Source organism: Arachis hypogaea, chromosome 12 (assembly GCF_003086295.3).
Source record: "Arachis hypogaea cultivar Tifrunner chromosome 12, arahy.Tifrunner.gnm2.J5K5, whole genome shotgun sequence".
NCBI lineage: Eukaryota > Viridiplantae > Streptophyta > Magnoliopsida > Fabales > Fabaceae > Arachis > Arachis hypogaea.
This window is the reverse complement of record NC_092047.1, coordinates 100943335-101015423: the sequence shown is the minus strand read 5'-3', so window position 1 is coordinate 101015423 and position 72089 is coordinate 100943335. Positions and strand designations below refer to the sequence as shown.

Sequence of the window (72089 nt, the reverse complement as noted above, 5' to 3'; positions counted from 1 at the left end):
GTGTGCGCGCGCACGCCCAGGAGAAGTTTTAAAAAGTGTGCGTACGCACAGGTGCAAAATTTCACAATTCTGTTCGCTCGCACAAGCTGTGCTAGCGCCCTCAACAAACTGCCCTTCCCAACGTGTGCGTGCGCACAGGTTGTAAATCCTCATTGGGTATGTACGCGTACAAGCTGTGCTAGCGCTCTAAACAGGAAGCCTTTCCCTGCGTGTGCATACGCACAGGTCTGTGCATGCACACATGTTTAAAATTTTGCAGGGATCTGCGTGCGCACATACCAGAAATCACAAAATTCTGCAACTTTGCAGTATTTCAGATTTTTAACAGCAAACTTTGAATGATCATAACTCCCTCTACAAAAATCCAAATTTTACAAACTTTATATCGATTTGAAGAGTTTTCAATGAATTTTAATTCTAAACAAATTTCAAAAAATTTCAAAAGCTGAGGCATAAGTTATGATCAGACAAAGTTCACCAAAATTCCCTTTTTACCAAAAGTTCACAAATTACCAATTTCCCAATTTTAACAAATCAAACCAACTAAAACCAAATAAAACCATTCCAAACTCCATTTTTGATCAAAATCTACCTTTTATAACATACTACACCATTCTTACTAATTTTTCCTTCACATTTCATTATTCTCAACCTCAACATCAAATATATAACATTATAATCAATCCTCATTCACATTTTCCAACCACATTACCATTTCATCAATCTCAACATCACATATATCATTACCATTCACTTTTCAATCCACACAATCATTCATCATCATCATATTATCACCCATCATCATAATTACTCAAATTCATCAACCCATCATAAATCATCACACATCATCATTCAACAACTCAACAACCATTTGGATTCAAACCTATCCTATGGGTCACTAGCCTAAGTGTCCATGAATATTATATACTATATAGAGGAAACCGAAACCATACCTTGGCCGTCCCAATATGAACCAAAATCCCAAATTGAGCTCAAGATAAGCTTTCAACCACAAGCAAGCCTCCACTTCCACTCCAACAAGCACCAACAAGTTCCAATAGCTTCTAAACTCACAATAATCAAACTATATACACACAAATCATCACTAATCAACCTAGGGCTTGATTTAATCATAATCTCACAAGGGTTCAAGAGCTCTTACCTTTTCCAACAGTTTTGGTAGCCAAAATCCAATGCTAACCAAAGGTTAGAGTGTCCTAAACACCCAAAATCACAAAATTCCACTTAATCAAAAATCCTAAGATTTGAAGTTTTGGAGAGAAGAACTAAGAAGATTTCGTGGTTAACTCACCAGTTTCTTGGATGGGTTTTGTAGAGCTCTTCACAAGGAACACGTAGCCGCAAACGGTGCGGCGATCGGAGCTCTGTAGCTCAAGATATAAGCTTGTGAAGATGGTAATGAATAGTAACCATGGGGTTTCTATTCTTCCCCCTTTTCAGCATGCAAGTGTGGTGTTTGAGTGTGTTGTTGCTGAATAGGTTCATTAAATGAATCCATTTATTTGTTGGGCTTGGCCCGGTCCAACCCGTTAGCGTTTTTAGCCCATTTGGCCCAACTTTGGGCCAAACCTTTAAAATTAATGCCCGATTTTCGACATCCACTATTTTTCTAAGGTTTTTGACTGTTTTCACTTTTTCTCGCGCAGTACCGGGCAGACTTGAACCGGTTCGACCGGTTCAACTATCGGTTCAACTTTGCAGAAAACACATTTTCTGACTCAAAAAAAGACCTACTGAGTACAAAAATCATATTTAAATCCTCAAATTCTCATTCTAAATCCTCGGACCCTATTTTGGGTAATATAATCACTTAATTATCCGGTTGATTAGTTGCGGTTCTTACATTCTCCCCACCGAATAAGAAATTTTGCCCTCAAAATTTAATGATTAACTGAGAATAGCTCGGGGTAATCTTTTCGCATCTCAGACTCCAATTCCCAGGTATGCTTTTCAACTCCTGCTCTTTTCCAAGCAACCTTAACTAATGAAACTTCCTTTCCTCGCAGCTTCTTTACACTGGTGTCGTCAATTCCCATTGGTGTTACTTGAAATGTCAAGTTTTCTCTCAACTCAACCGACTCGGGCTCTAACACATGAGCTGCATCTGACGTGTACTTACGGAGTTGTGACACATGGAATACGTCATGTAAGTTGGACAAGTGAGGTGGCAAGGCTACTTGATACGCCACCAGCCCGAATCGCCTTAGAATTTCAAACGGTCCTATATACCTTGGATTCAACTTCTTGGTTTTGATCGCTCTTCCAATCCCAGTCGTTGGTGTAACCCTTAGAAATACGTGTTCTCCCACTTCAAACTTTAATGGTTTCCTTCTCTGATCCGGGTAACTTTTCTGTCGACTCTTTGTAGTTAGAATTCTCTCCCGAATCTTCTTAATCTTCTCAGTAGTCTCTGCTACCAAATCAGGACCTAACACAATGGCTTCACCAGACTCATACCAACAAAGTAGAGATTGGCATTTCCTCCCATACAAGGCCTCATACGGAGCCATCCCAATGCTCGCATGAAAGCTATTGTTGTACGCAAACTTGACTAATGGAATGTAACGGTCCCAACTTCCGGGTTGATCCAATACACACGCCCTCAGCATATCCTCCAACGTCTGAATAGTCCTTTCCGATTGTCCATCCGTTTGTGGATGATATGCGGTGCTGAGACATAGCATTGTACTGAAAGACCTTTGGAAAGCTCCCCAAAACCTTGACGTGAATTGGGGATCACGGTCCGACACTATACTCGATGGCACACCATGCAACCTTACTATCTCCTTGATGTACAACCTTGCTAAGTCCTCCATAGAACAGTTCATTCGAATAGGCAGAAAATGAGCGGATTTGGTTAAGCGATCCACGATCACCCAAACCGTATCAAATCCCGACCTAGTCCTCGACAGACCAGTTACAAAATCCATCGCGATTCCTTCCCACTTTCACTGAGGAATCTCAAGTGGCTGTAGCATTCCCGATGGTTTCTGATGCTCTATCTTCACCTTCTGACACGTTAGGCACTTGGATACCACTGTAGCTACATCACCTTTCATCCCAGGCCACCAGAACATCTTCTTTAAGTCATAGTACATCTTTGTACTTCTGGGATGAATGGAAAACCCACTGTTATGAGCTTTCGACAACAAATCTTGCCTCAAACTCCCAACATCTGGTATACAAATCCTCCCCTTATATCTCCATAATCCTTCACCATCCTTAGTGAATTCTTCATGCTTATCACCAACTGGTTGAAACAATTGCTGAAGCTTCTGCTCATCTTGCTGAGCCCTCTGAATTTCTACTTTAAATGTACTCGAAATCTGCAACTGATTCAAGCAAGCTCTTCCAGAAACTTCACCAATATCTAGTTTAAGATCCACAAACTTATCCACTAGCTCCTCTTCCTTGATTTTCATCCAAGCAATTGTCAAGGACTTTCGACCCAATGCATCTGCCACCACATTCGCCTTTCTAGGATGATAACTCAATTCAAAATCATAATCCTTTAGCAACTCCATCCACCTCCTTTGATGCATATTGAGTTCTTTCTAATAAAAGATGTACTTGAGACTCTTATGATCAGAAAAGACGCTAAACCTTACTCCGTACAAGTGATGTCTCCAAATCTTCAATGCAAACACAATCACCGCTAATTCCAAGTCATGAGTTGGGTAATTTACCTTATGCGGTCTCAGTTGACGCGATGCGTAAGCCACCACATTCCAGTGTTGCATCAACACGCAACCCAAACCCTTCAAGGAAGCATCACAGTATACTTCAAACAGTTCATGCGGTTCCGGCAAAATCAAAATAGGTGCTGAAGTTAACTTTTGCTTCAAAGTTTGAAAATTTTTTCTCACACTCCGACGTCCACATAAAATGCACCTCCTTTCTTGTCAACTTAGCATCGGTAGTGCAATCCGGCAAAATCCTTCAATGAATCTCCGGTAATATCCGGCTAAGCCCAAGAAGCTCCTAATTTCCGTTACCGTCGTTGGTCTTTTCCATTCCATCACCGCTTCTACCTTAGAAGGATCTACAGCTATTCCTCCTTTACTCACCACGTGACCTAGGAACTTTACTTCCTCTTTCCAGAACTCGCACTTGGACAACTTAGCATATAATTTCTGCTCCTTTAAGATTTGCAACACAATCCTCAAGTGTTCCTCATACTCTTTCGCCGTCTTAGAATAAACTAAGATGTCGTCTATGAAAACCACCACGAATTTGTCCAAAAAGGGACGAAATACTCTGTTCATGTAATCCATGAACACAGCAGGTGCATTCGTTAACCCAAAAGACATCACCGCAAACTCGTAGTATCCATAGCGCGTCCTAAACGCAGTCTTCGGAATATCATCCTCTTTCACCCTTATCTGATAGTAACCGGATCTTAAGTCAATCTTGGAAAACACTCCTACTCCTTGCAATTGATCCATCAAGTCATCTATCCTTGGCAGCAGGTACTTGTTCGTCACAGTCACTTTGTCCAGCTGTCGGTAATCCACACACAGTCACATTCCTCCATTCTTCTTCTTCACCAATAAAACTGGCGCTCCCCACAGTGATACACTCGATCGAATGAACCTCTTGTTCAAAAGCTCCTCCAACTGACTCTTTAATTCGGCCAGCTCTATCGGAGCCATCCTATACGGCGCAATCGACACTGGTCCGGCTCCCGGCACCAATTCAATCGCAAATTCAATCTCCCTTTGAGGTGGAAACTCAGGGATATCTTCCGAGAATACCTCCGAAAAGTCCCTAACTACTGGAATCTGATCTAAGTTCTAGGCATCACCCAAGGTATTAGCAGCCAACAAGATATAACCCTGACACTCTTTCCCACTACAGTGCACCATTACAGAGTTTAGGTAATAACCATCAGCTATCACTGCTCCATTTTCTCCTTCCGGCATAAACTGAATTGACCGCTCGAAGCAATCCAACAAAACTCGGTTCTTCGACAACCAATCAAACCCCAAAATCATCTCCAACCCAACCATTGGCAAACAAATCAAATCATGCACAAAGTTTCTACCCTCAAGTTTGAATCCTAGTTGCCTACAACCTGACCTAGTCACCACCGTCTGATGCGGAGTGTGTACATGCAGTTCAAATGCTAACTCTGATACTTTCAGACCTAGTTCCTCAACTTTAGCAAAAGAAATAAATGAATGCGAAGCTCTAGTATCATACAATGCAACTAAGGTTTTATCATCAATTAGACATCTACCTCTCATCAACGGATCCGCCTTAGAAGCATCCTTGGCATTCACAGCAAAAACTCGACCTTGATGCTGAATCTGACCCGCATTCGGGTTCCTCCCACGAGTGCAATCCCTCGCAATATGATCAGGTAAGCCACAGTTGAAGCAACTACCTAAACCAATCTTGCAAGAGTCATATGGATGAAAACGCCCACAACGCACACAAGTCAAATCCGGAGAATTCTTACTCTGATTTCCTGTCCCTTTAGCATACTGAAACTGATTCTGAGTGTTCTTTCTGAAGCCTCCTTGCCCTTGAGGCGCATATCCTTCTCTCTTGAAACTCTAACCTCTCGGATGAAAATACTTGCCACGTCCTTTACTACTGGTCCCTTTGAGTGTCCTTGGACGCAGCTACTGTCTTTGCATACTCCTCAACCACCCTCGCCTTATTTACCAAATCGGAGAAGGTACGAATCTCTATAGGAGCCACAGTAGTCATTATGTTTTCCTTCAAGCCCCTTTGGTACTTGATACACTTCTAGCTTTCGTAGGTCTCTGGGACACCCTGACACACCCTAGAAAACCTACAAAGCTCCTCGAATTTGCTTGTATAATTTGCCACGGACAAGGAACCTTGTTTCAGCTGCACCCAGTTCCATCTCCTTCGCTTCCCTAGCAGACTCCAGAAAGTAGTTCTTGTAGAAGGCCGTTTGGAAAATATCCCAAGGAACATCGGCATTCTGGAGCTGTAGCAAGCGGCACTCGGCTTGCTACCAATGTTGGGCCTCTCCCGCAAGCTGATAAGCAGCAAATTCAACATATTGATTATTCGAAACATGCTAGGCTTGTAAAGCACGCTCCATGGCCTGGAACCAGTTGTCCGCTTCTGTAGGCCTGGTTGATCGTCTGAAAATTGGCGGATGAACCTTGAGAAAAGTCGCCAAGGTCATCGGAGCACCACCTGTGTTATCGTCGTTTCCCTCAGCATTGTCATTCGCATTTCCTTCACTATTCCCGTTTCCGTTTCCGGCCAGTTGACCTAACCTCTGCACAGCTTGCAGAGTCGCAGTAGCATTAGCTTCCATGGTATTCGCAAGGTTTGCCATGGCCGCCATGAATTCGGCATGATTGTCAGCCGGTTGCTCATTCCTACTCTCTCGTGAACGTGCTTGACCTCATCCGCGAGTGGCCATTAGGGTTTCTGTCTACACCAAACAATCGATATCAAGGTGATCATTCTCAATATCAAAAGTCTAGTGCTTCAATTATCCCAAACAGGCACTCACAAACAAGCATGCTATGCAATATCAAGTAGATAACATAATAGCATCACAGAAAAGACACACAAAGTATGCAATGAAGCACAATCGGTCCATCCCTAGGGCTCAGGAGGACGAACCTCTCTGATACCACTAAATGTAATACCCTAATTAGCCTAAGCTTTACCTTGCATCGTAAAGCAAAGGTTAATCAAAGATTACGATAATTCTAAGCTCATACATATAATATATAGAAATAATTAATATAATCTAGAAGTCCGATGAAGGATATAGCTAAAAAACAGGATTTAAAAGCGCAAAATGAACTAACGAAGCTTCTAACTTAAAGCACAAGATATAGATATAATATAACAAAAGCTAAGTATATAATAGTATGAAAATCTAGCCACGGCTCACGGAGTTTCAGCTGGCTAGCTATATACAGACTTACAGGAACCAGACAGTAAAATCAGCTTATACAAGTTTTTCTCTCTCAATACAAGCCTCTAGGTAAAAGCAAAATACAAAAGATGAGAGACATATACAAAATAAATAAAAGACTCCAAAAGTATCCATAATCCTCCGCTTTTGTCACCATCAGAATAACTCACCGAGGTGGGTTGCGACCTACATCTGAAAAATAACAACAGAATATGGTATGAGAACTGGAGGTTCTCAGTATGGTAACAGTACCCAGTGATGTAGGATATAAGATCCCGGGATGCCCAAAGGCAATCCTAGACTTCATATCCATTACAAGATTTATCTTAAAGCATACTAAAACAAAAAGCATTATTTAAACCATAATACTATAAAAGGGTAATCTATCTTAGTGGATTCTCTAACTAACAACTCTCCACTGTCCGACAGCCTTCACCAACCTATCTTCCATGCGATCCGATCGCCACCTCCTTCCGAACCTCCTCAATCCCAGTAGAAAGCACAATTAATTACAATGCAAGTAAAACACAAGTAGAAGCATATAAGGCAAGTAATTCAAGTAGCAATTAGACATGTTATACAAATAGGCAAACAATTACAAGTCAGCAAAGCATATAAACAGATAGAAGATGCACATGATGAATGCCTGTCCTATTGGCTGTGATATCACATTGTCGGTTCAACTGCCAACCCGACACATCTCCATGGAGATGTCACCCTTCGGAATCATCATTGGGAACCCCCGAGATATGGTGCTTGGATCATCGTCCAAGATTTTGTACCTGCACACTCTATTGATCTGAAGGAATGCGGGCGGGATACTCTTCCCAGAGACCTCATATCTCAACGTAAGCGGGATTAACCACCGTCCTTACATTGCCGCCCTACCTCGACAGGCGGGATTAACCACCGTCCCTGCCAAGCGCATAGCGTCTCATAGTCTCAGTGTAAAACAGTACTTCAGTGGTTTTCAGAAAACATTTTCAGTATAACATGGATCCATCATCTCATTCTGAGTCCTCGACTCATCTCAACCACTGTCAAACTAACATTTCCATTCTGAACTCATCAGTTCATAAATTTTCGATTCGTATACCAATCTTCCTTCACATACCATCAAATCCATCCTCAGTACACCCAAAACCTAAGCCTTTGTTTTCTAATTTTTTAAAATAACATCAACCAAATCTCTTAGGTTCTTTCCCATATTCTCATACCCAAAATTTTGTCCAAGAGTCTTAAAATGGTGTCATAGAAGCTTACAATCTTGTTGGGAAGGTGAAATAGTTGAAAACAAGGTTTAAATATGAGAAACAGGGCGTGTGCGTACGCACAGAGGTGTGCGCGCGCATGCCCAGGAGAAGTTTTAAAAAGTGTGCTTACGCACAAGTTCAAAATTTCACAATTCTGTTCGCTCGCGTAAGCTGTGCTAGCGCCCTCAATAAACTGCCCTTCCCAACGTGTGCGTGCGCACAGGTTGTAAATTCTCATTGGGTATGTGCGCGCACAAGCTGTGCTAGCGCTCTAAACAGGAAACCTTTCCCTGCGTGTGCGTACGCACATGTTTAAAATTTCACAGGGATGTGCGTGCGCACAAGGCTATGCGTGCGCACATACCAGAAATCACAAAATTCTACAACTTTGTAGGATTTCAGATTTTTAACACCAAACTTTGAATGATCGTAACTTCCTCTACAAAAATCCAAATTTTACAAACTTTATATCGATTTGAAGAGTTTTCAATGAATTTTAATTCTCAACAAATTTTGAAAGCTGAGGCATAAGTTATGATCAGAAAAAATTCACCAAAATTCTCTTTTTACCAAAAGTTCACAAATTACCAATTTCCTAATTTTCACAACTCAAACCAACTAAAACCAAATAAAACCATTCCAAACTCCATTTTTCATCAAAATCTACCCTTTATAACATACTGCACCCTTCTTACTAATTTTTCCTTCACATTTTATTATTCTCAACCTCAACATCAAATATATAACATTATAATCAATCCTCATTCACATTTTCCAACCACATTACCATTTCATCAATCTCAACATCACATATATCATTACCATTCACTTTTTAATCCACACAATCATTCATCATCATATTATCATCCATCATCATAATTACTCAAATTCATCAACCCATCTAAGTCATCACACATCATCATTCAACAACCCAACAACCATTTGGATTCAAACCTATCCTATGGGTCACTAGCCTAAGTGTCCATGAATATTATATACTACATAGAGAAAACTGAAACCATACCTTAGTTGATTCCCAATATGAACCAAAATCCCAAATTGAGCTCAAGATAAGCTTTCAACCACAAGCAAGCCTCCACTTCCACTCCAACAAAAACCAACAAGTTCCAATAGCTTCCAAACTCACAATAATCAAACTATATACACACAAATCATCACTAATCAACCTAGGGCTCGATTTAATCATAATCTCACAAGGGTTTGAGAGCTCTTACCTTTTCTGACAGTTTTGGTAGCCAAAATCTAATGCTAACTGTTCATACCCCGGGTCGAGCTGTCCGACCCGGGATGTTTAGCGACATGGCGACCGACCTCTTCAGGTCCGACTATCCGATCTCTTCTTAAAGAGATCGGCCAAATCAACAGGAAAGCCCACTAAAGGGCCCAAATAGAGGAACACGACCCAAATCCAAAGGCAATCCAAGCCTATAGAGATAAAGGCGGTTTCCTTGAAGATAAGCTGACTTCACCCAAAATAAGATAAGATAAGATAAGATAACTAACTTATCTTATCAGAAAGGTCAGCCCACACTACTATAAATACACTGGAGCACCCAGGTATAACTCATACTCTAATTCTACAAAAAACCTGTTAATACCCATGCTAAATTAAGCATCGGAGTCTCTTGCAGGTACCCCTCACCCTCCGGTGACCAAGGATCAACAGTGCAGCCAGCCAACAAGTCAGACACGACAGCTCCGACCACCTCTCACCAGCTGGAGACATCGACACCAACCAGTATAGAAGATCTCGACCGAGATCGTCCTTCAGTTTCAAATAACCCTCGAAACATTGGCGTCATTGCCGAGGAATCTGGAAGTCATCCCATCACCATGGCAGACAAACAGGATAACGACCACAACTCAGATCTAGAGGACAGAACGCCGCACAAAAACACGGGTGCCACACTAAAGGACACTCCGGAATCTAACGGAGACAAAAACTCATCACATTCGGGAGTAATAGAAGCACTTCATGATCGCCTAAAGCAACTCGAAAAAGAAAGCCAGTACCAGCAAGAAGTCAGCAAGGATCTACAAAGAGAGGTAAGGCGACGTCGAGAATTAGAAGATAAACTCCTACAACTCGAAGCCGATCTCAAAGCAAAGGCTACCCGGACCACCCCTGAGGACAACTCTCGCAAGGATCAAGATCCATTCACTAGGGAAATCATGAAGACTAAAATCCCTAAAGACTTCAAACTTCCGGGTATGACTTTGTATGATGGCACTACAGATCCCAACCATCACCTCAGCAACTTCAGAAGCAGAATGTACCTCACCGGCGCCTCAGACGTCGTTCGCTGAAAAGCTTTTCCAACGACTCTCACGAAGACAACAATTAGATGGTTCGACAATCTACCTCTAAAGTCCATCTCCAACTTTGATTCAACAAAACATGCCTAGACATACAAAGCTTACCAACAGAGGCTGCCGTCATGGGCCTCATCAACGGCCTACGAGAAGAACCTTTCAGCCAATCTATATCAAAGAAATATCCCACATCCCTAGATGAGGTACAAGAGCGGGCAGAGAAGTACATCAACATGGAAGAAAATTCCCGACTTGGAGAAGCCTCGAAATCCGGTTTCACCTACCGAGATAAAGATAAAGAATCCAAGAAAATGGAAGATCGAACGGGCGAAAAAATCAAAAAGTATCATAATTACACCCCCTCTTCGGGTGTCCCTTGTGGATATTTACAAAGAAGTCTGTAACACAGAAAAGATACCCCCCCAGCTCGACCACTCAAAGGCAAAAGAAGAGGAGAAAATCGGAACGAATACTGTGAATATCATCGGGTCCGAGGATATTCCACCAATGAGTGCTTTGACTTAAAAAACATCATAGAAAAATTAGTAAGGGAAGGAAAACTAAATCGGTATCTAGCCACCCGAGATGATGAACAAAGAAAAAGACGAAGAGATGAAGATGTCGGACGAGCTGAGCGATCACCTCGTACGCCAGAAAGACATGTCCATATGATACACGGAGGATTTGCAGGAGGTGGAATCTCCAAATCATCCTGCAAAAGATACCTCAAAGAAGTATATCATGTCGAAGGGAAGGAGGAAGCACCCGACATCCCTGCAATCACATTCACCAAAGAAGACGCATCCGGTATCATCTCAGGACACGACGATCCCATGGTCATCACCATCATACTGGAAAATGCCAATCTCCACCGCACATTGATAGACCAAGGGAGTTCTGCCGACATCCTATTCAAAATTTCCTTCGATAAACTCGGCTTAGAAGAAAAGGAGCTTAGAGCATACCCGAACAGCCTGTTTGGACTGGGAGATACCCCAGTACAACCAATGGGATACGTGTCACTACATACAACCTTCGGAAAAGGGAACCAATCCAGAACACTCAAGATAGACTACATTGTGGTCGACGTGAGTTCAGCCTACAATGCCCTAATAGGTCGGACAACACTAAATCAACTCAGCGCAATAGTCTCAACTCCACATCTATGCATGAAATTCCCAACTACAGAAGGGATAGCTACGATAAAAGCAGATCAAAAGATGGCACGCCGCTGTTATAAGAAAGTCTAAACCTCAGAGGTAGAGGAGAAGAGTTCCATACAATTGAGCTTGGTGGAGTTCAGAGACGAGAAGAACTCCGTCCACAGCCCGAAGAAGAAGTAGAGAAAGTTCAGATCGGAGACACCTCGGACAAAACAACTAATATTGGCACGATCCTGAAAGGAAACGCAAAAGAATTACTAGTACAGTTCTTACGAGATAATGTCGATCTTTTTGCATGGAAAGCTGCAGACATGCCAGGCATAGACCCTAAGCTAATGTGTCACAAGTTGGCAGTCTATCCAGGATCTCGGCCGGTACAGCAGAGACGAAGAAAACTTGGGCCAGAACGATCCCAAGCTGTGGAAGAACAGGTACAAGCACTACTAGAGGCAAGATTCATAAGAGAAGTCAAGTACCCACTATGGCTAGCTAACGTCGTCTTGGTGAAAAAATCAAATAGGAAGTGGCGAATGTGCACCGACTATATAGATCTCAACAAAGCCTGCCCAAAAGATCCTTATCCACTCCCAAGTATCGACGCCCTAGTGGACGCCTCATCCGGATATAAATACCTCTCATTTATGGACGCATATTCCAGATATAATCAAATTCCCATGTACCCATGATGAACGGATAATTTATATGCTTTTTGGCATTATTTTTAGTATGTTTTTAGTAGAATCTAGTTACTTTTAAGGATGTTTTTATTAGTTTTTATGTTAAATTTACATTTCTGGACTTTACTATGAGTTTGTGTGTTTTTCTGTGATTTCAGGTATTTTCTGGCTGAAATTGAGGGACTTGAGCAAAAATCAGATTCAGAGGTTGAAGAAGGACTGCTGATGCTGTTGGATTCTGACCTCCCTGCACTCAAAATATATTTTCTGGAGCTACAGAACTCAAAATGGCGCGCTTCTAATTGCGTTGGAAAGTAGACATCCAGGGCTTTCCAGCGAAATATAATAGTCCATACTTTGGCCAAGTTTAGACGATGTAAAAGGGCGTTGAACGCCAATTCTACGCTGCAGTCTGGAGTTAAACGCCAGAAACACGTTACGAACCAGAGTTGAACGCCAGAAACATGTTACAACCTGGCGTTCAACTCCAGAAAGAGCCTCTGCACGTGTAGCATTCAAGCTCAGCCCAAACACACACTAAGTTGGCCCTGGAAGTGGATTTATGCATCAATTACTTACTTCTGTAAACCCTAGTAACTAGTTTAGTATAAATAGGACTTTTTACTATTGTATTAGAGATCTTATGATTTTTAGTTCATCTTAGGATCATATTGATCACGTTTGGGGGCTGGCCATTCGGCCATACCTGGACCTTCATCACTTATGTATTTTCAACGGTAGAGTTTCTGCACTCCATAGATTAAGGTGTGGAGCTCTGCTGTTCCTCATGAATTAATGCAAAGTACTACTATTTTTCTATTCAATTCAACTTATTCTGCTTCTAAGATATTCATTCGCACTTCAACATGAATTTGATGAACGTGACAATCATCATCATTCCCCCACGAATGCGTGCCTGACAACCACTTCCGTTCTACCTTCGATTGAATGAGTATCTCTTGGATCTCTTAATCAGAATCTTCGTGGTATAAGCTAGATTGATGGCGGCATTCATAAGAGTCCGGAAAGTCTAAACCTTGTCTGTGGTATTCCGAGTAGGACTCTGGGAATGAATGACTGTGACGAACTTCAAACTCGCGAGTGCTGGGCGTAGTGACAGACGCAAAAGGAGGGTGAATCCTATTCCAGTATGATCGAGAACCTCAGATGATTAGCCGTGCTGTAACAGAGCATTTGGACCATTTTCACAAGAGGATGGGATGCAGCCATTGACAACGGTGATGCCTCCAGATGATTAGCCATGCAGTGACATCGCATCGGACCATTTTCATGGAGAGGATGAAAAGTAGCCATTGACAACGGTGATGTCCTTACATAAAGCCAGCCATAGAAAGGAGTAAGACTGATTGGATGAAGACAGCAGGAAAGCAGAGATTCAGAGGGACGAAAGCATCTCTATATGCTTATCTGAAATTCTCACCAGTGATATACATAAGTATTTCTATCCTTATTTTCTGTTTATTTATTATTATTTTCGAAAACTCCATAACCATTTGATATCCGCCTGACTGAGATCTACAAGATGACCATAGCTTGCTTTATACCAACAATCTCCGTGGGATCGACCCTTACTCACATAAGGTTTATTACTTGGACGACCCAGTGCACTTGCTGGTTAGTTGTATCGAAGTTGTGAATGAAAAATGATTTATTAAGACGTGCGTACAGAGTTTTTGGCGCCGTTGCCTGAGATCATAATTTCGTGCACCAAGTTTTTGGCGCCGTTGCCGGGGATTGTTCGAGTTTGGACAACTGACGGTTCATCTTGTTGTTCAGATTAGGTAATTTTCTTCTTGTTTCAACTTTTATTTGGTTTTCAGAAAAAACTTTTTCAAAAAGTTTTTCTTTGTTTTTATTTTTCTTCAAATAAATTTTCAAAAAAAAAAAAATTTAAATGTTTTAAAAAAAAATTAATATTTTTTCTTCAGAATTTTTAAGAATGAATTCTAGCGTTTCATGAAGCATGTTGAAGCCTGGCTGGCTGTAAAGCCATGTCTAATTCTTTTGGATAGGGGTTTCCAACCATCAGCATAGAGGCAAGTTAATTTGAATATCAGCTGTTGCATGCCTGATTTATATCCTAAAGCTGGCTGGCTATTAAGCCATGCCTAACCCTCAGATTGGAGCTTTAGACTAAGAGTACAAGATTCCTGGAATTCATATTAAAAATTTTGGAATCCTTATTTTTCTTTTTCACATTAATTTTCGAAAAATCCAAAAAAAAATCATAAAATCATAAAAATAAAAAAAATATTTTGTCTTTCTTGTTTGAGTCTTGAGTCAATTTTAAGTTTGGTGTCAATTGCATGTTTTAAAGTTTGCATAAAATTTTTGAAAAATTCATGCATTCATAGTGTTCTTCATGATCTTCAAGTTGTTCTTGGTAAGTCTTCTTGTTTGATCTTGATGTTTTCTTGTTTTGTGTCTTTTCTTGTTTTTCATGTGCATTTTTGCATTCATAGTGTCTGAACATGAAAGATTTCTAAGTTTGGTGTCTTGCATATTTTCTTTTCTTGAAAAATTTTCAAAAATAAGTCTTGATGTTCATCTTGATCTTCAAAGTGTTCTTGGTGTTCATCTTGACATTCATAGCATTCTTGCACGCATTCATTGTTTTGATCCAAAATTTTCATGCATTGCATCATTTTCATGTTTTTCTCTTTCATCATTAAAAATTCAAAAATCAAAAAAATATCTTTCCCTTTTTCACTCATAAATTTCAAAAATTTGAGTTGACTTTTTCAAAACTTTTTAAAACTTAGTTGTTTCTTATGAGTCAAATCAAATTTTCAATTTAAAAATCTTATCTTTTTCAAAATCTTTTTCAAAAATCATATCTTTTTCACTTTTCTTATTTATTTTCGAAAATTTTTAAAATATTTTTCAAAAATATTTTTCTTATCTTTATCTCCTAATTTTCGAAAATAACATCATCAATTAATGTTTTGATTCAAAAATTTCAAGTTTGTTACTTGCTTGCTAAGAAAGATTCAAACTTTAAGTTCTAGAATCATATCTTATGATTTCTTGTGAATCAAGTCATTAATTGTGATTCTAAAAATCAAATCTTTTTCAAAAACTAATTTCAATCATATCTTTTCAAAAATATCTTCTTATCCTATCTTTTTCAAAAATTTGATTCTAAAATATCTTTTCTAACTTATTATCTTCTTATCTTTTCAAAAATTGATTTTCAAAATTTGTTTCAACTAACTAACTAACTTTTTGTTTGTTTCTTATCTTTTTCAAAACTACCTAACTAACTCTCTCTCTCTAATTTTCGAAAATATCTCCCTCTTTTTCAAAAAAATTCTCTTTAATTAACTAATTGTTCCAAAATTCAATTTTAATTTGTTTCTTCCTTTAATTTTCGAAAATCACTAACCATTTTTCAAAAATAATTTTCGAAAATCCTTCTCTCTCATCTCCTCTTGTTTATTTATTCATCTACTAACATCTCTCCCTCACTCACCAAAAATCCAAACCCTCTCTCTCTCTGAGTTCAGATTTTCTCTTCTTCTTTTCCTCTACTCACATAAGGGAACCTCTATACCTAGGCAAAAAGGATCCCTATTATTATTATTATTTTTATGTTTCCTCTTTTTCATATGAGCAGGAGTAAGGACAAGAATATTCTTGTTGAAGCAGATCCAGAACCTGAAAGGACTCTGAAGAGGAAACTAAGAGAAGCTAAATTACAATAATCCAGCAAGCACCTTTCAGAAATTTTCGAACAAGAAGAGGAGATGGCAGCCGAAAATAATAATAATACAAGGAGAATGCTTGGTGACTTTACTGCACCTAATTCCAATTTACATGGAAGAAGCATCTCCATCCCTACCATTGGAGCAAACAATTTTGAGCTAAAACCTCAATTAGTTTCTCTGATGCAGCAGAACTACAAGTTCCATGGACTTCCATCTGAAGATCCTTTTCAGTTCTTAACTGAATTCTTGCAGATCTGTGATACTGTTAAGACTAATGGAGTAAATCCTGAAGTCTACAGGCTCATGCTTTTCCCCTTTGCTGTAAGAGACATAGCTAGAGTGTGGTTGGACTCTCAACCCAAAGATAGCCTGAACTCTTGGGATAAGCTGGTCACGGCTTTCTTAGCCAAGTTCTTTCCTCCTCAAAATCTGAGCAAGCTTAGAGTGGATGTTCAAACCTTCAGACAGAAAGAAGGTGAATCCCTTTATGAAGCTTGGGAGAGATACAAGCAACTGACCAAAAAGTGTCCTTCTGACATGCTTTCAAAATGGACCATCCTGGATATATTCTATGATGGTCTGTCTGAATTAGCTAAGATGTTATTGGATACATCTGCAGGTGGATCCATTCACCTAAAGAAAATGTCTGCAGAAGCTCAAGAACTCATTGACATGGTTGCTAATAACCAGTTCATGTACACTTCTGAGAGGAATCCTGTGAGTAATGGGACGCCTCAAAAGAAGGGAGTTATTGAAATTGATACTCTGAATGCCATATTGGCTCAGAACAAAATATTGACTCAGCAAGTCAATATGATTTCTCAGAGTTTGAATGGAATGCAAGCTGCATCCAACAGTACTCAAGAGGCATCTTCTGAAGAAGAAGCTTATGATCCTGAGAACCCTGCAATAGCAGAGGTAAATTATATGGGTGAACCTTATGGAAACACCTATAACCCCTCATGGAGAAATCATCCAAATCTCTCATGGAAGGATCAACAAAAGCCTCAAACAAGGCTTTAATAATGGTGGAAGAAATAGGTTTAACAATAGTAAATATTTTCCATCATCCACTCAGCAACAGACAGAGAACTCTGAACAAAATACCTCTAATTTAGCAAACTTAGTCTCTGATCTATCTAAGGCCACTATAAGTTTCATGAATGAAACAAGGTCCTCCATTAGAAATTTGGAGGCACAAGTGGGCCAGCTGAGTAAAAGGATCACTGAAATCCCTCCTAGTACTCTCCCAAGCAATACAGAAGAAAATCCAAAAGGAGAGTGCAAGGCCATTGATATAACCATCATGGCCGAATCCAAAGAGGAAGGGGAGGACATGAATCCCAAGGAGGAAGACCTCCTGGGACGTCCAGTGATCAATAAGGAGTTTCCCTTCGAGGAACCAAAGGAATCTGAGGCTCATCTAGAGACCATAGAGATTCCATTAAACCTCCTTATGCCATTCATGAGCTCTGAAGAGTATTCTTCTTCTGAAGAGAATGAGGATGTTACTGAAGAGCAAGTTACCAAGTACCTTGGTGCAATCATGAAGCTGAATGCCAAATTATTTGGTATTGAGACTTGGAAAGATGAACCTCCCTTGTTCACCAATGAACTAAGTGATCTGGATCAACTGACACTGCCTCAGAAGAAACAGGATCCTGGAAAGTTCCTAATACCTTGTACCATAGGCACCATGATCTTTGAAAAGGCTCTGTGTGACCTTGGTTCAGGGATAAACCTCATGCCCCTCTCTGTAATAGAGAAACTGGAAATCTTTGGGGTGCAAGCTGCTAAAATCTCATTAGAGATGGCAGACAATTCAAGAAAACAGGCTTATGGACAAGTAGAGGACATATTAGTAATGGTTGAAGGCCTTTACATCCCTACTGATTTCATAATCCTAGACACTGGGAAGGATGAGGATGAATCTATCATCCTTGGAAGACCCTTCCTAGCCACAGCAAGAGCTGTGATTGATGTTAACAGAGGAGAACTAGTCCTTCAATTGAATGAGGACTCCCTTGTGTTTACAACTCAAGGTTATCCTTCTGTAAACATGAAAAAGAGGTACAGTAAGCTTCTCCCACTGCAGAGTCAACCAGAGCCCCCACAGTCAAACTCTAAGTTTGGTGTTGAACTCCCATATCCAAACTCTAAGTTTGGTGTTGGGGAGTCTCAACAATGCTCTGAACATCTGTGAGGCTCCATGAGAGCCCACTGTCAAGCTATTGACATTAAAGAAGCGCTTGTTGGGAGGCAACCCAATTTTTATTTAATTATATTTTTTATTAGTTATATGTCTTCATAGGTTCATGATCATGTGGAGTCACAAAAATAACTGAAAAAATTGAAGAAAAATAAAAAACAGCATAAAAAAATAGCACACCCTGGAGGAGGAGTTCACTGGCGTTCAAACGCCAGTAAGGAGCATCTGGCTGGCGTTCAACGCTAGAACAGAGCATGGAGCTGGCGCTGAACGCCAGAAACATGTTGCATCTGGGCGCTGAACGCCCAGAACAAGCATCAGTTCGGCGTTTAAACGCCAGAATTGCATGCAAAGGCGTTTTACATGCCTAATTGGTGCAGGGATGTAAATCCTTGACACCTCAAGATCTGTGGACCTCACAGGATCATCTCAGGATCTGTGAACCCCACAGGATCCCCACCTTCCCTCCTCATAATCCTAGTTTTTTCCACATCTTCTTCTTCATCTATTCTTTCTTCTTTTGCTCGAGGGCGAGCAACATTCTAAGTTTGGTGTGGTAAAAGCATAGCTTTTTTTTAAAGGGAAAACAAAAGCTTCCATCAAGGATCTATAGCTCAGTGGTAGAACATTTGACTGCAAATCAAGAGATCCCTGAGATACCTCAGGGGATACATTTTCCTCCACACAATTATTGGGAGCAACTAAGGGTGGAACATCAAGAGCACTCCATCATCCTTCATGAAATTAGAAAAGAGCAATGAGGAAGGAGCAACAAAGACAAGGAAGAGACATAGAAGAGCTCAAGGACATCATTGGTTTCTCAAGAAGAAAATGCCACCATCACTAAGGTGGACTCGTTCCTTGTTCTTAAATTTTATGTTTTTCGTTTTTTTTATGTTAAATGCTTATCTATGTTTGTGTCTTATTACATGATCATTAGTATTTAGTAACTATGTCTTAAAGTCATGAATGTCCTATGAATCCATCACCTCTCTTAAATAAAAATGTTTTAATTCAAAAGAACAAGAAGTACATGAGTTTCGAATTTATCCTTGAACTTAGTTTAATTATTTTGATGTGGTGACAATGCTTCTTGTTTTCTGAATGAATGCTTGAACAGTGCATATGTCTTTTGAAGTTGTTGTTTAAGAATGTTAAATATGTTGGCTCTTGAAAGAATGATGACAAGGAGACATGTTATTTGATAATCTGAAAAATCATAAAAATGATTCTTGAAGCAAGAAAAAGCAGCAAAGAACAAAGCTTGCAGAAAAAAAAATAGCGAAAAAAATAGAAAAAAGAGAGAAAAAGCAAGCAGAAAAAGCCAAAAGCTCTTAAAACCAAGAGGCAAGAGCAAAAAGCCAATAACCCTTAAAACCAAAAGGCAAGGGTAAATAAAAAGGATCCCAAGGCTTTGAGCATCAGTGGATAGGAGGACCTAAAGGAATAAAATCCTGGCCTAAGCGGCTAAACCAAGCTGTCCCTAACCATGTGCTTGTGGCGTGAAGGTGTCAAGTGAAAACTTGAGACTGAGCGGTTAAAGTCAAGGTCCAAAGCAAAAGAAGAGTGTGCTTAAGAACCCTGGACACCTCTAATTGGGGACTTTAGCAAAGCTGAGTCACAATCTGAAAAGGTTCACCCAATTATGTGTTTGTGGCATTTATGTATCCGGTGGTAATACTGGAAAACAAAGTGCTTAGGGCCACGGCCAAGACTCATAAATTAGCTGTGTTCAAGAATCAACATACTGAACTAGGAGAATCAATAACACTATCTGAACTCTGAGTTCCTATAGATGCCAATCATTCTGAACCTCAATGGATAAAGTGAGATGCCAAAACTATTCAAGAGGCAAGAAGCTACAAGTCCCGCTCATCTGATTGGAGCTATGTTTCATTGATAGTTTGGAATTTATAGTATATTCTCTTCTTTTTATCCTATTTGATTTTCAGTTGCTTGGGGACAAGCAACAATTTAAGTTTGGTGTTGTGATGAGCGGATAATTTATACGCTTTTTGGCATTGTTTTTAGTATGTTTTTAGTAGAATCTAGTTACTTTTAGGGATGTTTTTATTAGTTTTTATGTTAAATTCATATTTCTGGACTTTACTATGAGTTTGTGTGTTTTTCTGTGATTTCAGGTATTTTCTGGCTGAAATTGAGGGACTTGAGCAAAAATCAGATTCAGAGGTTGAAGAAGGACTGCTGATGCTGTTGGATTCTGACATCCCTGCGCTCAAAATATATTTTCTGAAGCTACAGAACTCAAAATGGCGCGCTTCCAATTGCGTTGGAAAGTAGACATCCAGGGCTTTCCAGCAATATATAATAGTCCATACTTTGGCCGAGTTTAGATGACGTAAAAGGGAGTTGAACGCCAGTTCTATGCTGCAGTCTGGAGTTAAACGCCAGAAACACGTTACAACCTGGCGTTCAACTCCAGAAAGAGCCTCTGCACGTGTAGCATTCAAGCTCAGCCCAAGAACACACCAAGTGGGCCCCAGAAGTGGATTTATGCATCAATTACTTACTTCTGTAAACCCTAGTAACTAGTTTAGTGTAAATAGGACTTTTTACTATTGTATTAGAGATCTTATGATTTTTAGTTCATCTTAGGATCATATTGATCACGTTTGGGGGCTGGCCATTCGGCCATGCCTGGACCTTCATCACTTATGTATTTTCAACGGTAGAGTTTTTGCACTCCATAGATTAAGGTGTGGAGCTCTGCTGTTCCTCATGAATTAATGCAAAGTACTACTATTTTTCTATTCAATTCAACTTATTCCGCTTCTAAGATATTCATTCGCACTTCAACATGAATGTGATGAACGTGACAATCATCATCATTCCCCCACGAACGCGTGCCTGACAACCACTTCCGTTCTACCTTCGATTGAATGAGTATCTCTTGGATCTCTTAATCAGAATCTTCGTAGTATAAGCTAGATTGATGGCGGCATTCATGAGAGTCCAGAAAGTCTAAACCTTGTCTGTGGTATTCTGAGTAGGACTCTGGGAATGAATGACTGTGACGAACTTCAAACTCGCGAGTGCTGGGCGTAGTGACAGACGCAAAAGGAAGGTGAATCCTATTCCAGTATGATCGAGAACCTCAGATGATTAGCCGTGCTGTGACAGAGCATTTGGACCATTTTCACAAGAGGATGGGATGCAGCCATTGACAACGGTGATGCCTCCAGATGATTAGCCATGCAGTGACAGCGCATCGGACCATTTTCACGGAGAGGATGAAAAGTAGCCATTGACAACGGTGATGTTCTTACATAAAGCCAGCCATAGAAAGGAGTAAGACTGATTGGATGAAGACAGCAGGAAAGCAGAGATTCAGAGGGACGAAAGCATCTCTATACGCTTATCTGAAATTCTCACCAATGATATACATAAGTATTTCTATCCTTATTTTCTGTTTATTTATTATCATTTTCGAAAACTCCATAACCATTTGATATCCGCCTGACTGAGATCTACAAGATGACCATAGCTTGCTTCATACCAACAATCTCCGTGGGATCGACCCTTACTCACGTAAGGTTTATTACTTGGACGACCCAGTGCACTTGCTGGTTAGTTGTATCGAAGTTGTGAATGAAAAATGATTTATTAAGACGTGCGTACAGAGTTTTTGGCGCCGTTGCCTGAGATCACAATTTCGTGCACCAACCCACCAGATCAAGAAAAGACCTCGTTTTTAACACCAAAAGTAAATTACTGCTACATAGTGATGCCTTTCGGTCTCAAGAATGCGGGAGCTACTTATCAAAGGCTAATGAATAAAGCCTTTTCAAATCACATCGGAAAAGTTATGGAAGTTTACGTAGACGACATGTTGATAAAGACACAAAGTGAAGAGACATTGTTGTCCGACCAAGCCCAGGTGTTCGACACCATAAGGAAGCATGACATGCGACTCAATCCTGCAAAATGCACCTTCGCAGTAGAAGCAGGCAAATTCTTGGGCTTTATGCTCACACAAAGAGGAATTGAAGCAAATCCGGATAAATGTCAAGCTATACTCAAGATGAAGAGCCCAACCTGTGTCAAAGAAGTGCAGCAACTCAACAGGAGATTGGCAGCCTTATCCAGATTCTTAGCAGGAGCAGCGATAAGATCTCTCCCCTTCTATGCTACTTTAAGGAAAGGAAAGAAGTTCGAATGGACAACAGAATGTGAGCAAGCCTTCCAAGAATTCAAAGAATTCTTGGGACGGCCACCTATCCTATCTCAGCCACAAGAAGGAGAATCACTCATATTATACCTCGCGGTAGGAAGTCGGGCAATAGCCTCAGCACTAGTCAGAGAAAACGAAAGCGGGCAACAACCCGTCTACTTCATTAGTAAAGCGCTGCAGGGATCCGAGCTGAACTACCAAAAAATAGAAAAGTTTGCCTATACTCTCATATTAACATCTCGATGACTTCACCCGTACTTCCAGACTCACATCATTAAGGTTCGAACTGACCAGCCCATAAAAGGGATACTGCAGAAAACAGATCTAGCAGGTAGAATTTTACAATGGGCAGTCGAGTTATCCGAGTTCGACCTCCAATATGAAGCTCGGACAGCCATCAAATCACAGTACTTGCCCGACTTCATCGCAGAATTCACAGATACCCTGGAAACCCCCACAGAATGGAATCTCTATGTGGACGGTTCTTCGAATAAGACTGGAAGCAGCGCATGTGTGATAATAGAAAGCAACCAAGGAACCCAAGTTGAGCTCTCCCTCAAATTTGGATTCCCGGCCTCAAACAATCAGACGGAATATGAAGCGTTACTAGCTGGTTTGAAACTGGCTAAGGAGGTTGGAGCTCAAAAACTCAACATCTTCAGCGATTCACAAGTAGTCACCTTACAAATAACAGGGAGCTACCAAGTCAAAGATCCCACCATAAAAAAGTATTTGGATAAAACCAAGGAACAGCTCGGACAACTCGGGGAATATAAGATCTACCACATACCCCACGAACAAAGTGCCCGAGCTGACGCACTCTCAAAATTAGCCAGCACCAAACCAGGGGGCAACAATAGAAGCCTCATCCAGGAAATGCTCCAAAACCCGTCAATCTCGGAAGAAGAAAAAGTCCTAGCCATAATAGGTCGGGATCAAGGATGGATGACCCCCATAATTAACTACCTCAAAACAGAAGCACTCCCCACGGATGAAAATGAGGCAAAGAGGTTAAAACGGGAGGCTCAATACTACACTATCATAAATAACACCCTGTATAAAAGAGGGATTTCAATACCACTATTAAAATGTGTGCCGACCTCCCACACAAGGGAAGTTTTATAGGAAGTACACAGTGGCATCTGTGGTAATCATCTCGGAGCACAGGCCCTCACCAAAAAAGTACTCCGGGCCGGATTTTATTGGCCAACTCTACAAAAGGAAGCTACAGAGTTTGTAAAGACATGTCCACCATGCCAGAAACATGCCAACTTTCACATCGCCCCGCCAGAAGAGCTCATCAGCGTAACTTCACCTTGGCCATTTGCAAAATGGGGACTCGACCTTCTCGGACCCTTTCCTCAAGGATCGGGACAAGTTAAATTCCTCATAGTAGGGGTAGATTATATTACAAAGTGGATCGAGGCAAAATCCCTAGCTAATGCTACTGCTCAAAGAAGTCGAAAATTCATATATAGAAATATTGTCACAAGGTTTGGGGTCCCATACTCCATCACCACAGACAACGGCACCCAATTCACAGATGCAGGCTTCAGAAAATTAGCAGCCGATCTGAACATAAAACACCAGTTCACCTCCGTCGAACATCCCCAAGCCAATGGACAGGCTGAAACAGCCAACAAAGTCATATTGGCCGGGTTAAAACGGAGATTACAGGATGCAAAGGGAGCTTGGGTTGAGGAACTCCCACAAGTCCTATGGGCATATCGGACAACGCCACACTCCACCACAAAGGAATCACCCTTCCGACTAGCCTATGGAGTAGAGGCAATGATCCCAGTAGAAATTGAGGAAGGGTCGCATAGAGTAGTACACTACAATGAAGAAGCCAACTCCCAACTGCAAAGGGAAGAACTCGACCTACTCCCGGAAGTCCAGGAAAGAGCTCGGATCAGGGAAGAAGCACGAAAACGTCGAATGGCTTCGAGATATAATCAAAAGGTAGTGCCGCGAGGCTTCACGGAAAACGACCTCACTCTAATCCGAAATGATATCGGAACAACTCGACCGGGAGAAGGAAAGCTGGCAGCAAACTGGAAGGGACCCTACCGAGTCATAGAAGTACTTGGGAAGGGCTACTACAGACTGTCCAAACTCGATGGACGAGAGCTCCCCAGATCGTGGCACGCCTGCAACTTAAGAAGGTACTATAGTTAGGAATAATAAAGGATCTTGGTATAAGGTACACTCTTTTTCCTGAAAAGATTTTTTAATGAGGTACCAAGCTAAGACCTACAAAATATCCGACTTACAGGGATGAAAAATTCCCACATGTATATATTTGCACTTTCTCTTTGAATAAAATGCATTTTATATATTCTACAAATTTTCAAGACGCATTAATCTAAAGCACTCATCGCCCGATTATAAAGCGACAGATCGGCAGAAAGTGAAAAACAGATTCACAGCACGATCACGATAAAGACCAATAGAGATGAAAGCGCGATTCATCTAAAGGTCGACCAAATAAAGATAGAAACTACTTTCTACAAATCGGCAAAGATGAAAGCAGAATAATGTAAGAAGTTATCGAAAGTGATCCAGAAAAAGAACCTGACGAGGTCTTATGGATTGCTAAATAATAACTTAAAGACTGGCCGACGTTAAGAAGTCGGACCAAGTCAACCCAAGTTATCAGCAAATCCCTGGAAAGAGGTCTGGCCAACCCTATAAAAGAGGAATTGCTATAACTTAGAAGAGATCGACATGACGAAGTCGGTCTCCTGCGAAAAACAAGTTATAAAAGTAATCCCTGAAAGAGATCTGATAAAGGTCCAAGAAAGAGGATTACAAAAATAACTTAGAAGGGCCTGACATGACAAAGTCGGCCCAAAACAAAACAAGTTATAAAAGTAATCCCTGAAAGAGACTTGACAAAGGTCCAAGAAAGAGGATTACAAAAATAACTTAGAAGGACCCGACATGACAAAGTCGGCCCAAAACAAAAAAGTTATAGAAGTAATCCCTGAAAGAGACCTGACAAGGGTCCTAGAAAGAGGATTACAAAAATAACTTAGAAAGAGGACGACGTAAAGAAGTCGACCTCCTACGAAAAGTTATAAAAGTAGTCCCTAAAAGAGACCTAACAAAGGTCCAAGAAAGAGGATTACGAAATAACTTAGAAGAGATCGACATGACGAAGTCAGTCCACTACAAAAATAACTTGGAAAAGGACGAGGTAAAGAAATCGGTTATGGATAAATACAAGCAAGAGCAAGCAAACCGAAATACGAATGGGATCCACGCATCTACGACCTCCAAGCACAAAGCAGTTCAAAGAGGCCGAGCAGCAAGGCTCCAGTATTCTAAAAACCCAGAAAGGTGCCAAGACAAGTGTAAATAAGCATGCTATAGAATACAATATTATAAAGCTTCAGGGTCAAGCCCAAAAGCTTGAAAGCTACTTGTTTTTTAAAAACAAAAGTTGCTAAACAAGCAACCAAAAGGAGTACCAGCAGTCAGCAAAATATTCAACTATAAAAAATAAAGAGTTTTAAAGCCCACAAGCCGGGCCAACTATGCAAATATCCAAAGAAAACTCAGCTAACGATTAGAAGACTTTTTAGCAGCATCAGTCTGGGGTGAAGGAGGGCGAGCCTGGAGAGCACAGCATCCACGGTACCATCATCCCGGTTCAAGATCTGACAGTCCGGATCAGAAACAGAATGACCAACCTCAACCGGAGGAACTGTAAAAGCGGACACCTTGGCAGAAAGCATAAGGGGAGGATCAACATCATCATCATCTTGGTCGTCGGGGACAATCTTACCATCCCTCACAACATTGTCCAAGCTAAAGAGAGTAAGGTCAACCTCAGGAGCAAGAACTTGAACTTGCTCTTTTAAATTATCATAGGCAACGTTCACGCTGCCGACGAGGTGACCTTGGAGCTCGGAATAGTCTACTCGGGCAGACTCCAGCTCCTCCCTCAGACGCACCACCTCCCGATAAGATGTAACGTAACTATCCTTATGCCTCAATGCCGTGTCCTCGGCCAACCGCACAGAAGCCGCCAGAGCAAGGGAACTCGCCTTTTCGTTCTCCAGATCCTTCTCCAACTTGGCTACCTTTACCTCAAGCTCTTCCTTCAGGCCCTTCATCCGGTCGAACTCCTGTTTAGCCTCCTCCATAAATTCTTTGGTGGCATTGAGAGGAAGATTCTGAGTAGTTCGGTATAGGGCAGCCCCCATATATGCCATTTTAACACTGTTTCGGGTCATAAAATCCAGATGGCGAAGGATTGATACATCATCCATGGGGAGGGCACCGTAGGGACCGATTTGCTGATCTACGAACTCGATTGCATTAAAATCAGGGGCGTCAAGGTTAAAGGCCTCAATTGTTTTTTGTTTCTTGTTGGAAGGAGCACCAAAAGTAGTGGTAGAAGTCTGTGGAGGATCAGTCAGACGAACTCGAGGAGTGGGGATCACCTTTCTCGGCCCAGGAGAACTCGGCACGGGCGGCTTCACTGGAACTTGAGAAGATCCCTCTTCGGCTGCATTGGCCGAGATGTTTTGAGCAGCAGCAGCCTTCTTCGCCTTCTTGTAGGCCTTCATAGAATCATTGTTTTTCGACATCTCTGAAAATACATAATTAACCATAATGATGAGTTACAACCTAGGAGAAGAAAAACTAAGAAACAAGTATAGAAATAAGTCAGACAGTACCCAAAGTAGTTCGAACCAAAAATGGATCACTCAAAAATCTTTTTGTATCCAGATGGGGTGGTTCCCCCCACAAATCTTCAAGAACAACTATAAAAGCCCGCTCAACCTCATTAAGCATCTCCCATGTATAACGAGGCACTCTCACATTCTTTTTCCACTCTAGAGGAAAAGCAAGCTCGTCATTCTCATCAAGAAAAAAGGGGCGGACCCCCTCAACAGCACAGACTCGGAAGAAATAATTCTTAAAATCTTTAAAAGACTCATCGTACATGGCAAAAACTTTATGCCCCTGGGCCGATCTGAAAGAAACCCAGGAAGCTTTCTTTTTGGAAGAACCTCCAGGCTTGGCCGAGACAAAAAGATAGAGGAAAAGAGTTTGAGAAGGTGTTATACCTAACTCTTGGCAAAGCAGTTGAAATATCTTGATAAAACCCCAGGAATTTGGATGAAGCTGGGATGGAGCAATGTTACATGACCACAACAAGTCGGTCTCGAAAGCAGTAAAAGGAAAAGTAACGTCCAACTGGCTGAAGAAATATTCATAGGCATAGAAGAAGGGACGCTCCCCCTCGACGGAAGTAGGAAAACAAGCCCTCTCATCAGAGTCAGGAGCTACAAGCTCATAATCCCTCTCCCGAGCACTGTTACCACAAATCCTATGACGTTTCCTCAGCTCTACACAAAATTCAGCGTCCACGATAGAGACACACATTAGGACAAGGGAGTCCAGCCAATCAGACATCCCCTCGGGAACTTTGGAAGACATCTCTACAACATTATTGCAAGAAGACATGAGGCCAACTAATCCTACAAAAATAAAAGAAGATTGGATTACTAAAAAACATCTTGGAGGAGGGGCAAAGCAACTCGACTAATATGATACAAACGAACAAACAGAAAAGGAAAACCCCAAGACTCAAACCAAAGTCCTGGGGTATCCTTTGGAGGCAGTGGCAAAGCAAGGTTTCAGGAAAAATCTACAGCTTACGTCTCGGCATTTCCCAAACAAGAAAAGAAGATTTCAAGTAGACAAACGTTTTGAAAAAGGGAAGTAAAAACACGAAAATCATCAAAGACACAACCTTTTTCAGAATCAAACAAAAACCATCATCGAAAGCACAAGCAGAAATGGTGATAACATGCAAAAGCCCTAAAAGTATCAAGCAACAGGAAAGGCAAAAAAGTTCATACGAAAGACGAAGAAACTCCCAGAACACACAATACAACAACAATTAGGCCCCAAAAAAACTGAAAGATCCAAACTTTCTCCAAAATCAAAACTTCACCACAAAACCAAAGCCAAAGCAACGAAAGAGAAAAGTAATTGCAAAATGGAACTAACCTGGAGAAATGAGAAGCTCCGGAAGAAGTAGAAAGGAAGGAATCTCTGGATCGCTGGAAGATACCGCAACGCAAGAAAAGACAGAGATAGAGAGAACAAAGGAGTTACAAAGAAAAAGGAAGAAGAGAAACTATTTTTCTGAGGAAGCAAAATTCAAAACAAAGCAAGAGAAACGGGGCAATTAATACCAATTAATGAAGGTATTAAACCCTCGCATGTTCCCTAGAACAAAGCGCTAATACAAAAGCGCGCGTTTTTAGAGGAAAAACGTTCTACATTCAAAAAGCTCTACAAAGAAAGGAATCGACAAAAGTGCTCGAGTTTGGCTTCGCTATAAAAAGTTCGAAGTCAAAAAACTCGACCTCAAAGCAGAAGACCGAGCTCAAGCAGGGGCACTGTTCATACCCTGGGTCGAGCTGTCCGACCCGGGATGTTTAGCGACATGGCGACCGACCTCTTCAGGTCCGACTATCCGATCTCTTCTTAAAGAGATCGGCCAAATCAACAGGAAAGCCCAATAAAGGGCCCAAATAGAGGAACACGACCCAAATCCAAAGGCAATCCAAGCCTATAGAGATAAAGGCGGTTCCCTTGAAGATAAGCTGACTTCACCTAAAATAAGATAAGATAAGATAAGATAACTAACTTATCTTATCAGAAAGGTCAGCCCACACTACTATAAATACACTGGAGCACCCAGGTATAACTCATACTCTGATTCTACAAAAAACCTGTTAATACCCATGCTAACTTAAGCATCGGAGTCTCTTGCAGGTACCCCCCACCTTCCGGTGACCAAGGATCAACAGTGCAGCCAGCCAACAAGTCGGACACGACAGCTCCGGCCACCTCTCACCAGCCAGACACATCGACACCGACTAGTATAGAAGATCTTGACCGAGATCGACCTCCAATTTCAGATAACCCTCGGAGCACTAACCAAAGGTTAAAGTGTACCTAAACATCCAAAATCACAAAATTCTACTTAATCAAAAATCCTACGATTCAAAATTTTGTAGAGAAGAACTGAGGAGATTTTGTGGTTACCTCACCAGTTTCTTGGATGGGTTTTGTAGAGTTCTTCACAAGGAACGCGTAGCCACAAACGATGCGGCGATCAGAGCTCTGTAAATCAAGATATGAGCTTGTGAAGATGGTAATGAATAGTAACCATAGGGTAGTTTTTATTCCTCCCCCTTTTCAGCATGCAAGTGTGGTGTTTGAGTGTGTTGTTGCTGAATGGGTTCATTAAATGAACCAATTTATATATTGGGCTTGGGCCCAACTTGGGCCCGGTCCAACCTGTTAGCGTTTTTAGCCCGTTTGACCCAATTTTGGGCCAAACCTTTAAAATTAACGCCCGATTTTTTACTTCCACTATTTTTCTAAGGTTTTTGACTGTTTTCACTTTTTCTCGCACAGTATCGGGCAGACTTGAACCGTTTCGACCGGTTCAACTGCCGGTTTGCGATTTTTCACGGTTTTTAGCAGAAAACACATTTTTTGACTCAGAAAGACATACTGAGTCCAAAAATCATATTTAAATCCTCAAATTCTCATTCTAAATCCTTGGACCCTATTTTGGGTAATATAATCACTTAATTAACCGATTGATTAGTTGCGGTTCTTACACTTCGTGCTGTCCTTGCTTGATGGTGCTTAGATAGTCTATCCCATGCACGTATATTCTTGACGCAGTGAAGTAATCGAAGAAGGATCTCACCAGTTCTTAAAAAGAGGAGATTAAACATGTAGACAACTTAGAAAACCAAAGTAATGCAGAATCGTCTAGATAAGTAGGAAAAGCTCGGCAAAGTATAGGCTCAGAGGCATCATTAAAGAACATCATAGATTGAAATTTCCTAATATGGACACGAGGGTCACCAAACTCCTTGTATGGTTCAAGGGCAGCAGGCAGCACAAAATTTTTTGGCATTTGGAATTTCATGATGTCTTCCGAGAAGGGGTTGTCTATAGTCACTTTCTCTTTTGGTGGAGTGAACTTTTGGGATTCCGTGTCAGTCTGGTTTGAGCTTCGGGATTCTCCCTCGCCCTGTTTCCTAGCTCGGCTATTGGACGATAATTCAGCTATCTGTCGAACTTCCGCCAGAAGCTCGGCAATCTGAGTTAAGAGCTCTGCTTGTGTGGGTTGCTAGATCCTGTTGTCAGCCATCCTTCGAGACCGAGTAATCTTGAAAGAAGAGAGCACAAAGCTAAAAAAGAGGGTTAGGCTTAGTGGGGATTTTGTCTATTGAGTCCCACATTGGGCGCCAAATGTTTTGTCCTGTGAGAGTCGCCGAGCTATGGCAATCTCTTCCGAGCAATGTGTTACTTGTCCTGAAGAGCTATAGGTCGGCGTAGCTGGAACACCGCGGCAGGAATACTTGCAAAAGATACTCCGACGCTCAAGTCAGTAGAAGGCTTTTTAGAGAATACTATAACTTGGAATAAGACTTAAATTAGAACCTGAACTTTTCCGAGATTGTATGCTTGGTTTTATAGATGATTATTTTACCCGTTGTGTGGATAAGTACGAGATTCTTGGTTGGTTATTAAGTGTCGTTCTTTGTGGTAACGTTTAGAAGATAATGTTTGACTATTTTGAAGTTGTCACTGAGTTCTGTGTTAACTCTTCTGTATTATGTGGTTAGTTATGATTTGATTCTTTAGTAGAGGTATAGGGTATGTATCAGGATTTAAGAAATTAAAATAATAAAAAGTGTTGTGATAAGGATCACTTCATACGTGGATGTCCATTCTCAAGAGAGAATGAATTTAATGAAGGTTGAGAAGTGATGACAATTTGTGTGTATAAATAGAGGAAGCATCAATCTAAAAAAATACACAGCAGTAATAAAACATTCTTTTCTTCCTCCATACATTATAATTCTCTCTTTTCTCTATCTATCCGAAGGCCTTAAGTTTATAATATATTAGTAAATATAATAATCATCTCGATTATATTAAGATAGTAATTATGGTAAATATTACTACTAGAGTTCTATATTTATATTTCTCTATCTTATATTTACATCTTCCTTATTTATTTATTTATTTATTTATTTATTTATTTCACAACATGTTATCAGCACGAGACTCTGACCAAATTTTAGGAAGACTCAGGTAACAAATTTTCATTATGTCAAAACTCTCTCATCTTAAATTTAATGCTCTTGATATATCTGGAAACAATTATTTATCATGGATATTAGATGCTGAAATCCATCTTGATTCAATGGATCTTGGAGATACCATTAAGGCTGAAAATAATACATCCCAAAAGGATAAAGCCAAAGCTATGATTTTTCTTCGTCGTCATCTTGACGAAGGATTGAAAAATGAATATCTCATATTAAAAGATCCTGCAGATCTGTGGAAAGACCTTGAAGAAAGGTACAATCATCAAAAGACGGTGATACTTCCTCAAACCCGATATGAATAGACGCACTTGCGTCTACAGAATTTTAAATTCGTAAATGAAAATAATTTTGCAATATTTCAAATCACCTCACGAATGAAATTATGTAGGGAAAAGATATCTGATAATGATATGTTAGAGAAAACTTTATCGACCTTCCATGCCTCAAATGTGCTCCTGCAGCAGCAGTATCGAGAAAAAGGATTTAAAAAATATTATGAGTTAATTTCTTACCTTCTTGTTGCTGAACGTAACAATGAATTACTTTTAAGAAATCATGAAGCGCACCCAGCTGGCGCCGTCCCATTTTCTGAAGCAAATGCGGCAAATCATTACCCCAGAAGAGGTAAATGGCAAGGTTTTAGTAACAAAAAAAATTATGGAAGGAAAAAGAATTATGTTTACAAAGGATATCAGCAGAAGTGGGATAAAGAAAGAAATAATGGGCAAAATAAATCAGCAGAGGATAAATATTTCCGTTGTGGTGGAAAGGGCCATTGGTCACGTACTTGTCGTACCCCAAGGCACCTAGTCGATCTTTATCAAACATCTTTGAAAAAAGACGACAAAAGAAAGGAGTCGAATTTTGTTTCAAATGATGTTGAAAATTCCATCACTCATTATGATGTATCTGATTTCTTTGAGGATCCGAAAGGAAATATTGGTCATTTGATCAATGATGGAATAGTTTAATATGTGAGATTGTTAAGTATTCATGTAAATAAATAATGTAAAGAACTTCTTGTTAAGTTTTATTTTCTATGCATTTGAATTTCAAGTACGATGTATATAAATAATGTTTAATAAAATATTTATAAATTTCAAAATTATTGAATATGCTAAGATAATAATAATAAAATTTTTGGTATATACTATATTTTTTAGAAAAATATTTTCAATCAAGGAAATAATTTTACTGCGTAAATATTTCTACTCATTTTATTATTATTTGTCTTTGAAGAGAATGGTAAGGACATATAGTGAAGATGTTTGCCTTGCGGATAGTGCAAGTTCGCACACCATTCTCAAAAGTGATACATATTTTATCCATCTTGTGCCAAAAGAAGAATATGTTAATACTATTATTGTCTCGTGCAATGTAATAGAAGGCTCCGAAAGAGCTATAATTTTGTTTCCTAGAGAAACAAAATTTATAATAAAGAATGCACTATTGTCTACCAAGTCTCTAAGAAACTTGCTGAGTTTTAAAGATATTCGCCGAAATGGATATCATATTGAAACAATGAATGAGAAAAATCATGAGTATTTATGTATCACAACTCATGATTTAAATAAAAAGGTTATATTAGAAAAGTTATTCTTACTCTCATCTGGGTTATATTATACCAAGATTAGTGCAATTGAGTCACATGCCATTGTAAACCAGAAGTTTACTAGCCCAAATGAATTCATAATTTGGCACGACCGATTGGGTCATCCGAGAACAACAATGATACGGAAAATTATTGAAAACTCCCATGGACATTCATTAAAGAACCAGAAGATTCTTAAATCTAGTGAATTTTGTTGTGCTGCATGTTCTCAGGGAAAGTTAATTTTAAGGCCATCACCAGTAAAGATTGGATTTGAGTCCCCTGAATTCCTAGAAAGAATTCAAGGCAATATATGTGGACCTATTCATCCACCATGTGGATCTTTTAGATATTTTATGGTCCTAATAGACGTATCTTCGAGATGGTCACATGTGTGCTTATTGTCTTCTCGCAACCTAGCGTTTGCGAGATTACTGGCTCAAATTATTCGATTAAAAGCACAATTTCTAGAAAATTCAATCAAAGCAATTCGTCTTGATAATGCTGGTGAATTTACTTCCCAAGCCTTTGATGCTTATTGTATGGCTAATGGAATAAGTGTTGAACATCTAGTAACTCATGTTCACACACAAAATAGGTTAGCAGAATCACTTATTAAACGCCTCCAATTGATTGCTAGACCCTTACTTATGAGAATAAATCTCCCAACCTCAGCTTGGGGGAATGCTATTTTACATGCCGCAGTACTCATTCGTTTGAGGCCAACAAGTTACCATTAGTTCTCTCCTATGTAATTAGCTTTTGGCCAGCAGCCAAATGTTTCCCATTTAAGAATATTCGGGTGTGCGATATATGTTTCCATTGCACCACCTTCTCGCACTAAAATGGGACCCCAAAGAAATTGGGGATATATATTGGATATGATTCTCCCTCTATAATAAGGTATCTTGAGCTATAAAATGGGGATGTATTTAAAGTCCGATTTGCTGATTGTCATTTTAATGAATCAAAATTTCCAATATTAGGGAGAGAGAATAAGCTTCTTGAAAAGGAACTTAATTGGAATGCATCATCGTTGATGCATTTAGATCCTCGATCAGGGCAATGTGAACAAGAAGTTCAAAAGATTATACATTTGCAAAGAATAGCAAATGAATTCCCTGATGCATTTTTCGATACAAAGAGGATAATCAAATCTTATATACCAGCGAAAAATGCTCCGATTGGAATTGATACCCCAGTTGGACAAATAGCCACTGAAGCAAATTCACGCCAGAAGCGTGGCAGGCCTGTCGGTTCTAAAGACAAAATTCTTGAAAAAGAAAAGAGGTCAATGCTATTCCTATTGAAAAAGACATAGTAAAGACACCTGCAGTTGTCCAAAATTCTGATATAATTTTAACGCCAAAAGACGTTTAGGTACCTGAAATTTGTGAAAACAACGAGATCTCGATAAATTATGTCTTTACATGAGAGAAATGGGACTGAAATAAGACAATTATCAATGAAATATTTGCGTATAATGTGGCATTAAATATCATGCATGAAAGTAAGGATCTTAAGCCAAGATCAGTCGAAAAATATCGACAAAGGAATGATTGGCCAAAATGGGAAGAAGCCATAGAGGCTGAGTTAGACTCACCTGCAAAACGTGAAGTCTTTGGACCTGTAGTCTGTACATCAGAAGATGTAAAACCTATTGGATACCGATGGGTATTTTCCGAGAAAACGAAATGAGAAAAATGAAGTTGTACGCTACAAAGCTCGACTTGTAGCACAAGGTTTTTCACAAAGACCCGGTATAGATTGTGAAGAAACATATTCCCCTATAGTGGATGCAATAACATTGCGTTATTTGGTCAGTTTATTCGCATATCATAAGTTACATATACATTTAATGGATGTGGTAACAGCCTACTTATACGGCTTGTTAGATCGTGATATCTATATAAAAGTCACTGAAGGACTAAAGAAATCTAAACTATCCAATAAATATTCACATGGATTATACTTAGTTAAATTGCAAAGATCTTTATATGGTCTAAAGCAATCTGGACGAATGTGGTATAATTGTCTTACTGAGTATCTAGCAAAAAACGGATTTAAAAATGATGATATCTGCCCATGTGTTTTCATAAAGAAATCTACATCTGAATTCATTATAATTGCTGTGTACGTTGATGATTTAAATATCATTGGGACTCCTTAAGAGATTTCAACTATTATAAAAACTCTAAAAGAAGAGTTTGAGATGAAAGATCTTGGAAAGACTAAATTTTGTCTCGGCCTCCAGATCGAGCATACAAAAAGTGGGATCTTCATTCATCAAACAACATACACATAAAAGATCTTGAAGAGATTTTATATGGATAAGTCACATCCATTAAGTACCCCAATGATCGTAAGGTCTTTGGATGTGGAAAAGGATCAATTCCGTCCTAAAGAGAAAATGAAAATATCCTTGGCCCTGAAGTACCATATCTTAGTGCCATTGGACCGCTAATGTATCTTGCTAATAATACATGACCTGATATATCATTTGTTGTGAATTTACTAGCAAGATATAGTTACTCTCCAACTAGAAGACATTGGAGTGGAATCAAACAAATCTTTCGATATCTTCATGGAACAGTTGACATGGGATTGTTTTATCCATATGGATCCAAGTCACAACTAGTTGGCTATGCAGATGTTGGATACTTGTCTAATCCACACAAAGGGAAATTTCAAACAGGATACCTGTTCACATATGGTGGTACAAGTAAGTCGCGAGTGTTTTTGGCTCAAGAGTTTGATCCAATATATCTTGTTATCATGTGGACTAATTGATCATAAGATAGCTTCAACTGTCCTATTTGAAGATAATACAGCATGCATTGCTCAACTTAAGGGTGGATACATTAAAGGTGATAGAACAAAGCATATTTCTCCCAAATTCTTCTTCACTCATGATCTTTAAAATCAAGGGACAATTGATGTCCAACAGATCCGTTCAAGTGACAATCTGGCAAATTTATTTATAAAGTCACTCCCAAAATCCTTCTTTAAAAGATTGGTACATGAGATTGGGATGCGTCGATTTTGAGACATTAAATGATGTTGACAAGAGGGGGAGACTGTACTCTTTTTTCCTTGGTCAGGTTTTTTTCCCATTGGGTTTTTCTTGACAAGATTTTTAATGAGGCAGTCCCCGTCACAAAGGATATTGTACTCTTTTGCGCTTTCACTAAAGTTTTTTCTTATTGGGTTTTTTTAGTAAGGTTTTAACGATGCATAATTCTAAATGGACATCCAAGGAGAGTGTTGTGATAAGAATCACTTCAAATTTAATGAAGGTTGAAAAGTGATGACAATTTGTGTGTAGAAATAGAAGAAGTATCAATCTAAAAAAACACATAGCAATAATAAAATATTCTTTCCTTCCTCCATACATTATAATTCTCTCTTTTCTCTATCTATCCAAGGCCTTAAGTTTATAATATATTAGTAAATATAATAATCATCTCAATTATATTAAGATAGTAATTATGGAAAATATTACTACTAGAATTCTATATTTATATTTTTTTATCTTATATTTACATATTTCTTATTTATTTATTTATTTTACAACAAAAAGTAATTAAAGGATCACTGTGGAGGATTTAGCCACCCTTAAACTTGAAGGGAGTCATGCCTTCCTAGTTCCTTCTTTCTAGTCCGTTCCCCCCAATTTCTATACTTCTTCTTCCTCCTCTTATCTCCTCCTCTCAACTTACTGAAGTATTGAAGTACTCGCGTTTCAATTCTCATTCCATGGCGAACAAGCTCTGCAATCGTAACCATACACCTCTTCCTCGCGTCCCCCTCTCTTTCTATATTTAATATTCTCTCTTTTTGTTTCTGCGATTTACTTAGTAAACAAACAGATCCTACACCGCACTATGAACACTCGTTTTAACTCTTCTTATTGTTATTCCAATTGTTCTCTCTCTCTTGCAGAGGATATTTTGGAGCAGCTGAGAAATGGTACAGCAAAATTTGAGCTTGTATCTTCGCCACTTCCTTCACTTGCTGCTGCTGCTGCTCCTAAATCCAGTAACATCACAAGCTTATTTGGAATCGGAAATTGTAGCACTAGCACTCTTTTTTTCGCTAGAATTTCCTCATCACTGTGAGTCATCATTTCCCTCGCTTTTTCTTTCTTTCTTTCTGGTCACTCCATGGTTTTGTTTTATTTTATTTTATTGTTCAAAATATGAGTATGTACATCTATTTGCCTCAAACTCATGGGCACTTGAATTTTCCAACCAGTAGTTCAAGTTCTTGAGCTTTAAACATTAAAAAAAAAAAAGGAAAAAGAATAAAAAGGAGCTATGTATAGAAATCTATTAGTAGAATGTGGATATGCCTAATGACATAGGAAATTATGAATTTGTATACTGTTTTTCAGTCAAACCAAAATAATAATGATTCTAGTCTTATTTTGTGTGTGTTTAGGGGATTTGATGTGGGATTTCAAATTTTTAATTATAGAAGGGTGAGATAACCTAAGATGTTTGAAGAATCTAAAATATTGAGGAACTATATATGTGCACTGTGGTTGACTTGTTTTGTCCTTTTTTATTTGATTTTGGAGAGTTCGTAAGTTTTTCAAAAGTGGATGAGAAGTTTTGAAAATTTTTCCTTCATGGTTTGAATTTCGATTCGTTTGCTTGTCACCTGGATATGTCAGTGGTGGACAGTCTCCAGCTATGAAGAAGCTAGAGCAGTTTTCGGTTCAGAAGGTCACAGGGGATGGAAGGTGTATGTTTCGTGCACTGGTACTGTCTTCTTTGCCATTTGTTTTAATCACTTCTCTGGTTTCTCCTTTGCAGAATTCACATGCTGATTTGATTTGTTACTCCTCGATTTTTGAAGTGTTTTTATTTTTAACCTTTGAAATTTTTTAAAGACCCGTATGCTATAATATTTGTTACATAATTCTTACTGAACTGCCTAGTATATAGACTTGAAACAGCTCATCAAGTCCCATCCTTGTGAATCGAGTTTTCTTCTAATCCTTGCATGTATAGGAAACAAAATAACTCTTGTTGAAAACTGAAAAGTTAATGGTATTTGGATTAGTGGATTTCAAATGTGATGCTGAGTAGATGACCTCCACCATTTGAAATCAGCCTGAGAAAAGTACAAGATTCTAAATGCTGCCTGCTCTAGCAATTAGGAATATTTGAAGAACCGAGGGGAGGATGAGATTCATAAAGTTATTAGATAGTATTTCCTGGGCATATTAAAATTAAGTTTGGAGTTGTTGGTGATGGACTCTTGTCTTCTGTTGAAAGTACCTGACTGGAATGTAATCCATTTTTTCATGATCTTTCTAGCTTCTGCCGTATTTAATTTTAACCATGTTGTTTCCACTGCACTGCTATTTTCAAGCACTGACTCTAGTGAATAATTCCTCTATGAACTATCAGTTTAGTCTGTCTGGCATAGCGCAGAATGATATAACTAGCCTTAAGATTTGAGAGTTGGGAGGTTCTTTGCATGGTACTTCCTTGCAGACATTGGTCAAGAAAAGTTTTGCCTGGTGGGTATGGAACATCACAAACAAGAGGATGATTCATGATTGATTGTGCTTTGTGGAAAAAAACCTTTATTTTTACTAATTTATATAAGTTGTTTCCAATCTGTATTTGAGCTTTAAACATGGCTAATTTGATATTGGTTTTTCAACAAAATTAGGTCAAAGGAATGGCTTACAATAAGGGAGTCTCTCTTAACCAACGCAAAGAGAGAGAAGATGCAGGTATGCTGATATACTGACAACAGACATGCCAATGGGAAAAGATATTGCCCTTTTTTTTTTTTTTTTTTTGCTTTCACTTACAGGATGTTCTTTATGTAACACAAAGCATGGTGATAATAATTATGGCTGGTTCTGCTTTCAAATTTAACTACTTTTTTCCAAGTTTCTTTCGCATCTTGTCTTATGACTCCTATTTTTTTTTCCTCCTTTGCTCTTCTTTTGAATCTTTTGCCTTGCCCATGATAGCGCAGATGAACTAAGAATGGCTGTGAAAGAAGTTATATGTGATAATAATGGAGAACGTAAATTATATGAAGAAGCTCTCATTGCCATCACAGTTGATGAGTCTCTACCACGGTATGTTTTGGAAATCTCAAGAGATCGGAGATTTTGAAGTATATTGTGTAATTTGTATACAGTGGCATGATTAAATGTGCTATTCTGCAGTTACTGCCAACGAATTGCGCGATCTGATTTTTGGGGAGGAGAGTCGGAGCTGCTGGTTAGTGTTTCTATATGCATATTTCTTAAGTACTGTAAGCTTTGCTTTTTCTACCTCTTCTATATTTTAAGATTTCAATACATTTATAATCGAAGTTTATATAAGTCTTACATATGTTCTTCTTAGACAAACCTTAGAATATTGAAATTGAATGCATTGTTTTGGCATCATTCTGTCATAGACGGATAGGCATTAGATCAATTAAATAATTTGACTCGTTTCACGATGCTATCATATGTAGAGCTTGGGGTTTGATCAAGGACTGGAACCTCTGTAAAAGAAATTTTATTTGTCAAACTATAAGTAAATTATATCATAATCTACCTAGTTAAATGATTTAATATCATATCTTGGTATTTTGATATTTGATCAATACAGAAAGTGGCATTATTTACTTATTTAGTCATAACTTTTGATAGAAACTCCCGTTAGGCCTTCTAAACAAGAGTTGGTCCTACACTATCAAGAAGAATTGAATTGTCCTCCTAAGAGATCCTCTTAAAGATTCTCCTAACTTCTAAATGAAAGAAGAATTGATACCTTTTGACAACATACCAAGACACTGGAAGTATCTGCTTTCTACCTCATTAAGTATTTAAGTGGATGTTTAGAAATATTCTTAGGATATTATGTCATTACTCGTTTGTCAATGTTTTAATCCTTGTTTCCTAATTGATCCACAAATCCCTTGAACAAATAATCAGACACTGAGCAATGGCCATATTCTGGCAGGTACTGTCAAAGTTATGTAAGCAGCCAATTATTGTTTACATACCAGAGCATGAGGTATGCCTAATTCTTACTAGGTTGATATTATCTAATGTACTTGCTTTATTAAATATTATGACTTGTGTATGGAAAGCATGTCTATACAATGGGTGATTATTTCGTTGTTGCTCTAATTTTTTTATGAAAAGATTTGGTATAAATAGGTAATAATTCCTGTATTTTGGGGGAGGAGAACAAATGTAGATAGTACTTGGATATTTAGTGCATTTGTGAACTGCCTTGTGGCCAGTTTAGTATGATTCTTGTAGTTTATATTAGGTTTAATTACTCTATTAATACTTTCATCAACTTTTCAATTAGTCCTTTACAATTTGAAAGTTTGTAATTGGGTCCTTATACTAGATTTTTTTTTGTTAGGTATTACTAGTTGTTATCTTTCAAAAAACCAGAATAATTTCAGAATATTTATTTCTAGAATATTCCACACTTCATCCTACATTAAACACAAATAATATTCAAAAAATATTTCATACTTTTTAATAAATAATGTTAGCAAGGATATCCTGGAAAATTTTTATCTAATATGAAGCCTTAATTACAAAGTTTTAAACTATAAGGATATAATTGAAAATTTGGTAAAACTTTAAGGACCGAGTAATTTAGCAATTATTTTGTTTTTATTATAATGAGTAAACCACTATTTCAACTCTTGAAAGATAAATATTAGTTTGCTGTCAACATTATCCTCACATTGGATGTATTTTTCAAGGAAACCAATTTTTTTCGGATACCATGAGATAATTATGAATCTTTGTGGGACTACTAATCTTCCAAGCATCAAAATGGTGATTTAGGGCTTATTTCGATGACCTTTTAAACAAGATTTTTTTTTTGAGTTATCTTTTTTTTAAAGATCTTTTAGAAAAATACAATTTTGTTTGGATATCTCATGCAAAAATATCTTTTTATCTATCAATTATGTTTGAGTATAATAATATAAAAGTATTTTTTTGTTTATTTATTATGTGAAAAATATATTTTTTTTAAAAAAATCTTTTTAAAAAGATGTAAATTGTAGCTTCTCAAAAAAGATTTTTTTTTTTAATTTTTCTAGTACTTTTACTTTTACGACTAGAAATTTGGCAAACACCTTAAAAAATAAAAAAACGGTTTTTGTCTGGTTTGTAAATTATTTGCAGCATAGAGGGAGTGGTTGGGGATCTGGTTTCATTCCCATTGCGGAGTATGGAAGTGAGTTCATAAAGGGTGCTAGAAACAGGAATCCCAAGAAACCTGTGAGGCTATTGTACAGTGGTAAGAACCATTATGATCTTTTGCTATGAGGAACTGCTTGATGATGGATGAGGAGACAAGGAAAGGAAAGAAAGAAAATGAGAGGCAATTTCAAATGCCATTTTTGCTTTGTTGATATTCAGATGTTATAATTTGTTTTTGATATTTAACCTACTTGTAACAAGTAAACAACAATTGTGAACCTTTTGATGTATTCTTCTTTTCCTAGTTGACAATGTGACAATGTGTCATTTATTTTATTCTTCCTTCAACAACAAACAATGACATCAACAACAGAGTCTTTTTCCACTAGTTAGGGTCGACTACATGGATCAAACAACGTCATTGCACCCCATTATATATCATATGTGCAGTCGACTACATGGATTAAACAACGTCATTGCACCCTATTATATATCATATGTGCAGTGAGACTGTTGACATGTAAATTTTCTTTGAATATCTCATGTATAATCTTTTTAGGTCTTCTTTTAATATTTGTCACATGTCATCCATCCTTCTAACAGGGTGTTTTGATCTTTCATCTCATTTTATTCTTCCTTTATTTTAATAATTATAAAAGTTACATCAAAGGTTTTTATAAGAAACTAAGATTTTAAAGTAGTTTCTTATAAATGCTTCTAAATTTTAATGAATTTCTATATAACATAATAAAAAAAATTAAATAATATTAATATCTGTCCATATAATATCTCCTTAACAAATATAGTTTATACTAGAAACTTATTTTAAATATAATACACATTTAATTTGGATAAATATTAATAAATCCTTATTTTTGTAACCGTCAAATTTAATGAGGTTTGAATATGATTGTGGTGATTGATTGATGAACTTAGCACTTAGGAAGATTAGCTGGTGGTGGAGGCAATCTTGTTGAAGGGGTAGGTCCATTCTCAACCTCAAAACTCATGGCTAGCCCCCATGGTAGATGAGTTTCCAAATGGCAATGCACAAGCCAAATTCCTAAATAGTGAAAATAATTGATTTAATCATGTAATCAAAACTCAATCTCAACCAATATAGTGAAAATGATTGCATTTAATCTATTAAACAAAGAACACCAACCTGGATTATTTGCTTGGAATCTGATGACAGCCCATCCTCCGACAGGTACAGAAATTGTGTTACGCACTTGTGGATCAACACAATTAAACTGTGGTTCGGCTATGGTAGCATTATAATTCCCAAACCCTTGAGCCAAAACATAGAAATTAAATCCATGAACATGAATAGGATGGTTCTCGGTGCCAAGTATAGCTGTATTTTGAAGCACAATTTGCACAGTTGAATTGAACTTCAATGTCTTTGCCTTTGTTGATTTAGGTGCAAAGATCAAGGGATTGCTAGTGTTGGTTTCTAAAGAAGGGTCAGTATAGTTAAACACAAGTGGAGGTTGACTTGGGAAATCTTTAGTGTAGACCCCACTAACATTGCGGTAGAATGCCTCCAACATAGAGAAGCCTCTACCTGTAGGCAACACAAATGACTCATTGTTCATGCTTGCAGAGAATGGTGAGTTTACCCCAAAGGCATTTAAACATGCACTTGGTCCTGGAAGGTTGCATACGGTTAGGGCAATTCCAAATGCGATGAACATGTTTTCATCCACCTTACGTGGAACTGGAATCCAATGAGGACCATCAGCCAACCCTGAGAACCATTCATATACAAAATTATTAAGAGGGACGGGTATAATACTTACGCATGATAAAAAGTTTTACATAAATTTGTACAATCATACTGCCTAAATACTAAAAATCAATCTCCAAATAAGACGAATATATTGAAATACAAAATATACATAAAAAATAAATTTAATAACACATATAATATATATATTTATACATAAATATATAATGATTAATTTAATAATTAATTTTTAGTATATAGATAATATTTTTAAATTTTGTAATAGTGTATGTATGTAGAGATAAATATATAATTAGACCATGAAGGATAAAATATGTATAAGTTCGTATACTTTTATACAAATCTTTAATTTTAATTTTTTATTTCAGTAATATAATATGAGATTGAATCTTTTCTTTTTTTTTTTTTTGACTTGAGAAAATAAAGTGTAATCTCTTATTATATATTTTATAAGTGAAAAAAAATATAAAAAAATATTAAAGGTTAAAAATTTATATTTTATACTCTCAATTGAAAAAAAAATTACGAGGATGTATTTTCAAATGCTACCTTGATGATCTTTTAAAAGATTATATTCTATAGAAAAAGTTTAGCGAGTCAGCACTTTTATTAAAATTTGTTTAACACTCAGTTAGCAAAAAAAAAGTGAGTAATTCCACATTTTTTGATGAAATCTCACACTAGTAAAAACACCAATAACTAATTGATAGTTACAAATAACAAAACTTGCTGATCCTTAACACTCCTCTATTCTATATATATTACAACCTCACTATAAATTATGAATGAAAATGTTAGACATGATTATGCACTAGTCTACATCACGCAAAGAGTAACGAACTAACGATTGATTAACTAACTGTTATTAGTCTACCGACGGTGAGTTTGAATTTGCTTTTGAAAAAATATTTTTCTCTTTTTGTTTTATCTTTCTTAAGAAGATTATTTTATTGCAAAAACAAATTTTTTTTGTTTGGATCGAAAATATATAAGTAGACAATTTATTAAAATCTCCTTAATTTTTTTTAAAGAAAAGCGATATCTGGCTTACTTAAAAATGAGATATGCTTGTAGCTTGTAGTTTAAAGAACTAAATTGACAGTTTTAAAAATTTAAATGAGATATGCTTGAAATTTAAAGAAGTAAATTGAACCCTAACTCTCTCAAATGTGCTGCTAATACCATATCCTTACCTGTGAGATTAGAGTAGAACTTGTGTGCTGTTGGCGTATCATGTGCATCTGGCAGGTTTGGCATTATAGGTGCTGATGTTGAAGATGCACCCTCATAAGTAATCACTCCCCTTGCAATTGCGGTATCGTTTCTTACATTTGAGGAACGGTATGGGCTGAATGCCATGTAATAAGAACCCACTCTTTGGTTTGTTGTGATTATTGCATCAACGGTTTGGCCCGGTGCCAATACTATAACGTCCGTTTTATACTCTCTAGTGTACCCAGCATCAATGGCTACAACTGTGAAACTGTGGTTTGCAATCTTGAAGAAGTGTTGTTCATTCAGTGCAGCATTGATAATTCGCAACAAGTACCTTTTTCCTTGCTCCACGTTCAGCCGGTAAGTCTCTGAAAAATTAAAACATTTCGATGTAAAATTTTTACTGTAAATTAAAGTCAAAATTCACGTGTACTTATCTTTATATAAAGTTGATATTGCACCATTGTTATATGATTTGATAAATTTGACTAAATTTTTATCTAATAATTTTTAATTATAAACTTCACATAAAAACAACTCCATACACGTGAGTGTCACTGAGCTCATCAATGTTTTTAAACAGTTGACTTACGGTTTTGAGAACAATTATAGAAATCGCCAGGCAAGCCATTAATTGTGTAAGCATCTGAGTTTCTCGGAGCTATTCCTTTTGATGCATTGTTTCCAATGTCCTCAACATTATCATTCCACCACTCCCCTGCAATAAATAAATAAATAGAATTAAAAAATAAATATCATGAAATGTTTTTCAAAACAACGTTTTATTTATTACAATCTTTTGAACTGGACGCTATAATACTTTTTGAGGCGTGTATCTTTTATGTTAAATTATATTTTAATAAAAAAAATATTTTTAAATATATTTAGACACCTAAACATATTTATATGTTGGTGTATATAATTTTATTTTTGAGATAAATTTAGAAATAATATGTATAATGATGTATTATTAATTATTAATAAAAAATGAAAATACTTATATAATTAAAAAATATTAAATTCATTAAGAAATAGGTTATATTTTATTATCAATAAATATCATGATGTTATTATAGTTTATTTACAAAATTCTTTATATTATATTATACATGTATAAAAAACAAAAAATTTGAAATTAAGTGCATGCATTATTTCATGTGGTGCTTTATAATAGCTCATGTTTCACATTTTTCTTTAATAGTAATAATGCAGAAAATTCAATCCTCGGACACTAAGGAGGAATTGAGAAGCAAGACAAAATACATACAGTAGCCCACAACATACACAACTTACAAGACTTTTAGCTAATAAAATTCAACCTTAAACTCAGACCAAAGGAAAATCAACCTTAAAGTACATGATTCAAAAAAGTACAAGAACCTAATGAAGTATTCACCTATTATCAAATAAATCCAAACTTTGCACTTACAAATAGAATATATAAAGCAAAAAAAAAAAAAATTGGCAAAAGTAAGGAATGAGGAAAAGATAAAATTACCGAGCAATATGGGTACTTCTTGGTGAACTTGAGAGAATGGATATGATCTGCCTTTTGAAGGCCTAATGATAAGGGATCCATAGATATTGGCACGTAGGAAAGAGGAGTGCGCATGCCACCAAAGTGTTCCTTCTTGTCCTGTTATTGTGAAATTATATGTGTAACTACCACCAGGACCTATTGGACATTGAGTTACGTATTCTGGACCATCTGACCATTGGCTCGCAAGTTGAAATATTCCATGCCTGCGCTCATTATATAATAAGGAAAAGTATAGAAAAACAATGAGAATACTAAACAATGTAAACAATAGAAATGTCGAATATTCAATTTTATAGGTATATAGATAATTATATATGTTGATTATTCTTAATTGGATAGTTATTTTTTCTATTCGATTTACTTATATACAATTAATAATGACTGAATGTTCAATTCATTAGGTGTGCGGATGGTTATTCTAATATTATGATTTAGGAGGTAATTTAGAATTGAATTTTTTTTATTTTATTGGATCAATTATAAAGCTTATTGTTCACATTATTTAAAAAAAATTATTGTCTACCTAACAAAACCGAATTAATAAATATACCCGAATTTAGAGTTACATATTCTATTATATGTTTACAAAAATGTTGTTGCACACACAAAAAAATCTGAATTATGTATTTATATATATACATTTATGTATTATTTCGTATATTTAATATATATTTTATACGAGGGAGACTTATATAGTGGTTATTTTTTATATATATGTAACATGATTAACATATTTATTGAAAGACAAGGATTAGTACAAAAGATTAAGATAATGAAAAAAAAGTAATAATATTAAAAATATAAAATATAGTCACATTAGTGTGAAGAAAATAAATTATTTTTTAATTAGTTAAACAAAAATACTATGTGTATATCAAAAAATCAATCATCTTATATTTATGTATAAATATATGTATTAATTAATTTATTTTTAATATATATTTTATATTTTAATATATATTTTATATTGATAACTGATGATTTTTGTATGTATACTTAATGTGATTGCTTGTTAATTAAATGTATTAAATATGTATGGCAGATCAGAATATATAATTGTATTCTTTTATTTTTTTATTATTTTGAAAACTACAAGCAAGTTCACTATATAAATAAGTATATAAATTGTAGATTTGATTCAAAGTAATAATAATTTTTGCCCATCTATTTCATTGAAGTTACATTGAGTTTGAATAAGTAAAAAAGAGAAAAAAAAAAAAAAGCTTAGGAGAGGTAGCAACGGTATACAAATAAGTAAAGAAAAAAAGATATTTTCATAAAATTGAGGACTATTTTATGTATTCTGAAATTGAGGGATTAAAGTGTTTAATTTTAAAAATTTTAAAGATTAATTTAGATAATTATTTAAAATATTATACATATATAAAAAATTAGTTGATATGTGTTATTTTATATATTTTAATATTTATTCTATACTAAATGATTAATGATTGATATTTTTGTATACACATGTGATGATTAATATATTAATTGAAAGGAAACTATTAATCTTAAGATAGTGAGGACAAAAATAATATTAAAATATATAAAATAGAGTCATATATTAGTGTGACGAAGAAAATAATTAAATCCATTCTATAATTAATTAAGTGTGTATTATGTATATAAATCGAAACTTTAGAGTGATTTAAAATAGTAACAATTTTTGTACATCTGTTTGATTGAAGTTACATTGAGTTTGAATAAGTAAAAAAACAGGAGAAAAAAAAAGAACAAAAAAGGATAAAAAGGCATATTAATAATGTGAAAGAAGAGAAAAAGGTATCTTCCAAAGAAGTGAAGAACCAAGAATTTATTGGTCAAATCTTAGGAGGAAAGGTAGCAAGGGTAATTAAGTAGTAGATACCAATGAATAGTAACATTATAGGGTGATTTGTTATTAACATGAATAATAACAGTGTCACCCTCTTGAGCCTCAATTCCTGGCCCTGGTAAGGTTCCGTTGACTCCAGTTATTACATGCTGATTACACAAACGCTCCACACTGAAGTTCTCAACCTGCATCAACCAAAGTAGAAATTCATTAATGATTTCAACTATTATTAGTATCAATAATGTTTAGGAGATAATAAAAAATCAATTTAAATAATTTAAAATTATTTTATTTAATATTTATTAATTATTATTAGAATAATTGTACAACTTTAAATATGATAAATATATAATTATTATAAATATTATGTGTATAAAATTATAAATGTTATATTATATAAAATAATTTTAAATATTATCTCTTTAACATTATCATATTAGTATATTATGCAAACTCTAATTATTTATTAATTACTTTCAACAGAGAGAGGGGATTGGATTCTGATGATATCTCGCTCATAATAATAATTTTATATGTAATCTTTAATTATTCATTTTGTCATATATATAATCATTTAATGTGTATATTAAAATCAACCAAAAAAAATTACTTGTGTAGAATATATATTAAAATATAAATTAAAATATATATTGAAAATAAATTAAATTATATATATTTATACATAAATAATATTTTTAAAAATCATTTATATATTTGATATATAACCACTAAAAAGTCAAAAGTTCCATCTCTTTTGTTTATCCAATTAAAAATGAAAGAATTTCAGATAAAGCAAAACAAAAAGAAAGTAAAGCCATACAAATAAAAAACTCACGCTAACAAATGATTTCATGATACATTTAATTAAACGATAATATAGTTAGTTAAACTTTGTGACTTTGGAGGGAAAATTCAAGGAATCTAGGTAGAATGAATTGAGGGAGAGGGTGGTTGATGGTGGCGGTTGAGGTTGACGGTGGTGGAGGGAGAAATAAAGTGGTTGATATATGGTAGCCGTATGAACTACGGTTGACAAGGTTAATAAAGTTGAATTTTTAGTTTTTAACCTAAATTTTTACAACAAAATTTTGGAATTTTTATCATATGCCTTCTAATATGTTTAAAATTTGGATACACATGACAAAAAAAATTAAAAAAAATAAATAATAAAATATCACACATTACGTCCCATGAAAAATTAAGCGTAACATATGATTATATATATTTTTTAAAAATATTTAGTAATTAAAAAATATTAACTAAAAATAATCGAAATTTATTTTATTTAATATTTATTAATTGTTATAATAATTAATAAATATTAAATAAAATAAATTTTAATTGTTTTTTTTCTAATATTATCGATATTTTCTAAAGAGAGAAACACAACAATGACATAATAATGAAAAGGCCCAACAATAATAATTCATACATCCCAAGTGTGTTCCACAACAGCAGCAGAAGCCAATAATGAAGAAGCTACTAGCATAATTGTTGCAAAAGCCCATGCAAGATAAAACACAAAACGCGTCATAACGTCGATATATTTGATGCTTGTAGATATAGTTGAATGTACTAATTATTATCAATGGAACAATTAATGAAGCAATTATACGTATTTATATAGTGAATCCCATAGCTTTGACATTTCCAATTTTAGCACGCTTTAGTAGGTTGGTTTGTTTGATTATTAAAAGCAGCTGAATTTTGGTCCGGATTTGGAAATTAATTATAAGAGGATGAAAATTGTTGCAAGCTAAACCTTTGACGACAAAGTTATTAATCATATTCAAAATATATAGCCACATGCAAGAGGAAGAAAATGAACCTTATAGCTGTTATTAATTTATTTTGACCAACATCTAAATGTTGAATTATTTATGTACTAACTATGTGACTCATAAAATGACCCTTCATTTTTAAAAAAATTTATAGTATGTTCCTCTAAAAATAAGTAATTTTATTGATTGATCTCCGTATAAGAGAAGTAATTAATATCCTATTTATACATGAAATTAGTGTGACATTTTATTAAATACCCAAATATCAAATATCATATATTCTATTTAATGTATTGAGTTGTTTTTTTTTATATTAGCTCCTAGTTCGACACGTTAATTAAGAGTCTATTACTAGCTAATAATTTTTTGTATGTATAAAATGATATTTAAACTTTTGATATTTATTTAAGTAGCGAGTGAGTGAGTTAATCACTCGACTAACTTAAATTGATTAATGTATTGAGTTATGAATATATAAAAATTTAAAATGATCGACATCTAATTGTAACAAGTGTTTTAATTTTAAAAAGAAAAAAAAGAGGGAGGATAACTTCAATCTATCTAACGGAAAAAAAAAAAAAAACAGAATATCATCTAGTCTTGTTTGGGTGGTCGGCAATTTACTTATTATTAATTAATAAATATATAATATTATGCTGCGAATTTTCCTTGTTTCAAATTTATGAATTAGAAGTACGAGTACCATTGCCAAGGAGGTTGAGATTTTATTTGAAAAGTCATTACATATAAACAAGTAGTAAAATTTGGATTAACTACTAGACTACTTTATAGCTAGCTGCTAGTCATTATTATTGTGTTCAAAGACGCGTGATTATATTGATGTTGGATAATCCTTGATTAAACAGTCTGTCCTGTAATGAAAGTCAGAGAGATGAATATTCAAACACAAATTATTTTTTATATATGTAGTAGTTTCTTTAAAAGAAAATGTGAAAAGTTTAATCACGTCAAGTAATTTTGGTGTGTTGATAATGAAGTTTGGTTCTAGTAAAAGATCCCGTTTAATCTATATATATATTTTATGAAAAAGTATAGATAAATAATTTTTTATCGGTCAATTTTAAATAATCGTAATTAATAATTAATAATTTTATATTTTTATAATTATTAATTAATAATATATATGAAGTGAAATTTAAAAATATTTATTGATTTGTTGATTACTTTTATTAATTATCTAGCAAAATTTATATATATTTATCAACGACAATTAAGGTATAGCAGATTTAATCTTTATGTAATAACGCACGTTTTTGTAGAGTTTTAAGTTTGAACATGGCAATTAATTATATTTTTAACAAGTATATTAGGTGTTAATATTCTGACCTAATATTTAGCCAAACTTAAATAAATAAAGCTCAATTTATAGGTATTAATTATATCTAACACCTATTCAACTTCATAAAGGTCGACATAAATTTAGTCATATTTATCTAAATAAGTAATGGACTCTTACAATTTCTTCTTCTCATTTATAAAAGAGATTTTAACAATCTTTTCAACAAAAAGAGTAACAAATCCATCATAAAAGAATAGATTTACTTTAAAAATAGTTATTGACTCTATATCTACACTTACAAATATTTTGACACATATTTTTTTAAGAGAAATTCTCCACATACAAGCATTTTTTTATACAAGTCTTTACAAGTGTACCTTCTTCTTTTTCTTGCGCACGTTCTTCTTCCTCTTCCTCTTCCTCCTCTTCTTCTTCTTCTTTTCTTTCGTTTCTTGCCTTCTCTTTCTCCTTCTTCAACCATTACTGCACATTTTCACTGCACCTTCTTCTTCTTCTTACTGCACGTTCTTCTTCCTCTTCCTCTTCTTCTTCTTCTTTTCTTTTGTTTCTTGCCTTCTCTTTCTCCTTCTTCAACCGTTACTGCACGTCTTCACTGCACCTTCTTCTTCTTCTTGCTGCACGTTCTTCTTCCTCTACTTCCTCTTCTTCTTCTTCTTTTCTTTTCTTTCGTTTCTTGCCTTCTCTTTCTCCTTCTTCATTTACGTGCTTTTCTCTCTATTTTTTTTCTTCGTTATTCTTGATTTCCATTGTTTTTTGACATCAAGCTCTGAAATCGTTTTTGAAAAAGAAGAAGCAGCAGAAGATGAGGAGGAGAAAGAGAAAGAGTTCTGAATTATGCATAAGGTGTACTTCAACGAATTTTGGGTGTATTTCTTAAATCCTTTGGGTGTAGTTTTTGTAATCCTTTGAGTGTATTTCTATAATCGTTTGGGTGAATTTCTGTAACCATTTGGGTGTATTTCTGTAATCGTTTGAGTGTATTTCTGTAATCGTTTGAGTGTATTTCTAAAGTTCCATTACTTTCAAAATTGGCAAGAAACTCGTTTTCATAGAGGAAGAAAAAGAAGTCATTTTATAATGCATGGTGAGTAGCGCGTTTTGGAAACAGGAAGTGGTTGAATAACATGCGTTTATTTACTCTTGAATGTGAGAGTGTAATGCGTATTTTTTGTTGGACTTATGCCAACTTGTAAGACTTGTAAGCTAAAAAGACTTGTATGTGTAGCAGGCTTCTTTTTTAAATTCTAATTTACTAAAAATTTGTCTAAAACTCTTGCTAATTTAAGCATTAAAACCCCTTGTAAGTATCTCCTCTCACCTTTTCATGAGAAACTCAGACCATAACACTTTAACACTAAATGACGTCAGACGCTACGTAAAAAAAAATTTGGTTCAGGTTCAAAATTCAAATCCACCTGTTTCAGGTAATTTTCACAATATAGATATATACATTAAAATTAACTATTAAAATCTCAAAACAAAATACACATTAAAATATAAAATACATATTAAAAACAAGTTAACTTTATACAAAATATATATTCACTGATTTTAGTCTATAAAAAATACTTTTCTTTAACAATATTTGTTTACATTAGATAAGTCTTAATTTTAAAGCGGTCTTAGAGATTTTTTTTTACTGGAATATTACAATTATCTTTTCGTCGGTAGGTGACTAGAAGATTCATCGAACCCTCATAACATTAACGCGTAGGTTTGCATCTATCTAAAAATACTGTATCAGGTGAAATTTAAATATGACCCTTGAAAAATAAAAAATAACTTAGCTATCACTAGGTCAAGTTGCTTCTTATTATATATATATATATATATATATATATATATATATATATATTATTTTTTAATTAATATACATAATTTAAAATATTTTTAATTAAATATTATTTTTATATTTATTTAATTTTTTTTTATTTTATATTCACTCTTTTTTAAATTAATTATTTTTTAATTGTATAAAATTAGAAAGACTGAATATAAAATAAAAAATTAAGTAAATATAAGAATAATATTTAATTGAATGTTTTAAATTATATACATTAATTAAAAAATGTAATATATGATTTTGTAATATATTTTAAAGAAAATGTAATATATAACAAAAAACAGCTTGACTTAGTGGTAGTCAAGTTATTTTTCATCCTTCAAGTCCCTTATTTAAAAGAGTGGCAACTGATAATATATTTTAAAAAGGTATCAATTTGGTAAATAATTTTTGAAACATTGACATTCAAAATAAAAAAGTCATTTGTAGGTAATTTTTTTCTCTTTTCATGTTCAATAAATATATTTTTATTCCCTTTTATTTATTTTTTATTTCTAATTATTTTTTTACTTCATAATTTTTTTTAATATAATTATTGAGATAATAATATATCCAATATTTAATCTAATAAAATAAATAATATGATCATAATCTATTCTATTATGTATTAAATAATTTGTTATTATTATTATATATATTATTTAATTACAGAATTAATATAATAAAATTTTTGATTATATTTAGAAATTTATTATTATGTTAAACATCAAAATATTATTGAAAGATAAATTTTTTATAATTTATTAATTTGTGATAGGGATAACCGTATTTTTAATAGTAAAAAATCTCAGGCACAGAAGTGGCCTATAGACCTCGAAAAATGTTTGCAATGAAATTTTTTTCTGTTATAGACATGGACGGATCCAAAAAGTTTAATATGGAGGGGTCGAATTTTAGATAAATTTTTTTATTTTATAAAAATAATTAACATATAATTATTAGAGTTAGTTTTTTAAAAGATTTATCAATATATATATATATAATTATAATTATAAATTTTTTTCACAATTTTATTTTTAATATGATAGTTACATAAAAGAAATATAACAACATCAATAGTACATTATAAAATTATAAAATACCAATAATTTATAGCGTGTTTAGGTAAAAATTATCACATCTTATTAATTAAAATTAATTCTTTTAAAAAATTTTAAAAATTTGAAAATAAATGATAAATTATTAATTATTTGAAAGACACAATACCTTTATAAAATATAAGATATAAGATATTTTTATAAAAGTTTTTCTTTCAACAACGTAAATTTAGAATAAAATAAGTATTTTTTATAAAAAAGAATATCTAAATTACATAATGTGATTACCAAAATATAACTACGTAAATTATTATTAATATAATAATATAAATTTTAAATATGTTAATATAAATAAATAAATGATTTTTTTAAATAAATATAGAGATTATTATATAAAAATTAATTTAAAAGTTACAAAGACTTGAGGGTATGATATTAAATTAGTTAAATAAAAAATATTAGTGAATTAAATAATTAAAACATAAATATATCACATAATAAAAAATAATACATATAAAAATATTAAATTATATAATATTTTTTATTTTTTAAATACATATCTCATATATAAATATAGTTTCTAAAAATTTGGGGGGCGAGGCCACTATATATTTGCCCCCTCTAAGTCCGTCCTTGGCTGTAGAGTCGCTGAAATAAACTATCTTGTTTATTTACAAGTGAGGTTTGGAAGTGTCCGGAAAAATTTTTTGTGAAAATAAATTGTGGTGGAAATATCTTTGAGCATACAATAAAAGCCAAATTGTATGTATTATTACTTTATTAGAGATAACTTTGTAAGTTGGTTTCAAGGCTACTTTAATAAGGTTCCGGCTATAAGTATTTGTAATTTTGCGTTGATTAGTTTTATTTTTTTAATTTAGTTTCCAACTAGTTGAATGTGAGATAGGTTCAGTAGAGGCTTTTTCTTTGGTGCAACATTAACATGCTCTTTTAATCCATGCACAAGTAGATGCCATTAAAATCATTCAGGAATATAATGAAGTAGTCGTCTACCTATAGATGGATAGGTTAGCAGTTATTCCAAGAATTGTTAATAAAAGGACAGATTAGCTTGCAAAGAAAGTGGCATTTTTTTTATTATTAAGTTACAACCTCGATCCAAACAGAAAGAAGAGTTTTAAAAATGACGTATAGTTCATTATATATACTCGTTTGATAATGCCATCAAGGCGATAGAAACACCAAATGTTTCCCCCCAACATGAATAAAAACAAAGAGTCTTACATCACAACAAAAGCTAAAAGCAAATCAAAAGAATCAAAATACTAACACTGAAAAAAAACTTGGTAATTACGGTGATTTTTTAAATTTATTACGGCGATTTGAACCGTCATTATTATTTTGAAGGGAGCTCAAGAAAAATCGCCATAATTTGAAGTGTCATTTGGTTATTATGGCAGTTTTTAAAAAACCACCACAATTATCTGGTTAAAACGGTAGTTTTTGAGTTGGGTTAAAATAGCGGTTCAAATCGTCGTTATTTCCAGATAAAACGTCATTTTTTTGTTGGTTAAAATGGCGGGTCAAACTACCATTATTTCCAGATAAAACGGCGCTTTTTGATTGGTTAAAACGACAGTTTTAAACCATCATTATTTCCAAATAAAACGATTTTGGTTGGTTAAAATGACGTTTCATGTTGTTTAAAATAGCAGTACTTATTGTTTAAAAATGGTAGTTTAAAATCACTGTTTTTACCGAGTTAAAATGGTATTTTAATTGTTTAAAATGGCAATTTCAAGCTGCCGCTTTTACCAAGTAAAAGTGACAATTTTTATCGTTTAAAAAGACAATTTTAATTGTCGTTTTTACTACGTTAAGCAAATAATTTTTTGTTTAAAATTTCACAATAACAAGAAATCATAACCCATAAATAAAATATTACATAACTCATAATATATTTAGTATTGAAAATCAAAAGTAATAACTCCTATACAAATAAAATATCAAACATAACATGATTTTTTAATTCTAAACAAGTAAACATAACATGTAGCTAAAGATCATAGAACACGAAATTCATATGGAAATGATAAAATAAAAAGATGTTGGGAAAACAATCTTCACAATTTATATAGTAGTATGATTCAATTTACATGGTAACTTTAACAAAAATAATGAACAAGGAAAGAAGTAAAAAGGAGTACGAAGCACCCTGGCTTTTAGATAGATGTAAAAATAGATTCTTTTCCTCCAAGCATTTGAATAATAGCTTCCACGAGTCTGACGTGAAAATAGATTCTTTTCCTCCAAGCATTTGAATAATAGCTTCCATGAGTTTAATATCATTATCACGCTTTGCAATTTCTTCTTGCTTTGCATGTAACTCTTCCAGATGAAGCTCAAACATCTCTGCAATGAAAATCAAATGTTATCTTGCTCATAATAAGAGACAAGCAGAGTTGCATTCAATTTCTGACTGTGAATCCTTTCAAGTAATATATTGAACTTCAGGTATATTGAAGTTCCCTGTGAATCCCTACAGAGTTGCATTCAATTTCTCAATATATTGAACTTCAAGTAATAGAACACCTTTAATATTTGTAAACATGATACCATACCATTTTCTGAAGAATAAAGCCTAGTCCATATGGACACAGGAAAAGATACTTGAACACCTTTGCAACAACAAATTATATTCATGATCTTAATTTATATAACTCATTTTATGCCTTAGCATCGTAGAGTGCAATAAGTGCATTATTACTAAATGTTTGCATCATTTTATGCCTTAGCATCACAGATTTTGTAACAATCTATTACTTAAAAATTTAGAAAATTTGGGAACAAAACTGTTCACCCTTCCAGTCTAGTCTCTGGAATGAAGATTTTGTATCACATTTACCCCAAACCAAAAATTTCTGCTTATATGAAACGGTCAAAATATTTCATGTGAGAAGCTGGCCAGACAGCACTCAAATATCAAATAGCACCAGTAGAGAAAGAGCCACAAATGTGTTACTCATACCTTGAAGGAGAAAAATGCTCCACTCCTAAATCCTCATCCCAAAGAAAGGCATGATCATAAATAGACACTATATCAGAATGCAGAAATCTTTTAGCAAATCACCTGACAAAAACCAAATTGATATTATAAGTTTAGAAAATAAACCATGCAACAAATGCAAGTTTACATCTCAGGAAACCACCACAACAAAGAAGGCAATGGTACATTGCTCAATCATCATCTATAAACTAATTACTAGCACCAGCACCTCTAATCTCAAATCAATAATATTTTCTCAGATATATTACATGCACCAGCACCTCCAAATTCGAACAAATAGACTAATTACTAGCAATTAGTTCCCTTAAAAGGTTTTGTTCTAATGGTATGAAAATGCAAGTATGCTTGGAAAAAAGTAAGAACAAATTTCTTGCTTTACGAGGAAGAAAGACCAAATTTATTTATGAGGATATGTTAATATCATTCTTGGCATTAGTCACGTGTTTGCGGTTAAGGCTAAGAGTGGCTAGTGAAGGTAATTAGTGTGTGCATTCATTGCGGTTAAGGCATTATTTTTTACTTCTTGGCACATGTCCTTATGTTGTTTCACCTTATATGGCATCAACATTATGCTTTTGTTTAATACCAACTGGAACAGTCAACAAGTTATGGTTGGTGTAAACACTAGTCTGAAATTTAATATTCAAGATTAGTTACTGAAGCAATTCAACTTTTGAAAAATAATTTTTAAAATGCCCATTAGGATTTACAATAGAACTAAAAACTGTGAAAAAACAGTGCAAAGATGCTAACCTTTGACCTCAAACTACTTCTTAACCACAAGGGCCTTAACTCAAGATTTGAATTAGCATGTATTATACCTTGCAGCAGGGCTCTCAGCTTCCCTGAAGTTGTAGAATATCCCTAGAATGCCATCAAAAGTACCAATAGATAAGAAAAACAAATAGACATATATTTGAGGTGAATTACAGAATAATAGTAATAACCAAACAAAACAAAGCTATTGGCAAGTGCACAGTGCAAAACATGCCTTTGGTAGCACAGTGCACTGTGATCTAGTTCTTGTAGTATCAAAGGCATGAGAAGCTGCAGTAGCAACTGAAGCTGACAATCCAGCAGCAATACTAACAAATAAAGGAGACAAGGGACCAACTTCTTCATCTGACCTGATTCAAGAGAAGCACATTTGAACAAAAAAAGCAACTAGATTAAATTGGGAGTCAAAAATAAAAAAAATACAAAGCACAAAAGGTTTGAAGTTCAGATCACAAATTTCTATAATGACCAAACTAGAGATGCAGGGTTCACATGCATTAATCAAGTGAAATGGTGGACAAAATTGAAACCGAAATTTTGCAAAAAATCAACATTCAAAAACCAAGCTTTATCCTACTAAGTGGCAATGTTTATGTGTTCAATGAATGATAGTGGAGTGACTATCAAAAACCAAACAATCAGGCATCGGCAATACATTTGAACACAAAGACCTTTTTCTACTGGCTCCGGGTAAAGATTTCAAATTTAATAGCTCAATTATGAATGCCTTGGCTTGTGAGTTAGAAGTAAATCTATATATCAATATATAAACAAAAAGAAAGAGAGTAAGAGGGTAAAATACCTGTGCAGAAGACTCTAAATAGCTTTTTATTTTGTGCTGCTAGTTTTAGAACTTCAAAGACAACCCTTGAAAATCCATGGACTAAAATTGTACAGTTTTATGAAGAGGGACATATAGTCACTTGGAACAAAGCAATACTAGTTTCTTATGTGAGTATTTCCTAAAAGGCTGAATCATAAAATGCTATTTACCACACAATTGATTTGCAGAAAAAATATAGGAATTACCCTTATAAAAGGCAGTGATGATTTCATAGACCCTAAATCGAGCTCCGAGACCAAGAATCCTTCCAAGTACTAACGATATATAACCACTAAACTGACCTGAAATGCCTCAATTACAACATGATATATGAGCTATGATGTATGCTGAGTTTGCGCCTTGACCAGTTATATCACCCATATTATCCATCCATAGAGAACTTAACGTTCGCATTTACACAATTCCCAATCTCTTTAATATATATATATATATATATATATATATATATATATATATATATATATATATATATATATATATATATATATATATGAAACAAAACAAGGGTCCAAATAAGTTCAATTTCTACCATGATAAAACATAGCATATAATATATTTATCACCTCTATTCCTTTTCCTGGAGACTTTTCTGAAAATAATGATACTATATCATCCAAAACATCATACACGACAAACAGCGAAGCTTCAAGCTCCAACTTACCAGCTTCAATCTTTGCCAGATCTAATACCTGGTTTATAAGTGACAACAAAGCTTTTCTACTTCCCTGTGCCATTCTCACATACTCCACTTAGTATTTACAAGCTAAAACACAAATATACTACCAAAACCTCACAGCACATTGAAAAAATAAGAAAATCAAAATATACAGTTCACTTTTCTCCAATAATAACAAATTCAAAAAAGCTTAAAAATTAGTACCAAATGAATAACAACAAAAATCACAAGGAATTTATATCCACGTATTCACGCACTCTCATGTTTCAATTGAATTGGCAAAAAATCTAGCAAAGCAGAGAAATAATTCATACTTTGAACCCTAGAATGTGAAGAAATAGCGAGTTGAACTGCTGATCCGGAACAAAAGGGAGACACTGAAGATTTGGCAGGGAGGACATAGAGGACGACAAGGAGGAAGCCGGAGGAGATCGTCGCTAGAGGAGATGTCGGAGGAGGGAGATCGTCGCTGGAGGAGACGTCGGAGGAGGGAGATCGTCGCTGGAGCAGACGTCGCAGGAGGAGATCGTCGCTGGAGCAGACATCACCGGAGGAGATCGTCGCTGGAGCAGACATCGCCGGAGGAGATCGCTGTTGGAGGAGATCTTCGCTGGAGGAGATATCACCGAAGAATATCGCCGTCGAAGGAGAATGCAGGAGGAGATCGCATAGTGTTTCAACTTTTTGCTCGAACACGGTAATACAGGGTAGCGTTTTTGAAACGAGGCTTTGGTCAATTTGTGCATTTTAAATATACTTAATGACAATGGCCGTTCAAACCCGCCAGAATTACCGAAAACCGCCACAAAATATGAATGAACTATGGCAACAACAAAATGACGTAATATCTAAATATTATGGCGGTTCTTAAGAACTGCCGTAATACAAATTTCATTTTAAACTCTTTTTTTGTAGTGTAACATCCATCTAAATCATGGTCTCTAACCTTCTATTGTCTACTATAAAAATCACCTCATTCAGTGAGCTTTATGCAGCAGTAAACTTAAACCTTGAAGACTAACAAATAACAAATGTATTCTTCTCGACAATGGAATTTAAAGATGACCCGCATATCAATACAACATTAGCTACTATGATCTAGTACCTTTTTCAATCATCTATTCAATCCCACATAAACTTAGCCTTTTGTTTTACTCCCTGAATCCACCATAATCACGCACCACTAGTGATGATTACACCATGTAATTCTTATAGTTTCATTACCTTTTGTAATGTTTTCTCCAACTTTGATATCAATCTTGCACAATCTATTACATTAGGCGGTAAGTTAACCAAGTTCACTAATTGTATCATTAATTTATCATAGTTAAAAATTTGTTAGATGTATGATTAAAAAGTAACTACAGTAGAGTTATAGTTAGGTACTCTGAGTTACAGTGTATATATAGCAACTCTTGTAATGAGTCTCATTTTTGAGATGCTATATTTTACTTCAGCAAGTTTATCTTTGACTTTTTTCCTTTCTCTCTTTGCCTCTCTTCTCTCATCATTATTGAGTTTCTGTAACCTCGAATTGATCGTGCTCACGCTTTTGTCATCGTGCGATGAGCGTGGAGGTTGCATCTGTGAAGAGAATTTGAGAATGCGAGGAAGAAAGACGAAGTTCTTGTTAAGGGTTCCCGATTCGGCCCATCTATGGCGAATGAGGAACAAATAGAGGATCAAGGATCAGACATGGAAGATGCGTTCTCTCCGAGTGACTTTCAAAGCATCACGAAGCTCTTAATTCAACTCTCCAAACTACAACACTTTCTAACTCGTCGGAACAAGCAGAATCAAATGCCTGTGAATCCATATATGAATAGTCTTTACTACTTGCATCCAGGTGAGAATCCTGGAGCCTTGATTGTGAATGTTACCTTAAATCCTTCCAATTATCATGCTTGGTTAAGAGCGATGCGACTTACTTTGAGATCGAAAAATAAATTTGAATTTGTTGATAGTTCTTTACCTAAACCCGATAAGAATCATCTGAATTATCTTGCTTAGGAAATAATGCAACACGTATGTACTGTCTTGGATAAATTTGTCTCTTCATAGCGAGATTTCTCAAAGTGCTATGTGGAGTGAGTCAGCGCATGATGTTTGGAATGATCTGAGTCATAGATATCATCAGGGAGATGTGTTTAGAGTGGCTGAACTAGAACAGGAACTGTATGCGTTAAAACAAGGTGACTTTAGCATAACAACCTATTTCATTAAGATAAAGGCAATTTGGGAAGAACTTGACAATTTTCAATCGATTCCGAGCTGTTCTTGTGGAATCGTATGTTGCGGTGGATTAGGTGTGATGCGAGGTTACTGGAAGAATAGAAAGTTAGTAAGACTGCTCCGAGGCCTCAATGAGGAATATAGTCATGTGCGTTCTCAGATCATGATTTTAATACTAATGTCTAATGTCAACACTGCTTTCTCAATGCTCACTCAACAAGAAAGATAGTTACACTCTACTGACGCTATTGAAGCTCACGCTTTAATCAGCTCCTCAGATATTATCGAAAGTGGAAAGTCAATTCCATTTTCCAATAGTAGTAACTATAGAGGCAGAGACTATTTTGGTAGAGGAAAGGGCAGTAGAGGAGGAAGAGGACATCCTAAAGTGTGTTCTTTCTGTCACAAAACATGCCATTTGGTGGATACATGCTATAAACACAACTAGAAAATGGCTTAATACAGACAGATTTAGTCTTTATTATAGACGGATTTTTGGTTACCGACGAAATTACTGACGGATTTTGTCCCTCTGTAAAAGTCCCGTCGGAAATTATTTACCGACAGATTTTTTTCCGTCGAAAAATTACCGACGGATTTTTCCTCTGTAAATTCTCCATCCATTTCCCGAAGACGACGAACTTTCCGACGAATTTTCCGTCTGTAATCACAGACGAAAAATAATTACAGACGGATTTTCTGACAGATTTTTTTCTGTAATTTGAACTTTGAAAAATCATCTCACACTCTGATTACAGACAGAAAATCCGTCTGTAAATCCGTCAGTAAGGTAAAATAGAATTTTTTTTATTTTTCTAATTAAAAAATAAACTTATTTTCATACAAAATAAATATAAATTTAATACAAATTTTTATCTAATTTGTATTCGAATATTTATAATATTTCAAAAAAATAAACAAAATCATCATATTATCAAACTAAAAGAAAAGTACTATAAACAAGCAAGTCAATATAATTCAAAACATAAACAAAATGTATTGACCATCAACTATAATTCCTAGTATATTGTTCAACCATACTAAAACTATCAGCTATAGTCTTCAGTGTCATTTTCATCCTCATCATCATCATAGTCCTCATCCGAAGACATTGAGGGTGGCGGTGGTGGCGGTGGTATTGGAACTGCACTAGAATTACTTGACGCTCTAACTTTCTCATAATAGCTAACATAAGCCTCATTCCATCTCTTATATTTCAGCTTTTCCTTCTTGGCCTTTCCAATTGCCTGTTCCAACTTTTCTAACTTCTTTTGAATCTTTTCCAAAGGAGCTAAGCGTGTATCTAACAACTTACTAATACGCTCATCTGTTTGTTGAGTAACACGCTGAAAAAGCTCTTCATTGAGATTATGAATCTGTTCTCGCAAATTAGGAACAGAATTTTAATTTCTTGGTGCTCTTCCAGATACAGAATTGGCAGAAGTGGTTCCAGACTTGAGAGTTAGAAAAGAATGACCATTTTCCGTAAACTCGATTCTTTTTTTGCCCACCACACACTTCCTCCCAAATCAAGCCTTCATCAATTGGTTGTAGCTCCATTCCCTGTGCTTGAGCCTCGGCATGTTAGGCCTGAACTTCTGCCAACTTTTTTATAAACTTCTCCTATTGCACAATGATTATATCAATTATATTATTATTATTAAGACAAATAACCATACATATCACAGTGCAGCAAATGCAGATTATAAAAAACCAAGCTGATGATTCTGTTGACTTTTGTAATTGAGATAGCTTAGTTATAAGCTTCTTCAACAAGGTTTAGATTACAGAGAAGTAAAAAGATTCATTTGATGATGGGTTAGTATTTGATAAACCCAATCCACACTAACTAATAACCCAAATATACAAAGTAAGTGTGACATGGTAGATGGGCGTATTCAAGGCTCTAACATGGTATCCTATGCTAATCATATCATCATATATATCAAAGAAAGAAAAATAATTGAAAATAAAAATAAGAAAGAGAAAGAGGGCACAGAAAGATAGATAGGTGGTGTGTGTATGTTCTTTGCATGCAATGGCCATGTGCACGCGCATATGCTGTGGGGTGATCAATGAAAGCGAACACACCTTCAATTCATGCATCATCATATCCCACCATATGCCATATATATCCATCATTATTATCATTGTTTGCTACTGCCAATATTCACCATGCATATATCTATAATCTCTTCTCTTATTTTGGTAGAACTATTTTTATAAAAAAACTTAACTCGTTAGGTAAATGCTGATAATTACTCATATACTTAATATTTTTTTTTGTGGGACAACAAAATTAAATTCTACATATTTTCATAATATATATATATATATATATATATATATTTGATATTATATCATGATATTTTTTTTAATTAAACTGATAAAAAAATATATTAATAATTATATATGTGACAGATTTAGACAATCAACTTTTTGGGATTTTACGTTCAGTTTAGATAAGCTTTAAAGAGAAACACAATCTTGTTCAATTACTACATCAATTCAGTTTACATTTTCTGTTTTTAAAAGAGCTACCTTCCTGTTCTTCAATTCATCAATATTTATATTTCTCTTTAAAGAATTAAGATAATCACTAAAAATATATATGCGCATATAAATATTCAAGTGGCAGCATGTCATTAATTTAACATTTATGTTATATCTCACATGAGTGTCTTGAGAGCGCTTGTCCACCCATTTAGACTTGTCACATTAATTACTAAAAACTCAGGTTTAATACCTCCTCTTGTTGGATTCAACCTATCATACATCCACACTCGATGGTGCCAAGACATTTCTTACGAATTCGATATTTTTAGTACTTATAAATCATCCAACACAAGCAACATTTCATCTATCATACAACATCCTATCAATATTTAACCATATCAATATTTTCAATGCAATACATGCAACAACACAACACAAGTAATATTTCATTTATCATACAATACCATAGAAATCAATGAAGTTTACAACACAAGAATTGCACTAACCTTAACTCCAAGCAAAAAAGTTGAAGGGATTGGACCAAAAATCTCTGAGCGAACACACAAATTAGTCTTCTAATAATCAACTACTGTGCAATGAGAGAGAGAGAGAGAGTGTGTGTGTGTTAGAGTATTATTTTTATAAAATCAACACACAAATTTATGAATATTTATAAAATAATATTTCAAGATTAAAGTAATATATATTTGACTAAAATATCTTTTATTAACTATATATAAAAAAAATTAAAGAAAAACCAAACGGATCTAAAACTTTTTTATTTATGTATCATTTTTAACTTAATTAAACAATTTTATCAATATAAAAGAGAAACCAAACGGATCTAAAACTTCAAATTCCCACGGAACCATAACCCTATGAAATGGCTGCAGGAAACATATCAGATACATACATAGATAAAGTAGTATTGATTTCCTATAAAATATAAATGAAAGTTACTTTGGATTATTACACAAATTGAGAGTTAGATTTATGCATTAATAAAATAAAAAAAATAGATATACAAATCTAATTAATAACAAATCTGATAGTTTGATTTGTGTCTTCTACATCTTAGTTAAACACAATATACTTCAATAACATTGTAAAACACTGCCTTCTTTCTATATCAAAAATAAAAAAATGAGCATAAAATTCTAAGAATATATTTTAAAAGTATCAGTTATCTAAGACAGAAAATTGCTGGAAATGGCCCAATTCTTCTAACCAATATACTTAACATCCAGGCAGCTGAAAACACAAGTGAAATGCAAAGGATAACCTTTAATGAACCAAACTAACCAAGAGGATGAGAAACTTACTAGATTTCTATTTGAGTATATTTGAGTCCTTAGCAGATCAGTTTGAGGCCCAATTGCAACTGGTAGTAAAAGTAGAAGTAATACATTAGCCAAACAAGAGAGAAAACAAATTCGGAGATTCATATAAATCATCTAAAAGAAAACAGCGTGACAATAAGCAAGAGCAGCAAGCAAAGACAAGTTAGAGTAATATAATATTAAGCAGAACATGCAGCCAAGAAACGAAGCACATGTTCCTAACTGATATTTATTAAAGTGTAGTTATGTGTCACCATAAAAACCATCACCACTACAACAACAACTACTAAACATTGCATGGCTACATGAACCAAACAAAACAAGGTCATAGTATCCTGTCCTAAATCAAAATTAAATTTAAATAATTAACATTTAATCCCCTTTCAGATTTAAATATCTACCTTCTCACAATAATATAAGATGCTAATATAAACTATATTCCATGAAAAATCAAATATAGCTAGGGTAGAAGCAGAATGCCATGAAAAAGACAAGAATTTACGGATGTGGAGATAATTACAACACAGCTCACATCAACACCTTACATGCATGTATTAAAACTAGCTGAAGAGGGAAACTTTAGAACCCTAGGAGCTAGAGCCGTGCGATTCATGCGTACAAAAAATGAAATTGAGGAGAGAATAGACAAATTGTTGAGTAAGCAAACCTGATTATCAAAACAAGTAAGGAGCTTGAGATTAACAACATGCAGCACAGCAGCAGCAGAAGAGGGTAGTTCTTTTTTTTTTCAATTTTTTTAAAAATAATAAATAAAATAATTGAAAACATGGGACCATGCCTTTTAGATTCATTAACCCTAAATTCAATAACAAAAAATCAAAATACTATACAAAATCAATACAAGAAATAGCTTAGATCTTCATCTCTTTAATTAGCCATTGATATACCATAAAAATATATATAGGATTAACACCAAAATGAAAATAAAAAATAAAGATCCTAATAAATACAAGAATTAAAAATTGAATTATTAAAAGGTTTAGAAGCTGGCTCTCTTAAGAGAAGTAAGGGTAATCTTAGAGTCCAAGGGTGAAGTTCCAACTTGAATCTCAAAGGAATCATAACGAAGGAAGAGTTCAACAACAAGAAGCCTTGAAACAAGCACAACAAAATCCTTCCCAGCACATTGCTTGTTGGAAACACTGGGATTTTCGGTTTCAGGACCATTGGACCAAATAACATACTTCAACAGCTTCTCCCAATAACATTTGCAACTATGTTTCTCTGATTGATTCTCTTATTCACACCAAGGATGGAATGGACTTCATCTAATATAATACCATTGCATCACTTTCCATCAATCCAAAAAAAAAAAAAGTCTAAATAAAAAGCTAAAATAGTAGAAAAAGATATTATGGAGAATTTTGAGAGCAAATCCTCCATTGCCAACACATTTTTACAAAATTTGGAATTTTAAAATGCTAATACCTGGGTCCTTGATTTGATGGTTTTCCAATGAAGAGATAACGAATGCCTGCAGCACGCTTAGATATATGATAATAAAGGCCTGTAAAAAATGGGGGAAAATGGAATGCATGTAGAGAAGTTATTTCTGGAAAATTTATCACCTCAATGAGCCTATCGAGCAAAAAGATCACCTTTAAAGTAGAACAACATTAGATTAGCACAAAGAACCAGTGTACCAACTCATGCACAAAAGGCAGCATCTGGTGGCAGGGTATTAAAACTTTATTCAGTAAAAGCAAAATATTCTTTTAGACAAAGCCAGTTCAAACTTTGTAAGCTTAAGCAAACATACAGCTCCAACAAAAGAAGAAAATAATCGGGTTTCATACAAGGATCAGCCAAGTATAATTTAAATTGTGAGTTCTGACTTCTCATACAATTTTGAAGGGAGAACAAATAGTAGAACAGTATATAACTGTAACAGTTTTACAAAAATTATTGAGGATAAATATACCACAGGCCATCGCTGAACCACATGCAACCAAAAACCACTCAGTTTTTGCTTCAATCTTGAAAGAGTTGTACTATATTGTCCTGATGTTGAAGGACTAACCGCAGAGTCCTGTGAACTTCGGCTCCTGTAGCACTTTCACCATAACTCTCAACAAACTCTGAATCAGCAAGGGCAGTGCCACGGGAAGCAATTCATGAACTGTCAAATAAACAATCAAGTCATCACAAAACTTGACACACAGTGGCTCTTTCATGGTGAATAATCAAAGAACTCGATGAGTTAATCCAAATTTAGGAGAAACAGGCAAACACAGAGATTAAATCACAAAATCGAAAATAAAATCACAAAATCAAAGGTAAACGCTAGCTTAATCCTAAATAAAAAATGGCGAGGAGCAGAGAATCAGAAACAACGCACGGCGAGGAGGGGAGGAACCCTTCGCGACGACGATGCCACGAGCTAAACTCAGAACTTCGTGCGATGGCGAGGAGAGGAGGAACGATGCGAAGAGGGCCGAGTAGAGTTTCTCCAGATGACGAAGGCACCCACGGTCTGTCCCCGCCGGCGGCGACAGCACCTTCTACCGGAGGAGAAGAGTTCGAGGGATGAGGGCGAAGAGTTCGACAGCACCTTCTACAGCAACGTTCGAATGGAGTGTGAATAGGTGGTGATAAAATTAGGGTTACCTCAATATTTCCGACAGAAAATTTAAATTACAGATGGATTTTTTGTCTGTAATAATTTAATAAAACGCAGCATTTTGTCTATTTAATTATAGACGGATTTTTTGTCTGTAACCATTTCCCACGGAAAAAAACTTAATTTTTCCGACGGAATTATCGATGGATTCTCTTTTCCGTCTGTAATTTATGCTAATTCATTTTTTTTTGTTTTCCGACAAAAAATCCCTCTGAAATTCCCTCTGAAATTCCCTCTGTATTTCCGTGGGATAAAATCCGTCGAAAATATCCATCTGTAATAACTAGTTTTCTAGTAGTGAGAAAGCATGGCTTGCCTCCACACATGAAGCAGTAACGATCTGTGAACTGTGCCAATGCTTTGTTGCTTGGAGAGAATTGTGATGAGTCTGGTGTAGCTTTGCCTGATTCAACTTAGAAGCCACACGGTAATCTACAACACATGCTGCTGTCTCAAGAACAAAAGGAAGCTCTAATTGCAATTCTCCAACAAAGTGATAATACTTAATGAAAATTACAAATCAAGCCATCACTACATGTTCACAACCCCAATCATAGTCAGGCATATCTCACCACATTCTGTCCATGAGTCCCCATGTTTCTAAGGTCATATTTTCAAAATATTGTTGTTCAAACTCTTGGGTTTTCGACAGTAGAGCAACCGATCATGTCACTTTCTTAGTTACCAACATATAAAACCAGTTCCTGTCACACTCCTGGATAGTAGCAAGGCCTTAACTAGGATAGCCGGGACTGTTGTATTTTCTAACCAATTGTATCTCACGGGAGTCTTGTATGTTCCTTGTTTTATTTTCAACTTACTATCAGTTTTCAAAGCCACAAAACTTTTGCATTATCATTTTTCTAATACTGACAAAGCCTATGAAATACAGAACAAGAATACTTAGAAGATGATTGGATTTTCTAAGAAAATTGGAGACCTTTAGACATTGTCGAATCTAACACCACATCCAACGTTACCTCTACCAAGAAGCATCATTGCATCCACCATGCATTCCCATACTAGGCTTACTAATGACAAAATAGATCATGCTCATATAGTCACACCTGATTTAAGGGAAAATTTAGTCCATAATGCATCCAGTTTACATATAGATATAGGGAATAAATCAAATGACATAGCCAAATTGTGCCACTAAAGATTAGGCCATGTACTTGCAAAGAAAATGATTACTATAAAAAAATCATTCTTCCATTACTTGTTCAAAATACAATGATCATCGCTATATTTTGACAATCATAGATGATAAGAGCCGATTCACATGGGTATACTTTATGAAGCTAAAATTTGAAACTCAATCATTGATAAGGAATTTTGTAGCCTATGCTGAAACACAATTTGGAAAGAAAATAAAGACCATAAGGTCTAACAACGACCCTTAATTCAATTTGCCTACTACTTTCTATAACTCTAAAGCATGATTTATCAAATCTCATGTGTTGAAACACCACAACAAAATAAAATGGTGGAGTATAAACATTAAGACATACTTCGAATGACTAGAGGTTTCATTTTTCAATCCTCAATTTCAAAATCATTTTGGACTTTTGCAGTGGGACGTATTGTCCATTTGATTAATAGATTGCCAATGTCCATTTTAAATGATCAATCACCATTTGAAGTCTTATATTCTGTCGAACCCGATTTGATAAATTTAAAGGTGTTTGGATGTCTTGCTTTTATATGCACCAACACTAGACATCGAAAGAAATTGGATGCCAGATCAAGAAAATGTATTTTCCTTGGATATAGGCACAGTATCAAAGGTTTTGTTCTCTATGATTTGTATACACGAGAACTTTTTTTTTCAAGACATGCACATTTTTATGAACACATTTTTCCATTGAAAGGTTCTACGGCCATAACTCTAGTACCATTGTACATGACCCTAACCCTTTAAATGTCAATTTGAATTTAGATCCTTTTGATAGTATCTTGCATAATCATACTGCATCATCATCCAGTGACATTGCACAACATGATAACCATAGATTGGTCATTCACAACACTATGATGGCATCTGCATTGGCATCACCACCACCTTTTAGTTGTGAATCTCCTCTTCAAAATCCCATACCACCACCATTAACCAATCTTCAACCGGAGCTTACAAAATCAACAAGAACACCATAACAGCTCAGATACTTACATGATTACCAATGTGCATTATCGTCATCCACAATAGCAAACTCAACATTTTTCAAGTATCATCTTTTAAATTTTGTGTCATATTCCAATCTCTCTCTAAAGTTTAGGTCCTTCTCCCTAGCCGTGTTTAGTGTCTCAGAACTGAAGACTTATGACGAGGCCGTGAAGTAGGATTGTTGAAAAAATGCAATTAAAGCAAAACTTCAAGCTCTTAAGAACAACAAGACTTGGACAATTACTCATTTGTCTCCTGGGAAGAATGTTGTTGACTCGAAGTGGGAGTTCAGAGTTAAATTCAATGCTGATGGGACAGTAAAAATGCATAAATCTAGGTTGGTAGCAAAGGGCTATACTCAATGTGCTGGCTTCGATTACTTTGACACTTTTAACCCCGTGGTGCGCAAGACCACACTCTAAGTCCTACTACCCATAGCAGTGCCTAAAAGGAGGTTTCTCTAACAATTAGACGTCAATACGACTTTCTTGCATGGTGACCTCCCTGAGGAGGTGTATATGAAGATGACTCAAGGTTTAGATGCTCTGGCTGGTTTAGTGTACAAGCTCAACAAGTCCTTGTATGGACTCAAACAAGCGATACGCTAATGGAATACCAATTTAGTTTCAGTTCTATCCGAGTCTGGCTATACCCAATCCAAGTCATATTATTCACTTTATCTAAGCGAACACCTGGGGATTTACTACCATCTTAGTATACATTGATTGAGCGAATTAAGCAGATTTTGGATGTTCATTTTTGCATCAAGGATCTTGGGAAACTTAAGTATTTTTTGGACATGAAAGTGGCATATAATACAAAAGATTTAGCTTTGTATCAAGGAAATACATCACTACTTTGTTAAAGGAATTCGGGATGTTAGATTGCAAGCCTATTTCCACACCTATGGATTATTCAAGTCACTTAGCTAAAGACATGGGCACCCTACTGGATGATCCCACACCTTATCGAAGATTGATTAGAAAGCTTCAATGTCTTATTAACACAAGGTCGGACATTGCTTTCGCTGTTGAAAAACTGAATCAGTATTTGGACTCTCCAACCACTACGCATCATAAGGCTATTATAAGAGTGCTAAGATATTTGAAGAATGCACCAGCGAATGGTCTTTTCTTTCATGTCAACACTGATTTCACGTTTACTGATTTTACCGATGATGATTGGACTACATGTTCCGATACAAGACGATCCGTTTCGGGCTACTATTTCTTCTTAGGCATCACTTTGATCTCTTGAAAGAGTAGCAAGAAGCAAACTATGTCTCAATCTGCCTCTGAGGCCAAATACTGAGCACTTGCGAATGCCACATGTGAAGGTCTTTGGTGTTGAGGTTGTTGCAGGTTCTTGGAGTTGATCATGATCAGCTTTTCACGCTGTACAGTGACAGCCAATTCACTCTTTATATGACTGCTAATCCGGTATTGCACAAACGAATCAAGCACATTAAGACAGATTGTGTGTGATAAAGCCAATGAAGGAATTCTCAAACTGCTGTCAGTTACCTCATCCAACCAAACAACGGATTTGCTTACAAAATCACTAGCTCCGGGTCCTTTTTAGTCTTGCTATGTCAAACTAGGATTGCTGGATATTCACACTCCTAGTTTGAGAGGATGTGTTAGTTAATATAGGTGATATCATCAACTTTGATATCAGCCTTGTACTATCTATCACATTAGGCGGTTAATTAACCAAGTTCACTAACTGTATCACTAATTTACCTTAGTTGGAAATCTGTTTGATGTATGATTAGAAAGTAACTACGGTAGAGTTAGTTAGGTACTCTGAGTTACAGTATATATATATAGCAACTCTTGTAATGAGTCTCATTTTTGAGATGCTCTATTTTACTTCAACAAGTTTACCTTTCACTTTTATCCTTTCGCTCTTTGCCTCTCTTCTCTTATTGGTTTTTTTCTCTCACCATTATTGAGTTTCTGCAATCTCAAATTGATCGTGCTTACGTTTTTGTCAATCATCTCTTAAATTGTTGATATTGCTTCTTCAAGCATAAATTGAATGGTCATTTTCACTCTTTCCACATCTGTTGTCATACTATATTACCTACCATAAAAATTTACACAAATACACTAGACGA

At 35.4% G+C, this 72089-nt stretch overlaps 4 protein-coding genes, 1 long non-coding RNA gene and 1 other non-coding gene across 15 annotated transcripts; 1 reads left to right on the top strand and 5 right to left on the bottom strand.

Moving 5' to 3' along the window:
• Positions 1-1901: 1901 nt before the first annotated feature.
• Positions 1902-6352, bottom strand: LOC140176819 (uncharacterized). The gene is made up of 6 exons (XM_072208371.1): positions 6111-6352; positions 5871-6034; positions 5133-5407; positions 4615-4814; positions 3128-3498; positions 1902-2449 (listed from the first exon to the last, which is right to left on the bottom strand). The coding sequence occupies exons 1-6, from the start codon at positions 6350-6352 to the stop codon at positions 1902-1904; spliced, it is 1800 nt and encodes a 599-aa protein (XP_072064472.1).
• Positions 6353-16527: 10175 nt separating this feature from the next.
• Positions 16528-16635, bottom strand: LOC112731065 (small nucleolar RNA R71). Its single transcript, XR_003166860.1, has one exon. It is a non-coding gene; the product is annotated as a small nucleolar RNA R71 (small nucleolar RNA).
• A 20077-nt stretch (positions 16636-36712) lies between these two features.
• Positions 36713-41787, top strand: LOC112727903 (OVARIAN TUMOR DOMAIN-containing deubiquitinating enzyme 3). The gene is made up of 8 exons (XM_025777830.3): positions 36713-37032; positions 37197-37368; positions 37930-38017; positions 38940-39003; positions 39255-39360; positions 39451-39505; positions 40238-40291; positions 41434-41787. Exons 1-8 carry the CDS (start codon positions 37011-37013, stop codon positions 41575-41577), a joined length of 705 nt encoding a protein of 234 aa, XP_025633615.1. The 5' UTR covers positions 36713-37010; the 3' UTR covers positions 41578-41787.
• A 406-nt stretch (positions 41788-42193) lies between these two features.
• Positions 42194-49399, bottom strand: LOC112727902 (laccase-7). Its single transcript, XM_025777829.3, has 7 exons — positions 49223-49399; positions 47824-47975; positions 45915-46159; positions 45009-45134; positions 44395-44784; positions 42617-43201; positions 42194-42514 (listed from the first exon to the last, which is right to left on the bottom strand). The coding sequence occupies exons 1-7, from the start codon at positions 49322-49324 to the stop codon at positions 42384-42386; spliced, it is 1731 nt and encodes a 576-aa protein (XP_025633614.1). The 5' UTR covers positions 49325-49399; the 3' UTR covers positions 42194-42383.
• A 6442-nt stretch (positions 49400-55841) lies between these two features.
• Positions 55842-59828, bottom strand: LOC112727905 (uncharacterized). Its single transcript, XM_025777831.2, has 6 exons — positions 59412-59828; positions 58607-58702; positions 57792-57927; positions 57554-57664; positions 56762-56863; positions 55842-56145 (listed from the first exon to the last, which is right to left on the bottom strand). The coding sequence occupies exons 1-4, from the start codon at positions 59671-59673 to the stop codon at positions 57637-57639; spliced, it is 522 nt and encodes a 173-aa protein (XP_025633616.1). The 5' UTR covers positions 59674-59828; the 3' UTR covers positions 55842-56145; positions 56762-56863; positions 57554-57636.
• Positions 59829-62263: 2435 nt separating this feature from the next.
• LOC112727901 (uncharacterized) lies at positions 62264-67876 on the bottom strand. Of its 10 annotated transcripts, none has more exons than XR_011868788.1 (6): positions 67525-67875; positions 67108-67305; positions 66785-66853; positions 65148-66693; positions 64332-64414; positions 62264-62952 (listed from the first exon to the last, which is right to left on the bottom strand). It is a non-coding gene; the product is annotated as an uncharacterized lncRNA (long non-coding RNA). The 10 variants fall into 10 exon arrangements; XR_011868790.1 differs by lacking the exon at positions 66785-66853 and having other exon boundaries at positions 65148-66454; positions 66615-66693; positions 67525-67874; XR_011868791.1 differs by lacking the exon at positions 66785-66853 and having other exon boundaries at positions 65148-65832; positions 66615-66693; positions 67525-67873.
• Positions 67877-72089: the final 4213 nt, after the last annotated feature.

Coding starts and splice junctions, on each gene's coding strand:
- LOC140176819 (XM_072208371.1), bottom strand. CDS start 6,352: ATGGCGGCCATGGCAAACCTTGCGAATACCATGGAAGCTAATGCTACT. Junction 6,035..6,110: donor CCTACAGAAGCGGACAACTG/GTTCCAGGCCAT, acceptor GCTGCTTATCAG/CTTGCGGGAGAGGCCCAACA. Junction 3,499..4,614: donor GAGGAGCTTTTGAACAAGAG/GTTCATTCGATC, acceptor TTATCATCCTAG/AAAGGCGAATGTGGTGGCAG.
- LOC112727902 (XM_025777829.3), bottom strand. CDS start 49,324: ATGACGCGTTTTGTGTTTTATCTTGCATGGGCTTTTGCAACAATTATG. Junction 45,135..45,914: donor AGAAGTACCCATATTGCTCG/GTAATTTTATCT, acceptor TATTTATTGCAG/GGGAGTGGTGGAATGATAAT. Junction 43,202..44,394: donor GTTCTACTCTAATCTCACAG/GTAAGGATATGG, acceptor AATGGTTCTCAG/GGTTGGCTGATGGTCCTCAT.
- LOC112727903 (XM_025777830.3), top strand. CDS start 37,011: ATGGCGAACAAGCTCTGCAATC. Junction 37,369..37,929: donor GCTAGAATTTCCTCATCACT/GTGAGTCATCAT, acceptor TGGATATGTCAG/TGGTGGACAGTCTCCAGCTA. Junction 39,506..40,237: donor GAGGAGAGTCGGAGCTGCTG/GTTAGTGTTTCT, acceptor ATATTCTGGCAG/GTACTGTCAAAGTTATGTAA.
- LOC112727905 (XM_025777831.2), bottom strand. CDS start 59,673: ATGTCTGCTCCAGCGACGATCTCCTCCGGTGATGTCTGCTCCAGCGAC. Junction 58,703..59,411: donor TTCACATTCTAGGGTTCAAA/GTATGAATTATT, acceptor GAGGCATTTCAG/GTCAGTTTAGTGGTTATATA. Junction 57,665..57,791: donor AGTGCACTGTGCTACCAAAG/GCATGTTTTGCA, acceptor ATGGCATTCTAG/GGATATTCTACAACTTCAGG.